The sequence below is a fragment of the Pristiophorus japonicus genome, chromosome 21 (assembly GCF_044704955.1).
Source record: "Pristiophorus japonicus isolate sPriJap1 chromosome 21, sPriJap1.hap1, whole genome shotgun sequence".
NCBI lineage: Eukaryota > Metazoa > Chordata > Chondrichthyes > Pristiophoridae > Pristiophorus > Pristiophorus japonicus.
This window is the reverse complement of record NC_091997.1, coordinates 42021572-42093660: the sequence shown is the minus strand read 5'-3', so window position 1 is coordinate 42093660 and position 72089 is coordinate 42021572. Positions and strand designations below refer to the sequence as shown.

The following is a 72089-nucleotide window of genomic DNA, read 5'->3' as shown; positions in this document are numbered from 1 at the left end:
GCCTCATGCTCGGTCAGTTCTTGATGAGTTCTGGTAGTTTCCTTCACTATTCCATTTCTTCACTGTAGAGGAAGCAGGCTGTTTGTGTCTGTGTCTGTGTTCCCGGCTGTGTCCTTGTTCGAGTCTGTGTTCTGCTAGTTTTTCCTTGTAAAACTGGGGGATAGATATATCCCCCCAAAAAAGCTCCATTATGTCCCATCAAATCTCTTGGGCTCTGTTTAAACTGTTCTGTCCATTGATTTTCAAATGTCTCCTTTGTCAGTAGTAACTTGATTCGGGTGTGAGAATGTGCTATCACTGGTTTTGCATTGTTTTAGGATTGTCCAGTTTTTCTGACCATGATTTCCATTGTGCTTGATTGGGTAATTCGATTATCTCTTAGCGGGTGAATAGCCTGAGATCCTTAAATACACGAATTTGCTTCAGAGGTTGGCCCCACCTCCTGTATTTGGTAACTCTTTTTCGCAGCCAAAATGTTGTAGAATCTTAAAATTGATATGCTCCTTCCCATAGATGTTTAGGGGATCTCAAGCTTCTGTAATTTAGGGCCATTTTGAATTCCCTTTCCTATGAGTCCAAACACTGGGGGGGGGGGGGGGGTGGAGGGTCTCCATGAATGCATCCCCTTTTATCCCCCGCAGGCTTCATCTGCCCCTTTAAACTCATTTTAAAAGCCCAGAAAGGGATTCTTCTCCTCTGCAGGGGAAAGGTACCTGGAATCTTTGCGAGATATTGGTAAATTCTACATTCCCCCCTGTGATACCATATCACTTATGGTATCATCTTCGAGGTGAGCAAAGTTCCTGACTCCCAAGAGATAACCTTCCCCGTAAATTAGCTAAACTAATACCCAAAATGCATTATACTTATGCAACATCACCATAGATGCACACTTTTCCCTTTACAGGTACAAATCTTTTACATTTATATCCTCCCAGCTTGGAGGGGGTTCAATCACTACAATTGCATTTCAGCACAGTTACATTTCATTTCAATTACATTATATTCACCAGCATATAGGCAACGTACAACCACATTACAGAAGGAACAAAACATAGATTAAAATTAAACATCAATTGGTCTCCTGAGGTTTGTCCATCACCCGGTAATGTCTGGATCCTGCCCTTGAGAACTGCTCTCAGGCTGGCTGACACACAAGACAAACTCAAAATAATCACCGAAACATTACTGCAACATTACCCTCAATTCTCAACTAAACCTTAAAATGTAAAATGGTGCAGTGCTGCCTTAAACTAAAATTAGAGCTATGTACAACCGCCACCCATCTCCGTGTGGCCTGGTTAGTCCCTGTCCAGCCCATGCCTTGTGCGGCCTGATAGCCGCCTGGATGCTAGGGTTTCCCCGCAGTCGGTGAGATGGAGACCCTTGTCTCTGGGACAGCTCATTGCTACTGCTCCTGTGAGACCCTCACCGTTGGAGGCGGCTGGCTAGTGGTCCCTACTCTGAGCGGCCTCTGTACTTCTGACCTTCGGCATTTCCTGTCGGGCTGCCCTTCTCCTAGGGTAGAATCGCTGAGGCTCAGATGCTGGTGACCATGGTATCTTTGGCCGTGGTGTACAGAGGGTCCTTCTCAGGGCATGCGTTACTGGGGGTGCATCCGAATCCCAAACGATGGGTGGGATAGCCCCTCCAGCACTGCAATTCACCGTCCCTATAGGCACGTTTTCTGAGCCTGCCACATTCCCTGTGGGCCCTCCACCGTCGGAGGCGGCAAACGGAGGATCCCTGTCCTGAGGATGGTTCACCCCTCCCGGCTGCCCTCTGTGCTTGGCTGAACCTGGGTTGTACAGCTTGCACTGGTTGATGTGGAACCACTTAGTACGGCGGGGCAGCTTTATGGCATAGACCATCGGGCTTGCCTTGTCCACAATGCTGTATGGCCCCATATATAATGCTTCAAAAACCCCGACCCGAGCATAGTTCTTCACCATGACCTGGTCCCCTATCTCCCATTCGTGGTGTTTGCTGGGTTCTAGCAGCAATCGGTTCCCCTGATGCTGTCTGCCCATGTTACGAGCAGCCTGCCAGTGAATCTGTTTGAGGTGTTCAAACAGGTTCCTGACAAACCGGTCTCGGTTCACCTCTCTGAGCTGACCTTCTTTGAGCACCGGGGCTAGGACATGGGTGGGGGTCCGCATGATCCGGCCAGTCATGAACTCATATGGGGAATACCCGGTGCTCTTTGACTGGCTGGCTCGGATCCGCATTAGGACCAATGGTAAGACCTCCACCCACTTTTGGGGTGAGCCTCCCGTTTCCTTCTGCAGCCTTTCTTTAATGGTGCGGTTTAAACGCTCCACAATACCAGATGACTGTGGATTGTGGGCAACGTGCCATTTCCCCTCAATGCCGAGCACCTTAAGGGTTGGCCGCATTACCTGCCCGGTGAAATGGGTCCCCTGGTCCGAATCCACATACTGTGGGAGTACCCACCGGGAGAACACTTCACTCACTAGAATCTTAGCTGTCCCTAGTACGGTGGCTGTTCAGCAGGGGAAGGCTTCAACCCATTTTGAGGACACGTCCACCAGGACTAGGCAGTATTTTAGCCTCCCTGGGCGGTGGGTAGGGGCCCGATGTAGTTAATTTGAATTGACTGCCATGGTCCCTCTACCCTCCTAACGAGTCCGAGGGACATCTTCCTTTTCTGGGGGTCAGGATTGTTCGCAGCACACACCAGGCAGTTGGCACAGAACTCGCGGATGTCCTCCCTGAGTCCCAGCCACCATCCTGCCTGTTCCACCCGTTGCCAGGTGGTCTCAGGCCCGGGATGTCCCGCTCCTGGACCCTCATGGGCCAGTTTTAGGAATTCCCTCTGGTGCTGCTGTGGCACGACCCATTGTCCCTCTTTAACCAGCATGCCTTCCTTAACGGTAATGGCTGCTGTGCCGTACGGGCCTTCTACTCTCTCCCATCCAGCTGGCGCGTTCAGGACAGCTTTCAGGACTGGGTCCTGTGCCTGAACTGTTTTTAAGTCCAGGGCCAAAGCTATCCCTGTACTCTCTGCTGCCCTGTTCTTATTCTTGACCGCTGCTATGCGGCCGGTGTCATAGGGGTCCCAGAACTTTCCCGTGCGGGCACCTTCTTTGACCAGTTTGTCAGCCTGTTCGTTTCCCTCTGCACGGGGTTCAGTTTTTGAATGGGCCTTCACCTTATGTCTGTAGACCTTTCCCTCTTCCCCACCGCTGTCATGATTTTCTCCAGCAGGGGCTTGATTGCAAGGGGTCTCCCGTCAGCGGACGTGTATCCGCGACGGGACCAGATAGCCAGGTACTCCGTACATGAATTGCAGGTGAACATACTGTCCGAGCAAATCGTGTACGGGATAGGGAATTCCTTGGGGTGGGTCACCACCTACATTACGGCGGACAGTTCAGCATGCTGGGTGCTCATTGTGCTGGGGAGCTTGATTGCCAGGGCAATACCTGCCCTTGGGTCATAGAATCCGCACCCGGTGAGTCGTTCGCCAGCAGATACCGTGCTGGACCCCCCCACGTAAATGTCCCGGCCTGTAGGGTTTAACCCCGCCCGAAGGCCAATGTTTACCTCCCATACCCCTTCTATGGAGCACCTGTGGGCTTTCCCTGGGTAGATTAGGTTGGCTGCGAGCCTTGGCTCGCGGGGGCCTTCTACTCTGAGGTCCATCTGGGAGAGGAGCAGGGTCCAGCGAGCAATGCTGGCACTGCTCACCATCCCGTCCTTAATCCTCCCATCTAGGAGCATCTGAGATGGTGTGTGGTGGGTTAGGAGTGTTAGAGGAGACCCTCCCGTGAAGATCAAGGATCTTTTCGCTGCCCAATGTCTGGCTAGGAGGTGTCTCTCACAGTTGGAGTACCCCTTCTCCACATCTGTGAGGATCCTGGAGGAGTAAACCACCGGCCTCAACTGACCGTGCCGCTCTTGAAGCAGCACTGAGCACAAACTGTCCCCGCTGGCTGCCACCTCCAGGAAAAACTCCTTTCCTACATCTATCGCTCCTAAGGCTTGCACGGTCTGCAAGTCCTTCTTGAGCTGATTAAATGCTGCCTCACAACCCTCATCCCAGTCCCACTCTACACCCTTGTGTAGGAGCCTGAGCAGGGGGGCAGTGGTGGCTGCATAATCCTCAATGAAGTCTCTGCAGTCCCCGGTGAGCCCTAGAAAGGATCTTACCCCTGTCACTGTGTTGGGGGCTGGTAACTCCTGTACTGCCTCCCTTCTAGCCTTGTCTATGGCCCTTTCCCCAGTGCGCACAGTCAGCCCCAGGAATTTGATTTCCTTCTGGCCGATCTGTGCCTCCTTGGGGTTTACTTTAAACCCTTCTTCTTTTAGCAGCTCCAGCAGCTCAGCCAGCAGTGGGCCATGCTCCTCCCCCTGATCGGTGAACAGGAGCAGGTCATCCACATACTGCACCAACTGCTGGGGTCTGCTGAAGCACTTTAAACAGTTCATCATGCATTGGTGAAAAATGCTGGGGCTGTTGTGGAAGCCTTGCGGAAGACAGTTCCACGTGTATTGTTGGCCCTTAAAGGGAAAGGCGAACTTGTACTGGTCCTCCCGTTTTAAAGGAATGGACCAGAACCCATTTGAAATGTCCAGTACCGTGAAAGTGGTCGTGGATGCTGGAATACTCCCTATGAGATCCGCTACGGCTGCTACAGTGGGTGCACAGGTAGGGATATTTTTATTTAGTACTCGATAGTCCGCGGTGGCCCTCCATGAGTTGTCCGTTTTTTTAACCGGCCACAGTGGAGAGTTCACATGTGTTGCTATCGGTCTTAACACCCCTTGCTCTACCAGTGATCCCAGCGCCGTTGTCAGGTCTGCCTCTGCCTTCCTGGGGAAGTTATATTGCTTTTGTGGTCGGGTCATGGGGTCCCCTTCTATACTAACTTCCCCCCCGGTTACCCTGCCACAGTCATGTTTGTGGGTGGCGAATGCTGCAAGGTGTGCCCGTACATATGCCTGGTACTCCATTGGGGCGTTACTGACCAGTAATTCCAAGTCGCAACCCTCCTTTGGCTTCATGGTACACAATGTTCCCTTGGCCCCTTTTTCTGGGATCACCGCCACCTCACCTTCCCTGTCAGTCACTATGGCTCCCCATAGACAGTGGTTCCTGAGATCCATTAGGATCTGGTGGCCAATGATAAAATCAGCCCCCAGGATCCCTTTTCCTTCTGCTCCCATTTCATCAGGACACACTTCCATTTGGTTTTGAGTGTCCCTAACTGAATGGTGAGCGGGATGGAAAACAAACCAGTTTGCTCATTGCCTGTGAACCCCACTAGACTGTATGGGACCCCATTCGATAGAGGTGAGGCAGCTGGGTTATCTGCATATACAAGGGTGCTGGAAGCATCCGTATCTAGCAGGTAGGTCCCTTTCATTTTCTCCACCTCCATCGTAACGCACGGTCTCTTCCAGGCATCGTACTCTAGGGAACACAGGTACACAGGCTGCGCTGGCTCTAGTCATGCATCTGGGTGGGTTGGAGCAGAGGGTTTTACCGTACCGGCTACTGCACCGGTTGCGATAGCTACTGCTCCCTGTCCGTTTATGAGTGTCTGTAGGGCAGCAACAAGTGTCTCATATGAGTCGGGTGTTCCTGCCCCGGCCTTAAGGGCTGGGGCTGAAGTGGCCTTTCCCTTAGTCTCTTTCCATGGGTTCCTATAGTCCTTCCTCCAGTGCCCACATTTCCCACACCCAAAACACTCGCCCCCTTTGTGGGGAGGGTTCCCACCTTACCGATGCCACTCTCTCTTGCCTTGGCTGTGTTTAATCTTATGGACCCTCCCTTTAGAAGAGGGCTCCTCTGTCCCTCTACCGTTCCGGTAAGCCAGTGTCAACTGTTTGACCACTGTCTCCTCGGTGGTTCTGCGATCTCTTGGATTGAACCAGACCTGGGCTTTTGCCTTTATTCCAGGTAAGCTGTTTGCCACCAGGCTGCGGAGCCAGTGAGCCAGCTCATTGGGGTTCAGGTGGGCCTGGTCAAGAACCCCACTACAGGCCCTTTCGCAGACCGGCCACAACCTGTCGGCGAAAGCCTGTGGAGTCTCCCCATAGAGCTGCACTGTTTTCTCCACTCGGGAGAAAGGACTCCTGTCGTTCATACCCATGACCTACAGAACCACCTCCTTAACCGTAGCGTACGTGTTTCGTCCCTTTCTGCTGTCTGCAGAGAGGGAATGGCACAGCTTGGTGTCTAGTGAGAAGAGCAACAGCTTAGCCTGCTCTGAATCATCGCACCCATTAATATCCCCTGTGTGTTCCACTTCCAGGAAGAGTACCGAGGGATCCCCCGGTTTGGTGAGCTTACTTAGATGGCCTATCATAGCCCTCAGTTTTTGGGTGTCGTGGGGTCTACGAAGTTGCTTTCTAGGGGTCCTACTGCCCCATTGGCATCAGGCGGGCCAAACTTCTGCTGCCGGACCGGGTGCATTGGCCCTGGTTCCGGCCCTTCTTGTATTGGCTCGCCTCTTCCCCCTGCTGCCAAGCCGAGTTAAAACTCGGGGCTGCCAGTGTTGGTAGTTCGCAATCCTTGTCTGCCCCGCCCTCTGGCTGACAGCTCTGCTGCCCCGGACCATTCCTGGGAGCTGCAGACGGTGACTGAGGGGTTTCTCCTTGCCCAACCAGGTGTTCCTGGGCTAAACCCGGGTTTATCAGGCACACCATGCCTTTAGCCCGGGATAGAGCAAGGTTCAAGCTTTGGATCGGCTGCTGGCAGGGGCCATGGTCTCCTGCCTCAAATTCCCTGGTACTGGCTACCTTATAGGCTCCCTGAATGTCTCTCACCCTCTCCCCATACTCTTTAACTTGCTTGGCGAGGCAGGAATTCTCTTCCCGCAATGCCAGTTCGCTATTCTTGGCTTCAATAATCTGACACTGTAAAAGGTCCAATTGGGTTTTGTGCTTTTCTTTAGTGAGCTCTCTACTTTCCTTTAACTGTCCCACCTCTGTCCACAGCTTTTCCCCGACTGTCGCCCTTGTGTGGACCTCTCTTCTGCCTGCCTCAATACTCCCTTTAATTTCTCATTCTCCTCATCTAGAAGCCGGATCTGTTGCTGAAGGCAAATTAGCCAAATGGCTTTCTCTATCGACTTTTTATGGTCCTTGCTCTCGGTCCATTGAGCTGCAGCATCTTCTGGATGCTCAGCATACAATAGATCGAGTACCCACTGCTTAGCCACATTTACCCTCTTAAACACATATGAGGAAATCCCCTCTTCCATTTTGCTTCGTTTCCTGAAACCAGTCTCTCTCTTATCACGTCCCTTGTCCCAGTGTCCCATCTGGGTCACCGTGTGTAAGGGGTGGTTTGCAGGGGGTCAGCTTTCCCTTCTGACCTTATATGAGTGGTTCCGAATCGCTCCCACAACCTTGTTTCTAGACACTGGAATTATGAAGGGACTGTGACAGACATGGACAGACAATCGGTTTCAAGGTAGGAAGCAGGTATGGCTTTATTGTGTTTAAAAAGAAGTAAAAGGCACACCTTTAATAACACACACAGACCAATACACACTGAAGGGTACAACACATTGAATAAAATGTCAAATTACAGCCTGTGGGGAAAAGAATACAGCTTAAACTCTAAATGGGGTAAAGAGGAGAATGCAGATACATTTACATAATTTATCCTAGCCTCCCCCTCCCAATTCCCCTAACTAACTAAGTTATAGCTCTGAGGGTTCAGGGGCTATGCTCACCAATCCCTTTAGACAGTTGCCGGTGAATCACGGTTTCGGGTTTCGCTGCACTTGGCCTTCTTGGTGAGCCGCACCCCGGACAGAGGAGAGTACTTCGGACTGCATAGTCTTCGGTTGGGGTGCGTCCGTTGATGCGCTAAGTTGTGTTTTGGATGTATGGGGTAAGTACCCACTTTCTTTGGTTAGGAATAGTTTTAGTTAGTTCCTTTTGGTAATTTCTCCCCCGTTGGGTCGTTCAGAAGTAGATTGTAGAGTGGGTGTCAGTTTGGTTGCTGACAACCTTCCGTTTCGTGGGCCTCATGCTCGGTCAGTTCTTGATGAGTTCTGGTTGTTTCCTTCACTATTCCATTTCTTCACTGTAGAGGAAGCAGGCTGCTTGTGTCTGTGTCTGTGTTCCCGGCTGTGTCCTTGTTCGAGTCTGTGTTCTGCTAGTTTTTCCTTGTAAAACTGGGTGATATATATATACCCCCCAAAAAGCTCCATTATCTCCCATCAAATGTCTTGGGCTCTGTTTAAACTGTTCTGTCCATTGATTTTCAAATGTCTCCTTTGTCAGCAGTAACTTGATTCGGGTGTGAGAATGTGCTATCACTGGTTTTGCATTGTTTTAGGATTGTCCAGTTTTTCTGACCATGATTTCCATTGTGCTTGATTGGGTAATTCTATTATCTCTTAGGGGGTGAATAGCTTGGGATCCTTAATACACTAATTTGTTTCAGAGGTTGGCCCCACCTCCTGTATTTGGTAACTCCTTTTCACAGCCAAAATGTTGTAGAATCTTAAAATTGATATGCTCCTTCCCATAGATGTTTAGGGGATCTCAAGCTTCTGTAATTTAGGTTCAATTTGAATTCCCTTTCCTATGAGTCCAAACACTGGGGGGGGCGGGGGGTCTCCATGAATGTATTCCTTTTATCCCCCGCAGGCTTCGTCTGCCCCTTTAAACTCATTTTAAAAGCCCAGAAAGGGATTCTTCCCCTCTGCAGGGGAAAGGTACCTGGAATCTTTGCGAGATATTGGTAAATTCTACAGTTTCTCTGGAAGATCGCTGCAGCTGTCCGAATTCCAAATGGGCATCTGTTGTAGATGAACAGTCCCTTCTGCGTTTTGATGCAGATGAGGCTCTTCGAAGACTCCTCCAGCTCCTGTTTCATGTAGGCCGAAGTCAGCTCGAGCTTGGTGAATGTCTTGCCTCCTGCCAGCGTCGCAAATATGTAGTCTGCCTTAGGTAGCGGGTATTGTTCCTGTAGCGAGAAACGATTGATAGTTACTTTATAATTGCCGCAAACTCTGACCGTGCCATCACTTTTGAGTACTGGAACAATTGGACTGGCCCACCCACTCAATTCCACTGGGGAGATGATGCCTTAGCATTGCAGCCTGTCCAGCTCGATTTCCACTCTCTCCCTCACCATGTGAGGTACCGCTCGTGCCTTGTGGTGAATGGGTCGTGCTTCTGGGACCAAGTGGATCTGCACCTTCACCCTGGAAAAGTTTCCAATGCCTGTCTCAAAAAGGGAAGGAAATTTGTTCAGAACATGGGTACATGAGGCCTCATCAACAAGTGCTCGGATGGCGTCCCAGTTCCAGTGGATTGTGCCCAGCCAGCTCCTTTCAAGCAGTGTGGGGCCATCGACCAGGACAATCCAGAGTGGCAGTTCATGCACCGAGCCCTCGTAGGTGAACTTGACCATGGCACTACCCAGGACAGTGATGAGCTCTTTGGTGTACATTCTCAGTTTCGTGTGGATAGGGCTCAGGGCTCAACATCTGTTTACTCATGATGGATTGGCCAGTGCCAGTGTCCAGTTCCATGGCTATGGGTAAGCCATTCAATTTTACATTTAGCATTATAGGTAGACATTTTGTCGAAAATGTGTGCACCCCGTGTACTTCAGCATCTGCCTCCTCTCTCTGAGACTCAAAATTGCTTTGATCCACCATGGACCGAACTTCTTCTGCCACGTGGTGGTGAGCAGGTTTTGCAGAGCTTGCAGCACGTCTGCAAGCTCGGTGGATGTACCCCATTGTTCCACAGCTCTTGCAAATATACCCTTTGAAGTGGCATGAATAGGCTGAATGGAAGCCTCCATAATGTGAACAAGGTGTGAATTGCCTTGCATTCATCCTTTGTTGCGGACTCTGAGTCACCTGAAGTCTGCTGGCAATTGCAGACTCGTGGATTCTGCCCTGTACATTTCTGCTCGCAAACACAGTTCCAGTTAATTTATGAACATTGCTAGCACTTGTGTGCTGAGAGATTTGTTTGGTGTTATCACTGGTGACATAAACACCTGTGCTATCGCAATGGCCTTACTGAGGGTTGGTGTCTCGACAGTGAAAAGATTTCGTAGGATAGTCTCATGGCCAATACCCAGTATAAAAAAGTCTCTGAGCATCTGCTCCAGGTAGCCATCAAAATCACATTGTCCTGCAAGTCACATTAAATCGGCGACATAGCTCACCACTTCCTGATCTTCAGATAACTGGCACGTGTAGAACAGATATCTCGCTATCAGCGCGCTCTCCCTCGGGTTAAGATTCTCCCGAACCAGTGTACACAGCTCCTCATATGACTTATCTGTGGTTTTCACTGGAGCCAGAAGATTCTTCATGAGGCTGTAGGTCGGTGCCCCGCAGACTGTGAGGAGGACCGCTCTCCTATTTGCAGCACTTCTTTCTACGTCCAGCTCGTTGGCTGCAAAGTACTGGTCTAGCCGTTCGACATAAGTTTCACAGTCCTCACCCTCCGAGAACTTCACCAGGATGCCCACAGTTTGCTGCGTCTTTGCATTGGATTCGTATACTCGTCACCAGTTATTGTGTCCTGAACACAGATGAGACTGCACACAGGGAGGTTAAAGAAACAGTGACCTCAGTCTTTATTAAGACACTCCAGAGTAAGGAACAGGCCTTAGGGGCCGGCTTATATGCAGTGCTCTCAAGGGATGCTGGGCTACCTTGGGACTTCAGGGGATGTGCTCCCTGGTGGCGGAACATGGAAGTGCATGCTTTACAGACACACAACACCCATGAAAAGTGACGGAAAGGCAAAGAGCACCCAGCGCAACCAATCTGCCTCACCACAACTACGACACCCCTTGTACTAAAAACATCTGTACTCCACCCCAACTGGAGCCATGTGATCTCCTGGGAGAGGCAAAAACCAGATAAAAACCCACGCCAATTTAGGCAGAAAAAATCTGGGAAAATTCCTCTCCGACCCATCCAGGCAAACGAAACTAGTCCAGGAGATCACCCTGGCCATATTCTATTCCCTGCAGTACTTACCATTATACCTGCGCCGACCAACAAAGATCATCTAGTCTAATCCCAGTTACCAGCTCTAGTTCCGTGACCCTGCAGGTTACGGCACTTCAAGTGCCCATCCAACCATCCCTTAAAACTAGTGAGGGTTTCTGCATCCACCACTCTTCCAGGCAGCAAATTCCACATTCCGACAACACTCTGTAAAGAAGCCCCTCTTAAATCCCCTCTAAACCTTCCACCAACCACCTTAAAACTATGCCTCGTCATAATAGCCCCCTCCACCAATGGAAATAGACCCTGACTATCCACTATGTCCAGGCCCCTCAATATTTCGTACACCTCGATGAGGTCTCCTCTCAACCTCCTCTGTTCCAAGGAGAACAAACCCAGCCTATCCAATCTGTCCTCATAACTAAGATTCTCCATTCCAGGCAGCATCTTAGTAAATCTCCTTTGCACCCTCTCTAGCGCAATCACTTCCTTCCTATAATACGGTGATCAGAACTGCACGCAGTACTCCAGCTGTGGCCTAACCAAAGTATCATACAATTTAAGCATAACCTCCCTGCTCTTATATTCTATGCCTTGGCCAATAAATGTAAGCATTCCGTATGCCTTCTTAACCACCTTATCCACCTGGCCTGCTACTTTCAGGGATCTGTGGACAAATAGTGGAGCTTTGGAGGCATGGCCTATTCGGTTTGAGCTGTGCTGCTGTGAGAAAAGGAACTCCCTGCTGAAGCTCCTGTCTTGAAAGCCTGGAGTGAGCCCTGAGACCATCCCAGGAAGAGGAGGAAAGGGCTGGTTTGCTACAATACAACGTCTGGTGGGAGAGGAGGAGAGCTGAAAATTTCAACAACTTTTTTTACTTCTACAAAGAGTTGGAGAGAGTGGGAAAAAGCAACAACCTGTGTGGAAGGAGGGAGATTCTACAACATTCTACAGGTGGGTGTTGGTGCATTCCCCGAAAGACATTGTTTTATTGGTGGGGGAGAAAAGAAGATTTTCTTCGAGGCCCGGAACATCGCGGGGGGCGTGTGTGTGTGGAAGTGTGTGTGGGGGTCTTGCTTACAGCTAGGCCCCACACACCACTGAAGCACCCCTCCCCCATTGCCTAGCCCGGGATAGCTGGAGCTACCTGGCTGAAGATTTACTAAATCACCCTATTAAACATCGTTGGGAGTGTGTGCCTGGGTGGCTCCAGCTGTCCCAGGTGAAGACATCTTCTCCTCCCGCCCGAAGACCATCCCATAAGACTGTGCCTTGCTTTGTTTTTTCATCATCTAGGGAGTGCGCCCCAGAAAAATACCCACCCATCGCTGTGAGGAGAGACCTGCCCTCACAGCGTCCCGCTTTCCCACCCCGCGCTCTCTCGCTCTGTCACTCTCTCTGTCTCTCCCCTCTCTCTCAGAGAGCCCTTTCCTCCTTAATTGGAAAAACAATTAAGACAACTGAGCAGAGGGAGCAAGGCCCCTCCCCAATTGTCAACTAGGGGAGAGGTGTGCCTCATTGAGAGCTCCTCTGCTCATACTTTCAAACAAGGCCAATTTAAGACGATTAAGGCCTGTGACTTTGGGGTGGGTGTAGACCTTAAAGGGACCGCGTGATGGCGACCCCATCCACGCCGGTGGCAGGGCCAGCGAAGACTTATGCGCAGGTGGCGTCCACATCCACGGCGCCTCCTGCGCCACCTGCTGCCCTGCCACCATTCAGACTAATTACTAAGAAAAACGGGGTCAAGAGCTACACTCAACCCACAATGAGCATCGAGGAGTGCGTGCGGGCGATGGCTGTGGTAGTCGGCCCCTCGGCCATTGTCACAGCCTCTAAGATGTCTGGGAAGGCTGTATTCTTCCTGGGGTCGGAGCGGGCGGTGTCCCTGGCCCTCGAAAAGGGGCTCATGTTGGGTGGGACGTTCCTGCCGGTGGACCCTCTCGAGGCCACAGCACAGAGGGTCATCATTTCAAACGTCCCGCCCTTTGTTCCTGCTGAGCTCCTCCTCCCTCACCTACACCAACTGGGGGAGGTAAGGTTAGGGATCAACCCCATACCGCTCGGTGTCAGGGAGAGCAGCCTGGACTACGTGTTCTCCTTCCACCGCCAGCTTTTTGTGCGGCTGGCGAGGCAGGAGACGACGGAGGGCAATTTTAATGTGATGCACGAGGGGACTGCCTACCACATCTTCTGGACGTCGGACGGCATGCGGTGCCATGCCTGTAGGGAGGTGGGGCATGTTTGCAAGAACTGCCCCGCCTCCAAGGCCACAAAACCACCAAAGGCGGCCAAGGCTGGCGCCGCTGCCACCCCTCCCCCTAGTAGCGTCCGCGTGCCGGGAGCCGTAGGTGCGCGGGCATCGTCGGGGGCCTTTGTTTTCACGGCCTGTGGCGGGGGGGAGGGAGAGCGTCCGATCGGAAGGAAGGCGTGGAGAAAGGCGAAACATCTCGAGGCGGGTCCCCTCAATGCGACAGACAGCTTGACCACCGCGCTCAGCCCAACCCCATCACCGGCGAGCGCGGGGTGCCCTGAGCCCGTGCCCGAGCCCTTGTCCAATACCGCAGGGGGGCTCGGGCGTGGCAAGATAAGAAAAAGGGGGTGGTGTAGTGGGAGGCCTCGGCAGACATGGAGGTCTCCCTGCCTCCGCGCACCCCCAGGAACAAAAGGAGGCGCCGCTCCAATGAGGCGGAGAGGGAACAACATCCCTCCGCGGAGGAGTCGGTGCCCGCCGCGTGTCCCGCGTTCCCCACCACGCCCCCAAACTGCGCTGTAGACGGGAGGAATCTATCCCCGGGGAGAGTGAGACAGTCGAGGCTGCCCAGCGTCTGCCTCCCGGGGATGGCGTGGAGGATCTGCCTGTCATGGGGGGCGTGGGGCCAGCGGAGGAATACGATGCCGCCGGGTCGAGCGTCCCAGGGACTGAGGCAGGCGGGGCCGAAAAGGCCGAACCTGAGCCCGCCCAGCCAATATCCAACTTCCCCCGGGACTTACTCGACTCGGCAGAAATACACAGTATTAACAATTTTAATGAATCTGTACACGCTGGGCCGGTGGGTGGTGGCGGGGAGGGAGAAGAACACCAACCCTCGCCCCCTACTTTGGAGCTGGGGTACTTGGAGGACCTGGAACATTGCTTTGGCCAGGTCTCTCCGTGTTCCCCATTTCTGGGGCGGAGGAGGAACCCCTTCCGCTGTCACGTCCTGACCCAGCACCACTTTTAAAAGAGCCCAGTGGGGACTCCTCTGTCGACGATCCTGGGGGTGGGATCGGGGCAGAGCCAGGGCCGGATGGAGCGGCCGGGCCATTTGCTGTACCTCGTGCGGTCGACGGGCCGGCTGCTAGCGGCGACCTCCCGGAGGGGGACGGGGACTCGGTGGAGGACGCGGGTGAAGATCTCGAGTCCATCGCCAGTGAGGCGGTGGATCTCCTCGTGCCCACCGCTGAGTCTCCCCTCATTCCCGTAGAGGAGCTCCGGGACTTTTTGGCCCAGAGCCAGGGTCGCCGCAACTGAGCCCATCTGGCCCGTGAAAAATGATCCGAGCCAGGGCTGCTCATCACATCCGTCCGCGCTGCCGCTAAAACCATGGCCGCGGGCGGGCCCTTATCAGAGGCGCAAGGCCTTGAGCTGCGCCGGCTCAAAGGGTTCCTCGCTGGGCTGCTGAGGGAGTGGAGGTCAAAAAACGACTCCACTCCCCCCCCCCCGCAATAGGTTAGGTCGAGGTTGCACTATGCTTTTGTCATGAAGATAACCATAGCCAGCCTCAACATCAACGGCGGCAGAGAGGCACGCGGCAGATTGAACAAATTTTCGCTCCTGCGGTAGGGGAAATATGCAGTGTGCTTCCTGCAAGAAACCCACACCGTTCTGGGAGACGAAGCCACGTGGCTCCAGGAATGGAAAGGAGAGGTCCGCATGAGCCACCTCACCGCCACTTCTTGTGGGGTGGCCATCTTGCTGGCTCCACATTTTCAGCCGGAGATCTTGGGGGTCGAGGAGCCGGTGCCAGGCCGCTTGCTGCACGTCACGGTTCACCTGGGGGACGTGCCGCTCCATCTCGTGAACGTGTATGCCCCTCAGCCCGGCCCGCAGCAAGCACGCTTCTTCGAAGAAGTGTCCGCTCTTCTTGGCTCCGTCGACGTCGGCGACTGCATTGTCCTCGGGGGGGATTTTAACTGCATCCTCGAGGCGAGGGACCGCTCTGGTGCCACGCAGAGCATGACGGCGATCGAGAAGTTGAAGGACCTGGTCGGGTCCTTCGACTTGGTGGACGTCTGGCGAAATCTCCACCCCGACTCCAGCGCCTTTACTTGGGTGAGGCCTGGAGTAGGATGGTCCAGAATCGACCACCTTTACGTGTCTCGGGTGTACGTTTCCTGCATCCCGGCTGCCTCCATGCGGCCGGTGCCGTGTTCGAAACCACCACCTGGTGTGGGCGGAACTCGCTTCACTCTGCGCGAGGACGGGGTCCACGTACTGGCATTTTAACAACCAGCTGCTGGAGGACATGTGGTTCCAGGACTCGTTCCGTCGTTTCTGGGCTGACTGGAGAAGGAAGCAGGGGGGCTTCCCCTCCTTGAGGCTATGGTGGGATGTGGGCAAGGCTCACATCCGCGTCTTCTGTCAAGAGTACGCAAGGGGGTCGACCAAGAGGCGGGCGGCCAGGGTCGGGTGCCTCAAAAAAGAGGTGCTCGACCTGGAGGCTCGTCTCGGTCAAGTCGTTGAGGACCCGGCCCTGCGGACGGTGTACGAAGCGAAGAAGGCCGCGCTGAAGGACCTGCAGCTCGTCGGGTCCCGAGGCGCGTTCGTGAGGTCGCGGATCTGGTTCCTTCGGGATCTGGACCGCGGCTATCCCTTCTTCTACTCACTGGAAAAAAGACAGAGTGTCCGTAAGCAGCTCTTGATGCTGCTGGCCGACGACGGCTCTTTCGTCTCGGATCCGGAGGGCGTCAACAACAGGGCCCGTGAATATTACGGGGCTCTGTTCCCTCCGGAACGGTCCGGCAAGGAAGCGCATAGAGTTTTGTGGGAGGACCTGCTGAAGGTCAGCCCGGAGGGCGCCGAAAATCTGGAAGCTCCGCTAAGCCTGGCAGAGCTGACCGGCGCCCTCGACCGGCTCTCGAGGGGAAAAGCCCCGGGGCTGGACGGGCTGACCGTGGAGTTCCACAGGGCGTTCTGGGACGTCCTGGGGGGGCGACTACGCGCGGGTCCTGGGGGAATGTCTGGCAACCAGATAGATGCCCCTCTCTTGGTGCTGGGCTGTCATCGTCCTGCTGCCTAAGTAGAGCAATCTCCGCCTCCTTAAGACGTGGCACCCGGTCTCCCTCCTCAGCACGAACTACAAAATCTTCGCCAGGGCGATGTCTGCTCACCTTGGCGCCGTGCTGGACCACATGATCCACCCCGAACCAGTCCTACACGGTCCCGGGGCGGACAATCCACAATAACATTCATCTAGTCCGGGACCTCATCCCTCATTCCCAGGAGGCTGGTCTGTCGGTCGCCTTCCTATCTCTCGACCAAGAGAAGGCGTTCAACAGGGTGGATCACGACTATCTGTTCGGGACTCTGCGCGCTTTCGGATTCGGGACGCATTTCGTCGCCCGGATCCGACTTTTGTATGCCGCTGCGGAGTGTCTGATTAAGGTTAACGGGTCCTTGACGGTGCTCCTTCGCTTTGGGAGAGGGGTTCGCCAGGGATGCCCCATGTCCGGCCAGTTATATGCCACCTGCATGGAGCCTTTCCTGCGCCTCCTGCGGACGAGGTTGACGGGACTGGCTCTGCAAGGGCCGGGCGTGGAGGTCGTCCTCTCGGCTTATGCCGATGACGTGCTCCTCGTGGTAGAGGATCCCGCTGACCTGCGGAGGTTGCGTGAGTGCGAGGAGATTTACTCGGCCGCATCCTCTGCCAGGATCAACTGGGAGAAATGTTCCGGACACCTGGTGGATCAGTGGCAGGTGGACTCCCTGCCGGAGGAGCTCAGGCCTTTTGCCTGGAGCACGACCCATCTCCTCTATCTGGGAGTCTACCTTAGCCCCGAAGAGGAAGCCTGGCCGGCGAACTGGCAAGAGCTGGAGGCCAAGGTCGCCGCTCGCCTAGGGCACTGGACAGGACTGATCCGAGTGCTATCCTACAGGGTCGAGCGCTAGTCATAAACCAGCTGGTGGCCGCCATGCTGTGGTACCGGCTGGTCACTTTGACCCCTCCCCCTGCGTTTGTCACCAAGATACAGAAGAAGCTGGTGGACTTCTTCTGGAACAACAGGAAGCACTGGGTCTCTGCCGCGGTCTTGAGTCTCCCGCTTGGGGAGGGCGGTCAGTCATTGGTGTGCATCAGCACCCAGCTCACGACTTTCCGTCTTCAGACCCTGCAGAGATACCTTTACGTGGAGCTCCCTCCTAGGTGGCGTGCTCTGGTGACGTATTTCTTCCGCCAGCAGCACGGCCTCAACTACGACATGCAGCTCCTGTTTGTGAGCATGGGGGGCGTCAGGACCACCGTCCAGGAGCTGCCTGTCTTTTACAATGAACTCACCATGGTCTGGAACAAAGTCTCCAGCAAGCGCAGCTCTCCACCGGCTGGAGTGGCGGCCGTCCTGCAGGAGCTGCTGCTCGGGAATCCGTACCTCCACGAACGAGGTTTTAGGTGGCAGTCGGATGAGAGGGCTGTGGCTGGTGAGGTGACCAGGGTCAGGGACCTGCTCGATGGTGGAGGAGCGGGCTGGATGGCGCCAGACACGCCGGCGTGGCGCCTAAATTCGGCCGACGTCTGCCGCGCGGCGGATGCCATCGAGACGCTAAAAACAGCTCTGGGCCCTAACTCCGTTAGGTGCATCGAGGAGGCTCAAGCACGTGGGGGGATCCCGTCCGAACTGACCCCCGTCCAGACGGAATTTCTCATCGGCGCCAAACCCCGGAACGTCCCTCGGGAGCCGGCGCCTCACAACTTGAGCCGCCTCGGGGAAATCCCCTCCGTGCCTTTCAGTTCTGCGCGGAGGGGTTTCCTGTACGGGCTGCACCTGCACACTCTCAACTTTGCCATCCTCGCCTGCCATCCGGACACGCCATGGCGTACCATCATTCCGTCCGGAGGAGGCGGGGGTCCCCAATGGAGGGCACTCTACGTGGGACTATTTATCGGGGACTTGGCCTGGAGGCTGCTGCACGGAGCAGTGCCGTGCAATAAATTTTTAAACCGGTTCACGGGCTCCCAGGCCGCCTGCAATTTCTGCGGTCTGGAAGAGTCCGTGTTCCATGTTTTTATCAAATGCACGAGGTTGCAGCCCCTGTTTTATTATTTAAAGGGGCTTCTCCTGAAATTCTGGCTGCACTTCAGTCCCACACTCCTGATCTTTGGGCATCCTGTGCGGAGGGGAGCGGGTAGGTCCGAGGGCCTCCTCGTAGGACTTCTCCAGGGCATGGCCAAGGGGGCCATCAGCCGGTCCAGGCAGCGGGCAGTCGATGGGGTCGTTCAGCCTGACTGCCTGCCTCTCTTCCACGCGTACATCCACGCCAGGGTGTCCTTGGAGATGGAGCACACGGTGTCCACCGGTACGTTCGCAGCCTTCAGTGAGAGGTGGGCACTGGAGGGACTGGAGTGCATCATCACGCCCGGCAACCAAATTTTAATTTGATTTTACGTTTTAAAGTTTAATTTGTTTTAATTGCCGGTGATTTTTTAGAGTCCCCCTCCCCTTTTACAGCGGGCACTTGGAGAAAAATATGATTTTAGTGCCCAAAAAAAAACTTTAAAAAAAACCACATAAAATACAAAAAAAAAAAAGAGCCTTGTAAATTTTTGGTGCGTCCCCCAGATCGGGGGGCCACGATTTAATGTTTTCGTTTCCTCCCAAAAGAGTTCTGTGGACAAGCACTCCAAGGTCCCTTTGTTCAGCTACACTATTAAGTGGCCTACCGCTTAATGTGTATACCCTTTCCTTATTAGCCCTCCCAAAGTGCATCACCTCATACTTCTCTGAAATAAATTCCATTTGCCACTGCTCTGCACACTTGACCAGTAAATTGATATCCTCCGACAGCCCATGACTTTCCTCTTCATTATCAACCTGTTTTGGGTCAATAATAATAGACCCAGGATCGGGATCTGGATGAATGTTAAATAAGAGAGAAGACAAATGAAGTAAAGAATAAAACACCGTTTTCTGAGAGAAAAGAAACATTAATAATACAGTGTATGAAGAAAAGAGAAGTATAATAACATGCAACAATGCTCACGACCTTCCACCCGTCGGGAACTCCACAAGCAAGGGCTCGTCTGGAGCATTGGGAATCTCGGCACCGCTCATGAAACACGGTCCAAGGTGAAGTTCAAAGAGCTGTGGGACAGTGCTGAACCTTTATACTATCAAATAAACATACTATTGAACAAAACATGGGTGCATGTGGCTTATGACCAACTCCTAATCTGTAAGGCCCCAGGTGCTTGTCCACAAAGCTTGAGATGTCAAGCCGCAGACCGTCTCATAACAAGCTGGTGTGCGTCCAAGGTCACTTTCTCTCTCTCTATATAGCAACAACAATCCATGAAGCATGGAGCAGAGACACACTGTGAATGACTAAATATCATAATTAACCGTATGTGATTAACCCTATACAATACAATCCACTCTTGATATTTAGACATTCTAAGTAATATAATCAAGTTGAAGGAGTAATGCCTCAGTTACACATTGAGTATGCGCAAGCAACGCCTGCAATCTACACCTAAGAATACATACAAGCAGTAATAATGCGACGAGCAAAACAACGATCAGTGTTAGCTTTTAGAAATTGAGCTAAATGAGTTAGGTCTACAGTGGGAGGAATGTTAGCACAGTCACAGATAACGAGACACAGAGACTGGCCAGCACGAGTTGGTAAGTTGCCATTTTTGGCAGAATTCCTGTGGGAGGAAGCATAAGTATATTAATTCAGCCCCATTTAGTCAATTTACCCTTGTCAACACAGAGAGGAATATCTTGACCAGTCAGGAGCACCCAATAAGTGTTTCCTTCTCCTTTCGCTAAGATTTCCCCTGCTTGTAAGGGTTTCTGGGGGTACTGCACCACACTTTTCCTCTTTCACAAACTGTGTCCTGAGTCTGATTTTCTTTTTCAATAGTAGGGTCACTAACTTTGTCTAACATGTGGCTTATGGAAGTTCTCTCCCGCAATGGTCAGTGATTCAGATTGCGCACTGCTTGTGATAAGACCTTTAACCACCCTTGCAATGTGTTAGTGGGAGTTAATATGTTTATCTGTTGCTTAAGTAGTCCATTCATGCGTTCTATTAACCCTGCAGCTTGCGGATAGTAAGGTATGTGGAACATCCAATAGATCCCGTTGTCTACCGCCCACTGTTGCACTGTTTGACCTGTGAAGTGCGACCCATTATCGGACTGTACTTCTGCTGGCTCACTGTAGTATGTGATTAAATTCTCCAGTCCTTTAATCGTACTTTGTTGATTCGCTTTGGTCACTGGATAAGCTACCAAAAGTCCAGAATAGGTATCAACAGCAGTGAGCAAATATTGGAACCGTTGATGCAATGATAAAGGTCCTACATAATCAACTTGCTATATTTGTGCTGGTTGTGTCCCTCTCTTAATATGGGCACCGGTTTGTCGTTGTAGGGGAAAATGCTTCACCTTTTGACAATTTTCACGGGTGTTTATGATCTGTTTACCACCGTCCGTAGTCAAATGTAACCCCCTATTTCGTGCCCATTGTATTGTACCCTGAATACCCAAATGTCCAGATTTGTGGTGGGCCCACTTTCCTATGCCATATTATTCCTCTTCCGCCTCTTTGACAGCCCGTACCCAGGCTATATTTTCAATGGAGTTATTATATTTAGAGGTCTTTGAAGTGTTTTTCATGTGAGCGTCCACATGATATACAGTTATTTTCATCTTCTGGGCTTTGGACCATATTTGTTCCCATAGGTGCTTTCCCCACAAGTCTTTCCCAGTTATTTGCCAGTTATGTTCATGCCAGTTTCGCATCCAACTCGCCATGCCATTGGCTACTGCCCATGGGTCAATATATATGTGTACTTGTTGCTGTTCCTCTTCTAATGCAAGGACTACAGCGGCTAGTTCTGCTAGCTGGCTGGAGCCTCTCACGCCATCATCATGCACAATTGTCTGGGTTTTTGGATTGAACGCAGTGACTCGCCATTGCCGAAGGCCGTTTCACCAGACCGCTGAGCCATCTGTGAACCAGGCATGGTTACGTTCTTCAGGTAATAACTGTTCAAAAGACACGCCCCAGGAGATCAGTGCGGTGACTCTAGGGTTAAACTGACAGACAACTGCGCAAGTTCACTCTCAGCTGTTTGTGGGTATTCAACCACATGCTCATGTAATCGGGTGATTCCTTCTTTTCCTTTACTCGCTCTGTCTGCGATATACCATTGCCAGCGCACTATGGCGCGTTTCTGCGCTCGCCTGACCATATGTGTCTCATTTTCTGAGAGAACCCAGGATAATATGGGTAGGTCTAGTCTTAAACTGACTTTGTCATCCCCTGTCTGTCCTTCTGTTTCTGTTAGGGCCCAATAACATGCTAATAACTGTTTCTCAAATGGAGTGTAACGAGTAGCAGCATCTGTCAATTTTCGAGACCAGAACCCTAACGGTATACGAATGCCATGTTGAACCTGCCACAAACTGCATACTGCAGTATCATTGGTAACGGATACCTGTAGCTCAACAGGCTGTCCAGGCACTCGTGGGGCTCGGGGTAAAGCTTGAGTTACGGCTTCTTTGGCTGCATCAAAAGCCACCTGTTGTTCCTTTCCCCACTCGAAGTGGGCCTTTTTTCGTGTTACAGCATACAGCGGTTTTAATAGCATCGTGAGGTGAGGTATGTGTCTCCTCCAGTAACCCAATAGTCCCACAAACCATTGTGTCTCAGTTTTATTCGTAGGGGTGGCCATTTCTTGAATTTTATTCTTCACAGGCTCGGGTATGATGCGCTTCCCCCGAGACCATTGGATCCTCAGAAACTGGAGAGTCTGGCTAGGGCCCTGCACCTTCTTCGGATTTATCTCCCAGCCCCGTCTCGCATGTGTTGGACTAAAGTAGCTAGGGCTTCTGACACCACTGCCTCGGTGGGACCCCTTATTAGTACATCATCGCTGTAGTGTGCCAGTGAGACGTTAAGAGCCAACGTGCACATGTCCAGGTCCCAGGCCACCAATCCGTGGCATAGGGTAGGGCGATGTAGGTAACCCTGAGGTAGGCATTTAAACGTGTATTGCCTCCCTTCCCAAGTGAATGCAAACTGCTCCTGGGATTTTTCCACTATTGGAATGGAGAAAAAGGCATTGCCCAGGTCGATTACCGCATACCACTCCGCACCTTCTTCAGACAGTCGCTCTGTTATAGTTACTACATCTGGGACAGCGGTTGCCAGGGGAGGGGCAAATTTGTTCAGTTGTCGGTAGTCCACAGTCATCCTCCAAATTTTGTCGGATTTCTGCACAGGCCAAACAGGGCTATCGTAGGGGGACACCGCATGTCTAATGATACCCACCTCCAAGAGTCCTTGAACAGTTTCCCTTATTTCTTTGTGTCCCCCAGGTATTTGGTGCTGTTTCATAGTCACTATACGTGATGGCCGTGGTATTACCAATGGTTCCCACTTTGCTTCCCCTACAATCACAGTGATCGCCCATATCCCAAATGAGAATTGCCCGAACGAGGTGTTGTGTGTGGTTCCCTTTAAAAGGTCCATCCAATAATATGTTCCTTTACTGCTGATATTAAGACCGTTACCCAGCGCAGAGGCCCATTTCCCAACGTCGTTCTGATAGTTGTTAAGACAGCGGGAGTTTCTGACCCTCCGAACCAATTAATGATCATCCAGGTCCCAGTGTGTTTCCTCGGATTTCCATGGATAATAGTAACTTCTGCCCCTGTGTATAGTAAAGCAACATCTCTTTGTATGTTCCCCACCCCCCCGCCAATGTATCGTAATCGGAAAGTGTGGCCTCAGATCCCTGGGAGCTTGGGTTGATGTGGTTCTAATGGGGGCTACTCCCGGGTCCCGCCCGCACCCCTTGTCGAGGGGATTACTAGCCTTCCACAGCTCTTCTACATTGGGGTATAGGCTAGCGGGAGGTGGTTTCTCCGCATCCGCAGACTTATCACTATCTGACTTAGTCTCCCTTACCTCCCTCCTTTCACCCTTCCCTGTTCCCGGGAAGCAGTGTTGCTTCCACAAAGAATACATCACTCTTGTTGGGATTCCATCAATTTATTCCTTGGTGACCTCTGCCTTCAGTAAAGCCGCAATCATGTCCCTCCGCGTATTTCCTGACCCTGTACCTTTCCCAGAGGTCGAACCTTGTCGCTGGTCCCGATCCCCCTCTACATTAGCCGCTCTCGACTCTCGCACACTATCTTCTGCATCCTCTAACTGTCCTAACAATAGGCAGGCGTGCCCCACCCGCTGCCCATGGGCTGGTCCCAATAATGCGAGTAGCGCACACCTCATCATAGGAGGCCACTCTTCATCAACCTGCTCCGCATTCCTGCCGTAAAGAGGTCCTGATCCGGCCCCCCATATTGCTGGTGATATATTCCTCCCTGTGTTGCCATGTTGCGCAACTGTATCACACCCTCCGCCATAGTATTCCAAGATTTAACCTCCCCTTCCCAATCAATGGCAGAGGGATATTTTTGCCGGACCCCTGTAGTAACCATGTCTCATAGCGAACTTGTGCCCTGGACATTCCGTAGCACTGCTGTGATATAGTCATAGTCCCCATTTTTGTTAACTCTTCGAGGTTAAGTATTACGCCTGATGCTCTCTGGTCCCAAATCCAGGTTAGCCATTCTGACAATGATTCCCCGGGCTTTTGACGAAATCGAGACCCTATTTTTTGTAACTCACTAGTGGTGAAGTCACGCACCCCTCCAGTGGTTATCGTCTGTTCCCCATCTTGCTGTTTCATTTTATTTGTCATAAGGGGTCTAGCTTCCGTGCCCGGAGCGTATGGGGGTGGGTGTGGGGAGGGGTTAAATTCCTCCCGTTTCCACCCCCCTCCATCTGTCCACTCATATTCTGAGTCAGAGGAGTACCAGATGTCTCCGTCCCAACGAGCCGGATCCCAAGTGGGTCCAACCACCAATGCACGTACCTTTGACCGATCTATCTGTAATTTATGTCGTCTGGCTTTCTTTTTATTTTGTACTGTCGCCAGACGGCATATTAAAGTTTCTGATTGTTCAGTGACCTTGTCCGCCCGTTCTTGTGCAGTGCGGACCGCTTCAGTCAGAGTCGAGTTTTGACTTTCCAAAACCTTAACAGCTGTTTTTAACTGTACGTTTTCTGCCTCACTTTCCTTAAGTTGTTTACACATCGCCCTAAAGGCTGTCAACAAAATCCATCCCATTTGTGGAGGACTATTTTTCTCCTGTGGGAAGCCCACTTCCTCCAGGAGAGACAGTACCGCATGGGGTACGGTTCTATCTTTGCTCTGTTCCAATAACTGCATATCCCAATGTTGCGGGGGTCCAAACCGGGCTAGCACATTGGCAAGAGAGCCAAAACCCTCATCCCTCTTGCTCCACTGTGGTATTCTATACTTCACTCCAGCAGAAGGAGACTGCTTCTTGTCTTTTCTCTTAAACATTTTACCAGATCCTGTTCGTGATGGCAAAATATTTTGGATCAATAATAATAGACCCAATTTCGGGATCTGGATGAATGTTAAATAAGAGGCAAGACAAATGAATTATAGAATAAAACACCGTTTACTGAGAGAAAAGAAACATTAATCATACAGTTTACGAAGAAAAGAGAAGTATGATAAGATGAACAATGCTCACGGCCTTCTGCCCGTCGGGAACTCCACATGCAACGGCTGGTCTGGAGCATTGCGGGTCCTGGCACCACTCGCGAATCACGGTCCAAGGTGAAGTTCAAAGAGCTACGGGACAGTGCTGTACCTTTATACTATCAAATAAATATACTATTGAACAAAACATGGGTGCATGTGGCTTATGGCCAACTCCTAATCTGTAAGGCCGCAGGTGCTTGTCCACAAAGCACGAGATGTCAAGCCGCGGACCGTCTCATAACAAGCTGGTGTGCGTCCAAGGTCACTTTCTCTCTCTCAATATAGCAACAACAATCCACGAAGCATGGAGCAGAGACACACTGTAAATGGCTTAATATCATAATTAACCCTATGAGATTAACCCTATACAATACAAACCACACAGCCAATTTTAGCATCGTATGCAAACTTTTTAATCATACTTCCTATATACAAATCTAAATCGTTGATATATACCACAAAATGCAAGGGACCCAGTACTGAGCCCTGCAGAACCTCACTGGAAACATCCTTCCAGTCACAAAAACATCCATCAATCATTACCCTTTGCTTCCTACCTCCAAGCCAATTTTGGATCCAACTTGCCACTTTGCCCTGGATCCCATGGGCTTTAACCTTCATGACCAGTCTACCATGCGGAACCTTATCAAAAGCTTTGCTAAAGTCTATATATACTACATTGTACGCACTACCCTTGTTGACCCTCTTGTTTACCGCCTCAAATAATGCAATCAGGTTAGACAAGCACGATCTTCCCTTAAAAAGATCTGTGCTGACTGTCCCTATTAAATCCTTGCCTATGCAAATACAGATTTATCCTGTCTTTCAGGAATTTTTCCAATAATTTTCCCACCACTGACGTTAGGCTGACAGGCCTGTAATTACTCAGCCTATCCATTTTTCCCTTCTTAAATAAGGGTACTACATTAGCATTCCTCCAAACCTCCGGCACCATGCACATATCCAAAGAGGACTGGAAAATGATGGTCAATGCCTCTGCTATTTCCGCTTTTACTTTGCTCAACAACCTGGAATGCATTTCATCCGAGCCTGGGGAATTATCTACTTTCAAAGCTGCTAAATCCCTTAATACTTCCTCTCTCATTATGTTTATTTCATCCAGAATATCACACTCCTCCTCTGCAGCAGTATCTGCATTACCTCTTTCATTTCTGAAAACAGGTGCAAAGTATTCGTGAAGACCCCTACCAACATCTTCCGCCTCCTCACAAAGATTACCCTCATGGTCTCTAATTGGGCCTACCCTTTCCTTCGTTACCCTCTTATTCTTAATATATTTATAAAACATCTTAGGGTTTTCCTTAATTTTACTGGCCAAGAATTTCTCATGCTCGCTCTTAACATTTCTAATATCCTTTTTAATTTTACCTCTAATCTTTCTATGTTCCTCAAAAGATTCTAAAGTATTTATCAATTTATATGTGACATAAGCATCCCTTTTTTTTCTTAATCATCCCGCATAAGTCCCTAGACATCCAGAGGGCTCTAGAATTATTTTTCCCAGCTTTTTTCTTTAAGGGCACATGTTTGGCCTGAACATTTCAGATCTCTTTCTTGAATGCATTCCACTGTTCTGACACCGATTTACCTACAAGTAGCTGTTACCAGTCCACTATGGCCAAATCACTCCTTAACTTAGCAAAATTAGCTTTTCCCCAATTCAGAACGTTGATTACAGGCTTATTCTTGTCCTTATCCATCACCAACTTGAAATTGACTAAATTATGGTCACTAGCAACCAAATGCTCCCCCACTAATACCCCTTCAACTTGCCCAGCTTCCTTCCCCAAAACTAAATCCAAGACCACCCCCTCTCATGTTGGGCTTGCTATATACTAACTAAAAAGTTTCTCTTGAATGCATTTCAAGAATTCCGCACCCTTTATACCCTTCACATTAAATTTGTCCCAATCATTTTATATTAAATAATAAGTCATAAAAACAGGGATTTATCACACAAAAAATGAAAGGAACAAACACCTGATGTAATTTAGTACAAAATGGATATGTGTGAAGGATAAATCTTCCATGCGAATATGTCAAAATGATTAGCCTCTCTGATACTGCACTTTCTCGGTTTGAATTTGATAGTATGTCAATTATATTTTTACCCAAAGATTCATCCGGATTCAGTTACTCATAATTATACCCTGAACAAGGCAGGCAACTCCAAATGTTTAAAACATTTTCCCTGTAAACAAGTACAAAGTGCATGTTGCCTAACTTAAAATGGTATCAGGTCTTATTCAAATTGTTTAATGTCGTTGAAACTGCTTTATATCTCTTAAATAACAATTGAAACCCCACTGAGAAATATCAGCAATGATTGCTGCCATCTAGAATTACAAAACAATGCACAAGAAAAAGAAGTTAGATAGACACACAGTTGTATAAAGGATGAAGAAGAGTTGCATGGAAAATGAATATGAAATTTAAACAGGAAGTGCTAGAAATTCACAGCACATCAATCATCATGAGAAAGAGAAAAGTGTTTTGTTGTTTCTGGAATACCCTTCAATACCCTTCAAGATAGAACCAATAGTATTGAAGGTATTGCCGAAACAATCAGCTCCATTCAAATACATGTCCAAGTGTCTGTTAATAGTTCCCATGGAATCTGATTCCACCACCCACTAAGCGAATGCATTCTAGATCTTAACAAACCTCTGTGTGAAAAATATTCTGCTTTAGTTCTTTTGCAAATTATTTTAAATCTATGATCTCTGGTTACCTACCAATTGTCACAGGAAACAGTTTCTCCCTACTTGCTTCATCAAAACCCCTCATAAGTCTGAATACATCTTTTAGGACTCCTCTTAACCTTCATTGCTCTAAGGAGAACAATCCCAGCTTCTCCAATTTCTCTACATAACTGAAATCCCTCATCCCTGGTATCATCCTGGGAAACATCCTCTGAAACCTCTCCAAGGCCTTGGCATCCTTCCGAAAGTGTGCTGCCCAGAATTGTACACATTACTCCAGCTGAGGTCTAACCCATTCATTTGTAAATGTTTAGCATGACTTTCTTGCTTTGGATTCAAGTTACAAAGCTAAGTTTCCGATATCTTTACTTAGCCACCTCATCAACTTGTCCTGCCACCTTTAAAGACTTGTGAATGTGCATCACCAGGTCCCTCTGCTTCTTCACCTCCACAAAATAGTATCATTTAGATTATACTGCCTCTCCATGTTGATCCTCCCAAAGTGCATCACTTCACAATTATCCGCATTAAATTGCATCTTCCATGTGTCTGCCCGTTTCACCAGTCTGCATTTGTCCTCCTGAATTCTGCTACTATCCTACTCACTATTGACTATGTTGGCAAGTTTTGTCTCATCCGCCAAGTTTAAAATTGTACTCCCTGAAGAAGAAAAGCACTGGTCCTAATACTGACCACTGGGGGACCCCATGCATATTTCCCTCCACTCAGTAAAATCATCCATTCACCATTAATCTTTGTTTCCTTCTGCTCAGCAAACGATGTACCCAAGTTGCCGCTGTCCTTTTATATCATGTGCTTCTATTTTGTGAATAATCTATTGTGTGGCACTTGATCAAATGCCTTTTGAAAGTCCATGGGACTAGAGATTTTTCTCATGCTCTAACGAATTGGCTGCCCGTTATATGTCGCACCTGATATTCAGTGCCACTGACTGGATCCAGCACTGCTTTAGTCCTTGTTCGGCCAGAAAGATACAGATTAATAAGGTTTTCCTATATATATTTTAGAAATTCGTCACCCTCCTTACCCTTTATTCTGTCCCCCATCAGCCCCCCAGTCGGTATTAGGTTAATTGAAGTCCCCTACTATTACTGCTCTATTATTTTTACATTTCCCTGTAATTTGGCTACAGATTTTCTCCTCTATCTAATTCTCACGATTTGGGAGTCGACAAGAAACCCCCAGCAAAGTAACAGCCCCTTTTCTGTTCCTTAACTCTAACCAAATAGATTCAATATTTGAAACCTTCATATATTGGCCCTCTGTCGACCTGTAATGTGAGCCTTGATCAATACTGCCAAACCTCGTCCTGTCATTTTTTTCTTCCCTATCCCCCTTGAATACATTGTAGGCAGGAATTTTTACTTCCCATTTCGGCCCATGTTTAACCCAGGTTTTTGTTAAAGCCACTATATCATAACATCCATCTGGCAACTTTCGCCTGTAGCTTATCAACCTTATTTGTAACACTCCTCGCGCTAACACACATGCATTCCAACACTATATTAGTCTGCTTTGCTTTTTCCCACCATTTAATTCCTGTTCTTACTACACTATTCTTTTTTCTGTAACTGTTCGTCCCACCTAGCAATCATTTTGAAGGAAACTGAGAAAAATAAGCTCGTATATGTGTACTCATATTATTTTAACATTTATATATGTATACCTGTATACATATATATATATATATAGGAGAAATGTAATATGGGTATATTTTTCTCTGATATGACTATACCTGACTTATTGCAACGGTGAGTTTATAGAAGAAGCAAGAAAGACCTAGCATTTATATATCTTACACAACTTCAGAACATAACAATGTGATTTGCAGTCAATTAAGCATTTTTAAAGTGTTTGGAAACACGGCAGCCAAATTGCACAGAGCAAGGTCCCACAAACAGCAATGAGATAATGACAAGGTAATTAATTGGACGAGGATAAATATTGGACAGAACGCCAGGACAAATCACCTTCAGAAAGTGCCATGGGATCACCCAAAGTCTGAACACAGACAGCGACCTGAGAATTTTCCGAAGTAAAACGGTTCTGTATTTTAGGATCTTAACAAATATATAAAATATAATTGTATTAATTGCGATTGTAATTCCCGGGACCTGAGGAACAGCCGATGTGACATTTAGAGAACTATCTACCCTGTATTTAATATCGAAGACTATTTCTTGTACCCTCGTTGATGAGAGGCAATGCCACCTTTTAATTAAGCAGAATGTGAAAGGGTTCAAATAAAGTAGTCACTTTGGAAAGGAGTGGAACGTTTCCCTGAAAACCACCTGCGGTTAGAACCAAAATCGATCAATTTTTTGTAACGTCAAAAGAATATCCTGGTGTGCTCCTTAAAATGGGAACACCTCACCCAGAAGGAATATTCCTTTCAATCCAACAGTGAAGGAGAGCAGTGAAGATATTGTTTTCGCAGCAGAACAGCCGGTTTCTGAGATTCCAGATCGTGGTTTCCCGGTGTTGGTGAACATGTTTTTTCCGCGTGTCTGGAGACTCTGGATATTGTTAGTCTTGGTGCTCGGGTCTCTGAGCCAGGACTGCCAGAGGCTGCGGTTACTTGGAGAAATTAATAATGAGGCTCTCCACGCCCTACGTGAAATGGTGAGTTGATTCGAAGACCTGGGGATTAGAGTGACCAATCTTAACCACTAGTTTCTCGGGATAATTTCCTGTCGCGGAACGGCTGAGGTTGAATCGGTTTTATTACAAACTGCATCAACCGATATGGAATATTTACTTGGTGGAATTCATATTGACGTATCAAAATAACGAAGAAATTGTGCAGAAACCGTATAACACTTTGTACAAAGAGTGATTGATTCAGTTGGACAGTCGGTTAAATATGTGAGCGCTAAAATCTTCAAACAAATTGTTCAATGATAATGAATGAGTGCAGCGGTTTTCGGGGAAATATTTCTGAGAGTAAGTAGTGATTGTGAAACATGTGCCTTGAGCCGGGTCTGACAGTCACTCTCTCCTGTTGCAGGGAAAGCCCTTTCCACTCCAGTGTCTATCAGAAAGGGCATCACTGAACAACAATTCCCTGAACCTGCACCAGCTCAGCAACAGGGTACAGGTGAGTGCACATTGTACACTGGGTAATCATTCTGCTAATGTGGCCAGGAGCAATCACCGTGTGGGAAATATATCCACATTAACAAAATAAAACGAACGTAAATCATTTATAAATTGAGCGCGTGACTTTATTCATTGTAATAAGGGTAAACATTTCGTGTTGGGCAACACTTTGCGGAATAGTTTGTCTACTTGAACGAATGAGTTAGTCTGCTAAGAAAAATGGGTTAACTTAACCCACAGCGGAATGTAGTAGGAAGCAGTTAGTTGTTAACACAGTAATATTACCAACAACAATCTCCAGGCTGTGGTTTTAAATTCAGACACTTTAAATATTTGCATCTACAGATGACCATTAAATTAAGAAATAGCTGAGCTGCTGTGATTGGCTGTGAGTTTTGCCCTATCGCGTGTTGGTTAAATGTGAACAGAGCCCTTCCGATGACATTGTGTGTGTTTTGCACAGAGCCAGGACAGGATCTAGATTGTCCATCAAACCCTGCGTCACCTCACCAAGATCTACAGCATGAACTTGGGCTCAGTCACATAGCCCCGGGACAAGCTAGAAGCCTTCGTCTTCTCCTGGATGGGCAGCTCAGGGAGCTGGAAGAATGTCTCCGGAAACCGGGCTCAGACTCCAGGCTGAGGAGATTCTCCTCCATTAACAAAGACTTTAAGAAACTGAGAATGTTTCTCGAGCAGAAGGTGGGACAATTGATATTTGACTGTGTGATTACTGACATGTAGCTCATTTCACCCCTTTTAAATCTATTCATTATCTAATGGATTCTCCTGAATATTTCTCTTTCTCAGACATTCAGTGACTGCGCCTGGGAAGTAGTCCGCGTTGAGACCAGGGGCCGTTTACAACAGATTCGTACCATAATGGGGAACATTAGAAGAGATTTTCCATAGACATGATTAGAAGAGACTGGTATTGGTGATTAGTTATTTTAAAATGCTTGAATGTTATATTAAATGTTGCTCTGTTTGTTACTCAATCGACTGCACAAACCAGCAAAAAAGACTAGAGGAAACTAAAGATTTCCCCAATTATATGTTTAATAGAGATTGCGAACATTGATGATTTTCTTTTTAAATTGTTTTGTTTCAAAAGAAAAAATATTTATTATAACATTATTCATGGCAATATACACCGATTGAAAATATTTATTTTGTTTTGAAGATACTTAGTGCACGACAGAAATGCTCATTGTGTATGTATCTGTCGATATATATATATATATATACATCAAGCACATACAGTTGTATAATTTGATAAACCATGTTTATTCAAAGAAGTTTCGTCCAAAATTACAGTGAAACCATAAATATTTTGTATATTGATCACTTTTATGAAGTGGCTTTTATTTTAGAACAGTGTTTGTGTCTTTGGTCTGTCTATTTACGTGCGGTGAAATGGCAGACAAATGGAAGTTGACATTTAATACAGAAATGTGGAAAACTATAGAATTCCCTCCCGAAAACTCTCTCTCGCTATTTCTCTCTCCTTTCTCTCTCTTTGACCAAGATTTTGGTCACCTGTGTAATATCTCCTTTGTACAATTTTGTTTGATAACACTCCCGAGAAGCGCCTTGCGACGTTTGACTACGTTAAAGGTGCTATATAAATATAAGTTATTGTTGTGACGTATTTTGGGAGGAAGAATGAAGTGAGACAATATAAACAAAATAGTACAATTTGAAAGGGGATGCAGGAACAGAGGGATGGATTTTGAGGGGGTCAGTGGGCACGATCGGTGGCGGGTCGAGTGGGAAAGATGTTTTTCCCCAACGAGTGGAGATCCCACTGTGATCCGGCAGCCATGCGCCTTTACCAAATTTCGGGTCTGTGAGCGCTGAGCAGACCCGACATGCAGCTGCGGCGGGGGCAATTATAATCATTAGTGGCTTGTTTACAGTCACTTATCAATCTTTTCTTTCTAATTTCTGCTCCCCCGGTGTTAACACTTCAACTCGTCTCATGTCTTCCTAATTTATTGATATTTATAGTTGTGATGTCTTCATGAACTTAAATATTGCAGTTTTATAAAATGCGTAAAATGACTTTCAAAAGAAATGTTAATATATTGGTATTTATTAAGAGTTGGGAATAGACAATATTTTTCTAAACTGAAAACTTTTTGTACTGAATGAAAATATGTTGGTGTTATTAAATTGTTTTCAATATTACACTTTTACTGGAGTGATATTTATTTCTGATTTGTGTCCGTCAGTTTTCCACACTCACTATAAATTCTCTGGATTGCCACACATGCTGCTGCCTGTTACTGGGACTCCCTCTCCGCTGTATTCTCTCCTCTCCACAGCCTGCTTGTTCCTCACTAGTCAAAACTCTGAATCCTTTTTGAACCCCAATTTTCCATCTCCGAGACAGTACCACGGTGTTACTCTTCTGCTGCTCAACTCAGTATTCTCACTCCACACTATTCTCTCAAGTGGAAGAATGTGAAGGCACAAAGACAACACGCTCGTGGACAAAGACTGCAACGATATCATAACAGCTGACTTATCAAAATAGAATTGCAAATGTTGAGCAATTTTCAAGGGTAAAAGCTTACAAAAAACGTAATCAGATCTTGTGATAATCTTCAGTGAGATTTGTGGCCTAAAAATGAGTTGGTATTTTAATTGTAGTTTCCATAGGCCAGTTAACCGGTACTGTTGCTGCATTTGCAACTCCTACCCCTTAATCTCTCCACGACTCAGTCACCAACCTACCAAGTGCTCACACCCAACAGCCCGACATCGTTACCTGTACATTTTCTGAGCCAGTGGCCAGTTTGTGAAATCAGACCGTCAAGTTCACACGGGCAAGACCTATTGTAAATGTTGGTATTGGACTTTACAATGGGGGAAAGTTAGCTCAAATAGGGTGACACAAACCTGGCATCAGGAAGTCAGTCTGTGCAGAAGGAAATGTGCAAGCATATAAGATTATTATTTATGAACGATTAATGTGCTGTTGCACTTACTTACTATTTCCCTTTATGTTTCCCACCAGTGTTTACCATATACTGTAATAGAATCATTGAATCATAGAATGATGCAGCAGACAATGAGGCCGTGCGGCCCATCGTGTCTGTACCGGCTCTTTGAAACAGCTATCCAATTAATCCCATTCCCCTGCTCCTTCCCCAGAGCCCAGCAAATTTCCCCTTCAAGTATTTTTCCAATTCCCTTTTGATAATTATTATTGACTCTGCTTCCGCCATCCTTTCGGGCAGTGCATTCCAAATCAGATCAAGAATAATTATCTGATCATCACACCTCTGGATAAGACCATAAAAAATAGGAGCAGGAGTAGGCCATCCGGACCCCGAGCCTGCTCCACCATTCAACAAGCTCAGAGCTGATATTTTACCTCAACCCCACTGTCCAGCCCTATCCCCGGCGCCCTGAATTCCCTTAGTGTTCAACAATATAAGAAGATAAGAACTAGAAGCAGGAGTAGGGGAAACAGCAGCAGGAGTAATTACCTTAAATCTGTGCAGTCCGGATACTGACTCTTCTGCCACTGGAAGCAGCTTCTCCTTATTTACCGAGAAAAAACATTTTCCATCAAGCTCCCTAATCTGTGTTTCGCCTCCGTTCTATACTTTTAAAATTCATTCTGATAACATTCCCCAGCATAGATTAAAATAAGAGCCATATTTTGCAATGTTACTTTTGCTCGGAGCTCCCCCTCTCACCTTTGACCCCCAGCCTCGGATGTTCAGTGAAATATGCCCAAACTAAAAGATTTGATGAAAAGATTCTCACCAATACATGATCTCTGTAAATTGCTGCAATCTGATTGTTGAACTGAAGTGACAATAACTGGCTGCCGCTGTCCCTACCTGGAGCTCCTGGGATCTCAGTCCCAGAGCTACTCGGCGGGAGTTTTTGTTCGTGGTTACAGCTGAGAGTGATTTTGTGACAGTCCCTGTGTAACCGGGGAAATCCCGGATATCCCAAACCTTTCCCAGCTCCCCCTCCCCCTCTCAGTGTGAGCCGGTCTGTTTACAAACAATCCTCACTTTCGGAAATGACAAAACTCGTCACTTTCCCTGAGACACTTTCGCTTTCGCTGCAATGGAACAAGGCTCATTTCCAGAGAGAAACTGACACGGACACTTTCCCGGGAGAGAGACAAGAAAGAAACGGTGAAAGAAAAGGCATCGGGACCATGTTCGGACTCAGAGTCGAAGCGGATTCAATATTCTTTAAAACAAAATCTCAAAATGACTCCAGGAAACAGCCCAGAAATGAGAAACAACTTCGACTTAAAAGAGCAGAGTCTCGGACAGGGGATTCCGGGCGGGGAGAGCGGGCATCAAGCGGTGCCCTGGGCTGTGAGCCGGGCTCTCTGCGATGTCCAAGCTGCGAAGTGTGAACAGTCCCAGCTGGAACTGGAACAGAAGTGTGAGCACACCGGGGAGAAAGCGGGTTTAAAATGGAGCCGCTGTCTCTGGAGCCGAATGTCAGCATTGAATCCGCGGCCCCGAGATTCCCGCTGCTCTTGCCACTGTAACCCGGATTTTCAAATACAACCCTCAACACATGTCCACACTCCCCCAATACAGAGTCTCCCTCTAAACCACCTTCGTGCCCCGGGGACCCGAATCCACACAACACGGAGCTGAAGCCGAGCGCTGGTTGGGATCTTTTCTCGGGGATTTTCCAGTCGCTGCTTCAGGAATCTTCAGCTTTTGGATTCCTCACCTCAGACAAAAACCGCACAAACTATTGCTCTCCTGCCGCTCTTCCAAAGGTCCTGCAGCCCGATTTCACTTTTGGAATGTAATGCCACCCATTGAAGCCGGCAGCATGGCAGTGCCCGCTCCCAGCAGTGTCCAGCCGCACTCCCACACCACTCGACAACACAGGCGGCCGCTCCCGGATCACAAGACGCTGCATTTCCACTTCCAGACTTTCATTCAGTGACAACAATCGTTTTCGGAGCTGAAGCCGGACCCGCTCGGCTTCTGATCCTTCAGATCGGTGCTTTACCCTGGGTCGGTTGAGCATGGCTTTGGCGAGTATTTGGAGATGTTGCGTTGTGTTGGTCTTGTTGCCCGGGACCCCGAGTCTGGGCTGTGAGAGGCTGCAGTTACAGCAAGTTCTCAACACACACACTATGAGCAAACTGAATGAAATGGTGAATTTAACCTGCATCCCGAGCCGGATTCCGAACCACACAGGGGCTGTTTGTTGTGAAAAGTCAGATATGGGGAGATAGTTTGGGGTTTTATAACTGTATGAAATAAAAGTCACTGATGCTCCAGTATTGCTGTGTCTCGGGTTGTCAGTAACAGCGATTATCTTCCATCTCAGGGCGGTCGCATCCCCCGGCAGTGTGAAAGAGAGACGCTCTGGCTGAAAACCAAGCCCTTGAATCTGGTGAAACTTTCGGAGGGATTACCGGTGAGTGTTGTTTTATTTTATTCAAACTCGACTTTTATCGAAAGTATGAGTAAGTTCAACATCCGGGCCAGAACTTTAATCAGGAAATTAAAATCCAGTGTTGACCGCCCATTGATGTGAACGTGGAAGAACTATCTCACTCTCTCCTACGATGTCAGTCTCTATCTAATTCGTTAACTCGCTCATTTACTCTCAATGTCATTCTCTCGAATATCTCATTCACTCAAACTAGCTCACTCACTCTAACTATCACACTCCCTCTAATTATCTCAATCTCACTACCTCACTCATTATCTCACTCCCTTTAATTATCTTATTACATCCAATCATCTCACGCCCTCTATTCACTTAACCCAGTGGAATCTGCTTGCTCCCATAACAAACTGCTTCCCAGTCTCACTTCCTCTTACCATATCACCACCTCTATGTCACTCACTGTAACCATCTCACGCCTTCATTTCACGCCCTCTAATTATCTAACTCACTGAAATCTTCTCAACACCTCTAATCATCTTGTATCTTATCTTAATCCCTGTAACCATCTGCCTCCCTCGAACCTTGTCACTCCGGAGCTATGGTGATAATTGTGAGGTTTGCCCGATCCCGGGTTGGTTAAATCATAGAGTCATGTAATGATACCGCACAGAAGGCAGTCATTATGCCCATCGTGTCTATGTGGCCTCATTGCAACAGCTTTCCAATTAATCCCACTAAGCTGCCCATTCCCCATAACCGTGTACATATTTACCCTTCAACTATTAAATCATTGGAGCATATAATGATCCAGCACAATAGGAGGCCATGCAGCCCATCGTTCGTATGCTAGTTTTTTGAAAGAGCTATAAAATTTATGCCACACCCCTGCTGTTTCACAATAACCCTTCACAGTTTTCCCATTGAATTATTTATCCAAATTCTGTTGGAAAGTTATTATTGAATCTGCTTCCACCGGCCTTTCAGACAGTTTATTGCGGATCTAACAAATCGCCGTGTAAAGAAACTATCCGTCATCACACCTCCAATTATTTTGCCAATTACCAATTGTGCCCTCTTGTTACTGATTCTTCGACCATTAGAAGCAGTTCCCTTTATTTAGCCTGTCACACATCATCACAGGCGGTCCCTCGAACGAGGATGACTTGCTTCCACATGGGTCACAGATGTTTCAATGAAGGACCCGATATTCCAGTCCTGAACTCCAATCGAAGGGGTGGAAGATGTCTGTGCGTCTATTTTTTTAACGTGTGATGACTGTTGCACATCAGCTACCACATGGGCTTGATAGAGCTAGGGCTTTATCTATTGGCAAGGGTTAACCAGAACGACTGGAGATCTGCTCTGCTGCACTGACCTAGTGCACACACATATCGCAGTGTGGGCTGGCCCGTGCTGCCCCTGGGCCCTCAGCTCTTCTGGGCCCCGAACGCTAATTTGCCGGACCTCCACCACGATCTCTCCTCTGCCACGATCTCTCGCAGGTCGTCTGCCGCAAACATTAATGACACTTCCGCCACGATCTCAGCATTCCTTTTCCGATCTCTCGCTGCTCCTCTGCCACAAACATTCACCTCAGCTCCGCCACGATTTCTCACAGTTCCTCCGTCACGATCTCTCGCCGCTTCTCTGACACAGAAACATTCGCAGCACCTCCGTCACGATCTCTCACAGTTCATCCACCCCTACCTTCCCGCTCCTCCAGTGTACGTGGGTCCCGCCTATGTTCCTGCCCACCGTATCACTAGTCTACCATCATCAACTCTCTCCGTTACTGCATCAAAGAACTCAATCAAGTTAATCAAACATGATTTGCCTTTAACGAATCCCTTCTATCTGTCATGTATTAACCCGTTTTCTCAAAGTGATAATTAATTATCTCTTGATTTATTGTCTCGAATACATATCCTAGCCCCAGTGTTAAGCCGACTGGCTTGTATTTTCTGGAATTGTGTTGTCTCGTTTTAAACTCTATAGCTTTAATCGTCCAAGGACAACTAGATTTGTATGCCCTTCCTTTCCCTTCATGGGATTGTGCCTAGACTGCATCCAAACTATGCCTGCCATGAAGGCCTCCCATTGCTGATTTAAAGATTTACCTGCAAATCTTTGATTAAAATCCACATGGGCCAGAACCTCTTTCTGGGTTCTGAAATTAGCCCTCCTCCAGTTTAATATTTCACCTGTCATTGTTCCTGGTCCTTTCCCATAAATACTTCAAACCTAAATGAGAACAGACACCCTCTAATGACATTATGTGTGATAAGAACATAAGAACAGAAGAATTAGGAACAGGAGTAGGCCATCTAGCCTCTCGAGCCTGTTCCGCCAGTCTACAAGATCATGGCTGATTTGGCCGTGGACTCAGTTCCACTTACCAGCCTGCTCCCCATAACCCTTAATTCCCTTATTGGTTAAAAATCTATCTATCTGTGATTTGAATACATTCAATGAGCTCGCCTCAACTGCTTCCTTGGGCAGAGAATTCCACAGATTCACAACCCTCTGGGAGAAGAAATTACTTCTCAACTCGATTTTAAATTGGCTCCCCTGTTTTTTGAGGCTGTGCCCACTAGTTCTAGTCTCCCCGACCAGTGGAAACAACCTCTCTGCCTCTATCTTGTCTATCCCTTTCATTATTTTAAATGTTTCTATAAGATCACCCCTCATCCTTCTGAACTACAATGAGTAAAGACCCAGTCTACACAATCTATCCTCATAAGGTAACCCCCTCATATCAGGAATCAGCCTAGTGAATCGTCTCTGTACCCCCTCCAAAGCTAGTCTATCCTTCCTTAAGTAAGATGACCAAAACTGCACGCAGTACTCCAGGTGTGGCCTCACCAATACCCTGTACAGTTGCAGCAGGACCTCCCTGCTTTTGTACTCCATCCCTCTCGCAATGAAGGCCAACATTCCATTTGCACCTGCAAACTAACTTTTTGGGATTCATGCACAAGGACCCCCAGATCCCTCTGCACCACAGCATGTTGTAATTTCTCCCCATTCAAATAGTATTCCCTTTTCCTGTTTTTTTTTCCAAGGTGGATGACCTCACATTTTCTGACATTGTATTCCATCTGCCAAACCTTAGCCCATTCGCTTAACCTATCTAAATCTCTTTGGAGCCTCTCTGTGTCCTCCACACATCCCGATTTCCCTCTAATCTTTGTGTCATCTGCAAATTTTGTTACACTACACTCTGTCCCTTCTTCCAGGTCATCTATGTATATTGTAAACAGTTGTGGTCCCAGCACCGATCCCTGTGGCAGACCAGTAACCACCGATTTCCAACCCGAAAAGGACCCATTTATCCCGACTCTCTGCTCTCTGTTCGCCAGCCAATTCTCGATCCATGCTAATACATTTCCTCTGACTCCATGGTTCCTATCGAGTGGAGGGTAGCCAATGTAACCCCACTTTTTAAAAAAGGAGGGAGAGAGAAAACAGGGAATTATAGACCGGTCAGCCTGACCTCAGTAGTGGGTAAAATGATGGAATCAATTATTAAGGATGTCATAGCAATGCATTTGGAAAATGGTGACATGATAGGTCCAAGTCAGCATGGATTTGTGAAAGGGAGATCATGCTTGACAAACCTTCTGGAATTTTTTGAGGATGTTTCCAGTAAAGTGGACAAGGGAGAACCAGTTGGTGTGGTATATTTGGACTTTCAGAAGGCTTTCGACAAGGTCCCACACAAGAGATTAATGTGCAAAGTTAAAGCACATGGGATTGGGGGTAGTGTGCTGACGTGGATTGAGAACTGGTTGTCAGACAGGAAGCAAAGAGTAGGAGTAAATGGGTACTTTTCAGAATGGCAGGAAGTGACGAGTGGGGTACCGCAAGGTCCTTTGCTGGGGCCCCAGCTGTTTACATTGTACATTAATGATTTAGACGAGGGGATTAAATGTAGTATCTCCAAATTTGCGGATGACACTAAGTTGGGTGGCAGTGTGAGCTGCGAGGAGGATGCTCTGAGGCTGCAGAGTGACTTGGATAGGTTAGGTGAGTGGGCAAATGCATGGCAGATGAAGTATAATGTGGATAAATGTAAGGTTATCCACTTTGGTGGTAAAAACAGAGAGACAGACAATTATCTGAATGGTGACAGATTAGGAAAAGGGGAGGTGCAACGAGACCTGGGTGTCATGGTGCATCAGTCATTGAAGGTTGGCATGCAGGTACAGCAGGCGGTTAAGAAAGCAAATGGCATGTTGGCCTTCATAGCGAGGGGATTTGAGTACAGGTGCAGGGAGGTGTTGCTACAGTTGTACAGGGCCTTGGTGAGGCCACACCTGGAGTAGTGTGTACAGTTTTGGTCTCCTAACTTGAGGAAGGACATTCTTGCTATTGAGGGAGTGCAGCGAAGATTCACCAGACTGATTCCCGGGATGGTGGGACTGACCTATCAAGAAAGACTGGATCAACTGGGCTTGTATTCACTGGAGTTCAGAAGAATGAGAGGGGACCTCATAGAAACGTTTAAAATTTTGACGGGTTTAGACAGGTTAGATGCAGGAAGAATGTTCCCAATGTTGGGGAAGTCCAGAACCAGGGGTCACAGTCTAAGGATAAGGGGTAAGCCATTTAGGACCGAGATGAGGAGAAACTTCTTCACCCAGAGAGTGGTGAACTTGTGGAATTCTCTACCACAGAAAGTAGTTGTGGCCAATTCACTAAATATATTCAAAAGGGAGTTAGATGAAGTCCTTACTACTCGGGGGATCAAGGGGTATGGCGAGAAAGCAGGAAGGGGGTACTGAAGTGTATGTTCAGCCATGAATTCATTGAATGGCGGTGCAGGCTAGAAGGGCTGAATGGCCTACTCCTGCATCTATTTTCTATGTTTCTATGTTTATCTTCTGCAGTAACCTTTTGTGTGGCACTTTATCGAATGCCTTTTGGAAATCTAAATACACCACATCCATCGGTGCACCTCTATCCACCTTGCTCGTTATATCCTCAAAGAATTCCAGTAAATTAGTTAAACATGATTTCCCATTCATGAATCCATGTTGCGTCTGCTTGATTGCACTATTCCTATCTAGATGTCCCGCTATTTCTTCCTTAATGATAGCTTCAAGCATTTTCCCCACTACAGATGTTAAACTAACATGCCTATAGTTACCTGCCTTTTGTCTGCCCCCTTTTTTAAACAGAGACGTTACATTAGCTGCTTTCCAATCCACTGGTACCTCCCCAGAGTCCAGAGAATTTTGGTAAATTATAACGAATGCATCTGCTATAACTTCCGCCATCTCTTTTAATACCCTGGGATGCATTTCATCAGGACCAGGGGACTTGTCTACCTTGAGTCCCATTACCCTGTCTAGCACTACCCACCTAGTGATAGTGATTATCTCAAGGTCCTCCCTTCCCACATTCCCATGACCAGCAATTTTTAGCATGGTTTTTGTGTCTTCCACTGTAAAGAACGAAGCAAAATAATTGTTTAAGGACTCAGCCATTTCCACATTTCCCATTATTAAATCCCCCTTCTCATCTTCTAAGGGACCAACATTTACTTTAGTCACTCTTTTTCGTTTTATATATCGGTAAAAGCTTTTACTATCTGTTTTTATGTTTTGTGCAAGTTTACTTTCGTAATCTATCTTTCCTTTCTTTATTGCTTTCTTGGTCATTCTTTGCTGTCGTTTAAAATTTTCCCAATCTTCTAGTTTCCCACTAACCTTGGCCACCTTATACGCATTGGTTTTTAATTTGATACTCTCCTTTATTTCCTTGGTTATCCACGGCTGGTTATCCCTTCTCTTACCGCCCTTCTTTTTCACAAAGCCAGGACAGGATCCAGTTTGTCCATCAAACACTGCGTCATCTCACCAAGATCTACAGCATGAACCTGGGCTCAGTCACAGGGCCCCGGGACAAGGTCGAAAACTTCCGTCTTCTCCTGGATGGGCAGATCGGGAAGCTGGAAGAATGTGTCAGGAAACCGGGCTCCGACTCCAGGCCGAGCAATAAAACGCCTCCATTCACAAATACTTTAAAAAGCTGAGAAAGTTTCTCAAACAGAAGGTGGGACCATTGATACCTGACTGTGAATATTAACATGCAGCTCATTTCACCCCATTTAAATCCGTTCATCCTCTAATCGATTTTCCTCAATATTTCTCTTTTGCAGAGATTCAGTAACTGCGCCTGGGAAATAATCCGGGCTGAGACCAGGGCCTGTTTGCAACAGATCCTTTACATCACGGCAAAAATCAGAAGAGAAATTCAAGATTTTCCATAGACGTGTTTAACAGAGCATGGCAACCATAATTATTTATCGTAAAATTATTCAATTTTATTAAATTGTTACATTCCAAAGACATGTTTAGTACAGACAGGGAATGATGAATATTTATTTACATTATCTTCTACCTTTAAAAGAATCATATTTTCACACACATTATATTGTATTGCAGTTACGTGACTGATGGAGAAAAATATCTTGATATTGTTCCATATATAATTATTTATTTTAATTTATTGTTATTTATTACCGTGATATTTTTCTGTGATGTAATGTTAAGATTTCATTGGAGCGAGTCTGAGAAAAATGCTGTATCTGTCCCGTTCTTTGTGGACTGGCAGCAGCTACAATGAAAAGTTTCATCTCAGGTTTGCTCTGTTGGGCACCTTATTCCACTCGCTGGTTTTCCAGTGTCAGCTCTCTGCACTGGCCCACGCGGCTCACACGACTGTTCCTCCTCATCCCACCTGAATTGAGTCAGTTTTATTGTTGTGATATCTTCATACAATAAAATTTTACCATTTTTACACAATGTGTCAAGTGAAATAAATAACAAATATGCATTTCTTGAAATGGAACAGAAAATTTTATTTTTAATGAAAATGTTTACATTGTTTTTTTAGATAAATATACATCAATAATTTCTGCCTCTCATGCTTTATGAGAAGCTATTTATTTATCGTGCTGGTAAATGCACTTTGTTTGCCATTTTTAATTATAAATACTTTTTGATTCGCTCGCACACGCAAATGCTCAAGCTCACAATCCACTGATTCCATCATCCAGCAGCATTAGTTTGTCCCTTCTGTACCTCAATATCTCTGATTGCCACTTCGAGCAGGATAAAGAGTGTCAGAGATTGGAGATTTGACTGTCCTTTTCATGGTTATCAGAGACATCCTTTGTCACAGAGACATCCTGTCTGTCTTTGTCCTCCTTAACCTCTCTAGTGTGTGCCACATGATCTATCATTCCATCGTTTCCCACCATTTCTCCTGTGAGATTCACTTCTGTGGCACTGTCCTTGCTTGGCCCTGCCTCCACATGACCAATCCACTTCCTAAAATGGTTTCTCCCTCAAGCCCAGTTCATTCACTTTGGGTATCCCTTAAGAAACTTGCTCTTTCTTTCATCTACATGCTTCCCTTTGATAACATCATTCTTTCACATAGGGTCAACTTCCTTATGTGTTGTTGTTGACTTTTAGCTTTGTCCCTCCACCGTCACCCTTAATTCATGGACCATCACTGTACCATCTGACTGTAATTCATAGGTGAGCCAGAATTGTTCCCAACTCAGGACCAGCAAAGCCAAAGCCACCCTATTTAAATCACCCAAAAACTCAATACCGAGCCCCAATTTCATCCCCCTCCTTGGCAGCTCACTCAGGCTGAATCCAAACCTGTGCCTCATCTGGGATCAATTTGACGCTGAGTTGAACTTCAAGGCCAAAATATTATCCAGCACCAAGAATGCCTTGATCATTGCAGCATAATTTCCCTCTACTCTTAGCGCTCTCACATTGTCAACCAAACCTTCATCTACTCTTTCCTCAGCTCCAGGCCTGAATTGTCGAAGCATCTTTTTGTCAGCCCTATAAACTCCAGTCATCATAAACTCTGATTTGTCCAAAACGTGTCTTACACTATGTCACATCTCCCTATTACCGACTTCCTCACCAATCTCCATTGGTTCCTCACCACCCAATGCATTGAATTCAAAATCCCTGGCCAAGTCTACAAATCTCTCCATGTCTGTACCCCTCTCTGCATCTGCAATCTCCTGCAACTCTATGTAGGAACATGCCCGCTGCTCTTGTGACTAATCACCTTTGCAGTTCACTTTCCCTCTGCTCCACTCTCAGTGGCATGCTTTACAGTGCCTTGGGCCCAAACTCTGGACCTGTATGCCTAAAGCCTAATCTCCCAAGCTTCAAAAGCCTCCTCAAAACTCATCCTTCCCACCTTGTCTTTAGCCATCTCTACTGTTGTCCTGCTGTTTGGAGTCTATTTCTAACCTCTGTGAAACATTGTGGATGATTTACTGTGCTGAAGATACCACATAACTGTGTTGCTGTTCAGAGTAGAACATTGTGTTCATAATATACTGAGATGTAAATAAAAAAAATCAGAGGCCAAAACAAAGCTAATTGATGAACAAAGTTCATCTTGACAGCAAAACTCCCGATTAATTCTCCCATTCTTCAGCATAGTGGCACTGTAGGAAATTACAATGTTCCTGAAACTATCCCAAGAGATCACTTACTCAGCAGAGACCATTTCCAAACAAAGCAGTGCATTTGCCCACTCAGCCAACAATGGGAAGCTTTCTCTTTATAAGAACATAAGAATTAGGAACAAGAGTAGGCCATACGGCCGCTCGAGCCTGCTCCGCCATTCATTAAGATCATAGCTGATCTGATCATGGACTCAGCTCCACTGCCCCGCCTGCTCCCCATAACCCCTTATTCCGTTATTGTTAAGATATCAGTATGAGCAGAGTCAGCAACAGCAGATGAGAGAATACTGCTTGAGGACAGGGCAAACTGGGGGACATGCGCACTGAGTATTGGGCAGTCTTTGTGTGCCTCCAATCAGCCCTCAGAGAGAACTTGTCTGCGAGGTGCATATTATTGACCCAGACACCAGTTTAGATCACAATATTTCACATTACCACAGCAGACAAAGAACCTGCACCTTTGGTACAATAAATTTCACAATTTAGCATGTTGTTTGAATGTTAGTCTGCTTTGTATCCACATCAAGATTTGAGAGTCCAGGCAAGCAAATAATTAAAAGTTAATCCACAAGTAAGAAAAGCATTGAAAAAGTCGAAAGAAATGTTACCCCCACACCAACACCGCCCCCCCACCACCCCCCATCACTAGCAAAATTACATATATAATCCGAAGGCTGGAAAATTGGCTAGGGTCAGAGCACAGAAGAGCTAGGCCTCATTGTACAAAATGACACTAATTCACCAGCGGCTGGGACAAGGCATTGGAGACTGTGCTTTCCTGTGCAATAATACCCAGCATCAGCTGCTCCTTTAACGAGAAAAAGGTTATCAGAACAAATGAGAGTAAAAATCCATGAGAAGATGAGGAGAATTTTGTTTACACAGCGAGTTGTCTTGATCTGGAATTCACCATCTGATAGGGTGGTTTCAGCAGATTCAGCAGTAACTTTCAAAAGGGAATTGGATACATACTTGAAAAGGAAAGATAAGCAAGGCAATGCAGACAGAGCAGTAACGTGGGATTCATTGTATAGGTCTTTCAAAGAGCCAGCACCGGTACAGTGGCCGAATGGCATTTTTGGGCTGTAAGATTCTATGATTCTCTGATTTACATGCTTTCAATGATGTTGACATATACCTTTGTGGTTCCCATTCTACCCTCTCATTTTCAATGTTATTTTACCCCCTCCTTTAAGTTCGTCTTGCTCAAACTATGCAGCACTGAATGCAAGAGTGAACCTTAGTCAATGGCCGGAATTTTTTGGAAGTAGGCGGGTCAGGGGCGGGTGGGCCTACGACTTGGACGGTAACGAAGCAGGCCATGTGTCCCACAGGCCCTGCCAACTTGGATTTGCATGTGAGCACTTGGTTTCCCGCCCACAGCCAGCCAGCTTGAGAATCTGGTTGGCTGCGTGTGGGTAGGCCTGCAAATGCAGAGAGGGAGGGAGGTTCAGTCTGGGGAAGATTGGCTGGTGTGTTGGTCGGGGATTGCCGGTGCTCGGTCGGGAAATGGGGGTGGTCGGCTATGGATTGGGGAATCAGATGGGTGGGGGGGTGCTCAGTGGGGGATCAAGCGGTTCCGACCGAGGATCGTGGGAGGGTTCGGTTGGGTGGGGGGTCGGCTGGGAATCGAGGAACGGTGTGGGACTTGGTCGGGGATTGGCAGTGGAGGTCTTTCAGGTGCGAATGTCCTTGAATACATCATCATAATGGCCATTGTCCACATGGCCTAGATGGCAGGCTATTCTGTTGGTTGGGACATCAGTCAAGTCCAGTCCTGTCCTGATGAAAATTCCACGGACGTGCCCTTCTCAGAAGGCATTTCTGGATAATGCTGCATGCGCAAACATTTGAATGGGCTGTGCTGCCAATTAAAGGGCCCATGCACCAAGAAAATGACATGGAACATTGGCTGTGACGAATGGTCATAGTGCTGTCCCGAGTCAGCTAACACCAATTCAATTCAAATCTTCCCGCTCCCAATAATTAAAATATTTCAAAACAAAGCACTAGCAAGACATTTCAAAAAATTTGCAGGAAGATTGATGACATGTATTCAACTATCATTGTAATCCATGTGCAAGCTGACCTAAGTTGTACACCTTGAGAACATTGGCCACAAGGGGCGAACTTGTGGGAGACACTCCAAACCTGGACTTTCAGGTGTAAAAGGGGAAGCTCCACGCAACTTCATCACTTGAGGTCTTGGTAATAAAGGTAACTGGTCACAGAGTGACCTTCCCTCAAGTATGGGCCTCGTGTGCATTTATACTGTATAGTAAGGACATATCAATTCACAATAATGTTGTTGAAATGAAACTCAGTAAATGGGTTTGTTACAAAAAAAAAGATAATTTTCAATATGTAGCTTTGAACTACAAGTCTAGCTCTGCTGCCCATGAACTGCTGAGGCCTGATTAGATGCTGTGAGTATTTTGTCACTGGACAAGCTGAGACAAGCTGCTGATCTCTGCACGTTGAGGGATTGGGTGTACAGTGCTCCTCTCCTTATCACGCAGAGCAGGAACAGTGCACCTCCCTGGAACACAGAGCAATTCCGGTTAATACAATTTGCCACGTAAAAAAAATCCTGGAGATGGGAGAGATCAAGATCAGTTCAAACTCACCATTTCATTCAGTTTGCTCAGAGTGTATGTGTTGAGAACTTACTGTAACTGCAGCCTCTCACAGCCCAGACTCAGGGTCTGAGGCAGCACAACCAACGCAATCCAACATCTCTAAATACGTGACCTGGCCATGTTCAACCAAGTCATGGTAAAGCAGAGAGATAAAACTAGTGATTAACATCCAACAGAAATACACTTTAATGTTGGTTAGTAAAGAAAAACAAGCGAAAAGCAACTATATAAATGGAAAAATGCTTTTACTAGCTTTTAATATCTACTTATGGGAGGAAAATTTAATGCAGCCTCCATTTATTGAAGTAAACCACAGCAATACTAGGAAACTATTTAGAGCCAGTATTAACATTATTGAGGGTCTTCATAAGGAGACTTATTATATAGAATTGTACAGCACAGAACAGGCTTTTTGGCCCAACACGTCTTGGCCAATTGGTATTGGTGGTCCATACGAGAATGCTCCCACTCTATTTACTTCATCTCATCCTAGCAACATATCATTCTATTCCTTTCTCCCTCATGTACTTATCTAGCTTCCCCTTAAATACATCTATGCTATTCACCTGAACCACCCCATGCAGTTGTGAGTTGCACAAATTCACTACTCTTTGAGTTAAGATGTTTCCCCTCAATGCTATTTACTTCATTAGTGACTATCTTATATTTATGGCCCATTGTTTTGGAATCCCCCAAAAGTGGAAACATCTTAGCGCTTGCTGATATCATGCTGGGCCAACTTTATACAATTTGCTTAATTAGTTATACATGACATGCTCACAGTCCATAGAGGTCCTTTGGCTCTGAGGCTGCAATTATTTTAGATTTTTTTTGTTGGCCTTTCCAAAGGCTGTAAGGGGAAAAAGGAGTGATTGGCAAAATGTAAAGGAAAGCAAAATATAATTGGGGCCAGAAAACTGAGGCTGTGACAAAGTAATGAGAAGGTGCAGTCTCTGAACAATTTTTGATCTCAGTATCCTCGATCATAGATCTATTTTAATGTTTATGCTTCAAATCCAATGATACTGTGCCCATAAAACTATTGAAGCTTATAACCAATGGTAGCAGGTAAATTTAATTTTTCAGTTGTTCTGGATATTTCTGAGAGGGATCCAAAAAGTGTACCTCTCCCTTCTGAAATCTGAGTTTGAATCGATCCTAGCCCAGACTAAAACCAGAGCCATTGTCTCCTTCCAGTGGTCATTAGTGTTCTAGACGGAGAGCGCAAAAATTGTTGAAGAGGAGTGAAAGTATTTTGCAAAGTACCAACATAAATCTGCTTGTGGGTGTATCAAGAAGATAGACCCACAAGGAGATCCTTCTTGTTTGAGGAGCACCTGGAATACTGCATGCAGTTTTGGTTTCCATATTTATGAAAGGATATACTTGCTTTGGAGTTCAGAGAAGTTTCATTAGGCTGAATCTGGGGATGAAGGGTTTGACTAATGAGCAAATGTGGAGTAGGTTGGGCTTCTACTCATTGGAATTCAGAAGAATGAGAGGTGATATTATCGAAATGTATAAGATTCTGAGGGGGCTTGACAAGGTGGATGCAGCGAGGATGTTTCCACTGATTGGAGAGACTAGAACTAGAGAGTATGACCTTAGAATAAGGGGCCGCCGATTTAAAACAACAATGAGGAGGAATCTCTTCTCTCAGAGTGTTGTGAATCTGTGGAATTCGCGGCCTCAGAGAGCTGTGGAAGCAGGGACATTGAATAAATTTAAGACAGAAATAGACAGTTTCTGAAACAATAAGGGATTAAGGGGTTATGGGGAGCGGGCGGAGGAGTGGAGGTGATTCCATGATCTGATCAGCCATGATCTTATTGAATGGTGGAGCAGGCTTGAGGGGCCATATGGCCTAATCCTATTCCTATTTCTTATGTTCTTATGTTCTTAAAGGAAACAAATTACAAAACGAAAGAACAGAAAAATATCCTGAATTTAATTCGGCAAACTTCAGGTTCATCCTATGGATGCAACCCTGACTCTAATTAGCTCACTTTGGTGATTCATTCAACAGTAAATCACTGACCACGTGCAACTGTTTGTGCTCAATCTGAAAGTTTCCTGCCAGGGTAAACACCTTGGACAGCCTGCTCAGAGTTGTATAGGTGCATCCTGCTATAGTGATGTCTTCCAGGTTCGCTGCATTCCTACAGGGAAATGCCTGGCCTCCATTTGACGCTTATCCACAGCGATCCTGCTGGAATAGGGCAGTACCCAGAGAGGGTGATCATGTCCAACCATTTAATGTTGCTCTGTAAGAGGCTATTCGAGGTAGCAGCGTGTGGCAGCATACGACTGCAGGGAGCAGCGTGTGCTGCTGCAGGAGGGCAACTGCTACAAAGCCAAGTCACTGATTGCAGTGTGGGCAGGCACCGCAAGAATGATGAAGGAGAACATAAGAACATAAGAACATAAGAATTAGGAACAGGAGTAGGCCATCTAACCCCTCGAGCCTGCTCCGCCATTCAACAAGATCATGGCTGATCTGGCAGTGGACTCAGCTCCACTTACCCGCCTGCTCCCCGTAACCCTTAATTCCCTTATTGGTTAAAAATCTATCTATCTGTGACTTGAATACATTCAATGAGCTAGCCTCAACTGCTTCCTTGGGCAGAGAATTCCACAGATTCACAACCCTCTGGGAGAAGAAATTCCTTCTCAACTCGGTTTTAAATTGGCTCCCCCGTATTTTGAGGCTGTGCCCCCTAGTTCTAGTCTCCCCGACCAGTGGAAACAACCTTTCTGCCTCTATCTTGTCTATCCCTTTCATTATTTTAAATGTTTCTATAAGATCACCCCTCATACTTCTGAATTCCAACGAGTAAAGACCCAGTCTACTCAATCTATCATCATAAGGTAACGCCCTCATCTCCGGAATCAGCCTAGTGAATCGTCTCTGTACCGCCTCCAAAGCTAGTATATCCTTCCTTAAGTAAGATGACCAAAACTGCACGCAGTACTCCAGGTGCGGCCTCACCAATACCCTGTACAGTTGCAGCAGGACCGCCCTGCTTTTGTACTCCATCCCTCTCGCAATGAAGGCCAACATTCCATTCGCCTTCCTGATTACCTGCTGCACCTGCAAACTAACTTTTTGGGATTCATGCACAAGGACCCCCAGGTCCCTCTGTACCGCAGCATGTTGTAATTTCTCCCCATTCAAATAATATTCCTTTTACTGTTTTTTTTCCCAAGGTGGATGACCTCACATTTTCTGACATTGTATTCCATCTGCCAAACCTTAGCCCATTCGCTTAACCTATCTAAATCTCTTTGCAGCCTTTCTGTGTCCTCTACACAACCCGCTTTCCAACTAATCTTTGTGTCATCTGCAAATTTTGTTACACTACACTCTGTCCCATCTTCCAGGTCATCTATGTATATTGTAAACAGTTGTGGTCCCAGCACCGATCTCTGTGGCACACCACTAACCACCGATTTCCAACCCGAAAAGGACCCATTTATCCCGACTCTCTGCTTTCTGTTAGCCAGCCAATTCTCTATCCATGCTAATACATTTCCTCTGACTCCGCGTACCTTTATCTTTTGCAGTAACCTTTTGTGTGGCACCTTATCGAATGCCTTTTGGAAATCTAAATACACCACATCCATCGGTACACCGCTATCCACCATGCTCATTATATCCTCAAAGAATTCCAGTAAATTAGTTAAACATGATTTCCCTTTCATGAATCCATGCTGCATCTGTTTGATTGCACTATTCCTATCTAGATGTCCCGCTATTTCTTCCTTAATGATAGTTTCAAGAATTTTCCCCGTTACAGATGTTAAACTAACCGGTCTATAGTTACCTGCCTTTTGGCAAGAGTCTGTAGAGGGAAGTGACCGAGGCCCAGGAGAGCCGTGAATCTGGGGCCCAGAAGGGCGAGGGCCCAGGTGCAGCACGGTCCAGCCCACACTGCGATATGTGTGCGCGCTCAGCCTGTGCAGCAGAGCTGGTCTCCAGTTAGTCTTGGCTCATCCTTGCCACTGGACCAAGACCTAGCTCTGTCAAGCCCACATGGTGGCTGGTGTGTAAAGGCCACCACACGTTTAAAAACTTCAAGCACAAGCATCTTCCAACCTTCACGATCTGGAATATTAGGTCCTTCATTGAAACACCTGTGAACTCATCCCTTTTTGGCGTGGAAGCAAGTCTTCCTCGATTCGAGTGACTGCCTATGATGATGGTGTTATTTGTGCCACGATGGCACAATTAATTCCAAGCATCTTCAACAACTGTGTCCTCGTATCTTGAGACATCAGCAGAAGGTCACAGAACATAGAAACATAGAAACATAGAAATTTACGGTGCAGAAGGAGGCCATTTCAGCCCATCGTGTCTGCATCAACCAATAACGAGCCACAAGGCCCTTCGTCAGCAGCTCTAAATATTACATACAAACCCATTATTGTGTTCCTACCACAGATGAGACTGCACAGGGAGGTTAAAGTAACAGTGACCTCAGTCTTTATTAAGACACTCCAGAGTGAGGAACAGGCCTTAGGGGCCATCTTATATACAGTTCTCCCAAGGGATGCTGGGATAACTTGGGACTTCAGGAGAAGTGCTCCCTGGTGGCGGAACATGAAAGTGCATGCTTTACAGATACATAACATCATTCCCCACCAAAGTCCAACTGAAAACTATTTACAAGTTAGGCGGTCGGGAGCCTTTCTTTCCCTGGTGGACCGCCTCGGCACAAATGTCTGTTGTGGTGTGTTGGCCGTGCCCTCGCTGGGCTATCGTGTTGTTGGCCCTGCAGGGCTGCTGGGTGAGTCTGGCCCTGCTGGGCTGTTGGGCATGATGGGTTCAATTTCCTGCTCTGGGGTGCTGTCGTTGATCCTTTGGGTGTGTGTTGTGGGCTCGAAAAAGGTGGTGTCTGCTGTGGGTTGTTCAGGGCAGTCTGTGAACTGCAGCCTCGTTTGGTCCAGGTGCTTTCTGCAAATTCGTCCATTCTCTAGTTTGCCGACAAACACCATACTCCCTTCTTTAGCTATCACTGTGCCCGCTATCCACTTGGGACCATGTCCATAGATTAGTACATACACAGGGTCATTCAGATCAATTTCCCGTGACACAGTGGCGCGATCATCATTTACATTTTTTTGCTGCCGCCTGCTCTCTACCTGATCATGCGGGTTGGGATGAACCAGGGAGAGTCTGGTTTTAAGTGTCCTTTTCATGAGTAGCTCAGCCGGGGGCACACCTGTAAGCAAGTGGGGTCTCGTGCGGTAGCTGAGCAGTACTCGGGACAGGCAGGTTTGGAGTGAGCCTTCTGTGACTTGGTTAAGGCTCTGTTTGATTGTTTGTACTGCCCGCTCTGCCTGCCCATTGGAGGCTGGTTTAAACTGGGCCGAGGTGACATGTTTGATCCCATTGCGCGTCATGAACTCTTTAAAATCGGCATTGGTGAAACATGGCCCATTGTCACTGACCAGTATGTCAGGCAGGCCATGGGTGGAAAACGTGGCCCTCAGGCTTTCGATGGTGGCGGTGCACCCCGACATTATTTCGCATTCAATCCATTTTGAAAAAGCATCTACCACCACCAGGAACAATTTACCGAGAAACGGGCCCGCATAGTTGACATGGATCCTATACCATGGTCTGGAGGGCCAGGACCACAAACGTAGTGATGCCTCTCTGGGCGCGTTGCTCAACTGAGCACACGCGCGGCATTGCCGTGCACAGGACTCTACATCAGGGTCGATACCGGGCCACCACACGTGGGATCTGGCTATCGCTTTCATCATTACTATGCCCGGGTGTGTGCTGTGGAAATCTGAGATGAATGTCTCCCTGCCCTTTTTGGCTAGCACTACACGGTTACCCCACAACAGGCAATCTGCCTGAATGGACAGCTCGTCGTTTCGCCGCTGGAATGGCTTGATTAGCTCTTGCATTTCAAAGGGGATGCTGGCCCAGCTCCCATGCAGTACACAGTTTTTTACTAGGGACAGCAAAGGAGCTTGGATGGTCCAAGTCCTAATCTGGCGGGCCGTGACAGGTGATTTATCATTTTCAAACGCTTCCATGACCATCAACAAGTCTGCGGCTGCACCAGCATGAACAAGTTTGCAGGCTGCAGCATTTCCACACCCATGGTGGGCAATGGTAGCCGACTGAGAGCATCCACACAGTTCTCGGTGCCTGGCCTGTGGCGGATGGTATACGCTGATAGCGCGAGTGCCCACTTTTGTGTGGGGGCTGAGGCATTAGAATTTATCCCTTTGTTTTCAGCGAACAGGGATATGAGGGGCTTGTGATCGGTTTCCAGCTCAAATTTGAGGCCAAACAGTTACGGATGCATTTTCTTCACCCCGAAAACACACGCTAATGCCTCTTTCTCAATCATGCTGTAGGCCCGCTCGGCCTTAGAAAAGCTGCTGGAGGCATAGGCGACAGCTTGCAACTTCCCCGCAATGTTAGCTTGTTGTAATGCACATCCAACTCCGTACGATGAAGCATCACATGCTAACACAAGTCTTTTACACGGATTATCCAATACAAGCAGCTTTTGGAGCAATTACTTGGTTTTTTCCCCATACCCAGTTCTCCATACCTTTACGCAATAACACATGTAGGGGCTCTGAGAGAGTGCTTAACTCCGGTAGGAAGTTACCAAAATAGTTGAGGAGTCCCAGAAACGACAGCAGCTGCGTGACGTTCTGTGGCCTGGGCGCGATCCTGATAGCCTCTGTCTTGGCGTCTGTGGGCCAAATGCCGTCCGCCGCGATCTTTCTCCCCAAAAGCTCCACTTCTGTTGCCATGAAGATGCATTTTGACCTCTTCAGCCGCAGCCCTACGTGATCCAGTCGTTGGGAGACCTGCTCCAGGTTTTGTAGGTGCTCGACGGTGTCCCGACCCATAACCAATATATCGTCCTGAAAAACCACCGTGTGTGGTACCGACTTGAGTAGGCTCTCCATGTTTTGCAAAGGGGTGATTTGCAGGGGGTCAGCTTTCCCTTCTGACCTTATATGAGTGGTTCCGAATCGCTCCCACACTCTTGTTTCTAGACACTGGAATTACGAAGGGACTGTGACAGACTTGGACAGACAATCGGTTTCAAGGTAGGAAGCAGGTATGGCTTTATTGTGTTTAAAAAGAAGTAAAAGGCACACCTTTAATAACACACACAGACCAATACACACTGAAGGGTACAACACATTGAATAAAATGTCAAATTACAGCCTGTGGGGAAAAGAATACAGCTTAAACTCTAAATGGGGTAAAAAGGAGAATGCAGATACATTTACACAAGTTATCCTAGCCTCACCCCTCCCAATTCCCCTAACTAACTAAGTTATAGCTCTGAGGGTTCAGGGGCTATGCTCACCAATCCATTTAGACAGTTGCTGGTGAATCACGGTTTCGGGGTTCACTGCACTTGGCCTTCTAGGTGAGCCGCACCCCGGATGGAGTAGAGGACTTTGGCCTGCATAGTCTTCGGTTGGGGTGCGTCCGTTGATGCGCTAAGTTGTGTTTTGGATGTATGGGGTAAGTACCCACTTTCTTTGGTTAGGAATAGTTTTAGTTAGTTCCTTTTGGTAATTTCTCCCCCGTTGGGTCGTTCAGAAGTAGATTGTAGAGTGGGTGTCAGTTTGGTTGCTGACAACCTTCCGTTTCATGGGCCTCATGCTCGGTCAGTTATTGCTGAGTTCTGGTAGTTTCCTTCACTATTCTATTTCTTCACTGTAGAGGAAGCAGGCTGCTTGTGTCTGTGTCTGTGTTCCCGGCTGTGTCCTTCTTCGAGTCTGTGTTCTGCTAGTTTTTCCTTGTAAAACTGGGGGATAGATATATCCCCCAAAAAAGCTCCGTTATCTCCCATCAAATCTCTTGGGCTTTGTTTAAACTGTTCTGTCCATTGATTTTCAAATGTCTCCTTTGTCAGCAGTAACTTGATTCGGGTGTGAGAATGTGCTATCACTGGTTTTGCATTGTTTTAGGATTGTCCAGTTTTTCTGACCATGATTTCCATTGTGCTTGATTGGGTAATTCTATGATCTCTTAGGGGGTGAATCGCCTGAGATCCTTAATACACGATTTTGCTTCAGAGGTTGGCCCCACCTCCTGTATTTGGTAACTCTTTTTCGCAGCCAAAATGTTGTAGAATCTTAAAATTGATATGCTCCTTCCCATAGATGTTTAGGGGATCTCAAGCTTCTGTAATTTAGGTCCATTTTGAATTCCCTTTCCTATGAGTCCAAACACTGGGGGGGGGGGGGGTGGTCTCCATGAATGCATCCCCTTTTATCCCCCGCAGGCTTCGTCTGCCCCTTTAAACTCATTTTAAAAGCCCAGAAAGGTATTCTTCTCCTCTGCAGGGGAAAGGTACCTGGAATCTTTGCGAGATATTGGTAAATTCTACATTCCCCCCTGTGATACCATATCACTTATGGTATCATCTTCGAGGTGAGCAAAGTTCCTGACTCCCAAGAGATAACCTTCCCCGTAAATTAGCTAAACTAATACCCAAAATGCATTATACTGATGCAACATCACCATGGATGCACACTTTTCCCTTTACAGGTAAAAACTTTTTACATTTATACCGTCCCAGCTTGGAGGGGGTTCAATGACTACAATTGCATTTCAGCACAGTTACATTTAATTTCAATTACATTATATTCACCAGCATATAGGCAACGTGCAACCACATTACAGAAGGAACAAAACATAGATTAAAATTAAACAACATCAATTGGTCTCCTGAGGTTTGTCCATCACCCGGTAATGTCTGGATCCGGCCCTTGAGAATTGCTCTCAGGCTGGCTGACATACAAGACAAACTCAAAATAATCACCGAAACATTACTGCAACATTACCCTCAATTCTCAACTCAACCTTAAAATGTAAAATGGTGCAGTGCTGCCTTAAACTAAAATTAGAGCTATGTACAACCGCCACCCGTCTCCGTGTGGCCTGGTTAGTCCCTGTCCACCCCATGCCTTGTGCGGCCTGATAGCCGCCTGGATGCTAGGGCTGCCCCGCAGCCGGTGAGATGGAGACCCTTGTCTCTGGGATAGCTCATTGCTACTGCTCCTGTGAGACCCTCACCGTTGGAGGCGGCTGGCTGGTGGTCCCTACTCTGAGTGGCCTCTGTACTTCTGACCTTCGGCCTTTCCTGTTGGGCTGCCCTTCTCCTAGGGTAGAATCGCTGAGGCTCAGATGCCGGTGACCACGGTATCTTTGGCCGTGGTGTATGGCAGGTTCTTCTCAGGGCATGGGTTACTGGGGGTGCGTCCGAATCCCAAACGATGGGTGGGATACCCCCTCCAGTACTGCAATTCACCATCCCTATAGGCACGGTTTCTGAGCCTGCTACATTCCCTGTGGGCCCTCCACCGTCGGAGGCGGCCAACGGAGGGTCCCTGTCCTGAGGACGGTTCACCCCTCCCGGCTGCCCTCTGTGCTTGGCTAAACCTGGGTTGTACAGCTTGCACTGGTTGATGTGGAACCACTTAGTACGGTGGGGCAGCTTTACGGCACAGACCATCGGGCTTGCCTTGTCCACAATGCTGTCTGGCCTCATATATAATGCTTCAAAAACCCCGACCCGAGCATAGTTCCTCACCATGACCTGGTCCCCTATCTCCCATTCGTGGTGTTTGCTGGGTTCTAGCAGCAATCGGTTCCCCTGATGCTGTCTGCCCATGTTACTAGCAGCCTGCCAGTGAATCTGTTTGATCTGTTCAAACAGGTTCCTGACAAACCGGTCTCGGTTCACCTCTCTGAGCTGACCTTCTTTGAACACCGGGGCTAGGACATGGGTGGGGGTCCGTATGATCCGGCCAGTCATGAGCTCGAATGGGGAATACCCGGTGCTCTTTGACTGGCTGGCCTGGATCCCCATTAGGACCAATGGTAAGACCTCCACCCACTTTTGGTGTGAGCCTCCCGTTTCCTTCTGCAGCCTTTCTTTAATGGTGCGGTTTAAACGCTCCACAATACCAGATGACTGTGGATTGTGGGCAACGTGCCATTTCCCCTCAATGCCGAGCACCTTAAGGGTTGGCCGCATTACCTGCCCGGTGAGATGGGTCCCCTGGTCCGACTCCATATACTGTGGGAGTCCCCACCGGGAGAACACTTCACTCACTAAAATCTTAGTTGTCCCTAGTGCGGTGGCTGTTCAGCAGGGGAAAGCTTCAACCCATTTTGAGAACACGTCCACCAGGACTAGGCAGTAATTGTAGACTCCCTGGGTGGTGGGTAGGGGCCCAATGTAGTCAATTTGGATTGACTGCCATGGTCCCTCTACCCTCCTGACGTGTCCTAGGGACACCTTCCTTTTCTGGGGGTCAGGATTGTTCGCAGCACACACCAGACAGTTCACACAGAACTCGCGGACGTCCTCCCTGAGTCCCAGCCACCATCCTGCCTGCTCCACCCGTTGCCAGGTGGTCTCAGGCCCGGGATGTCCCGCTCCTGGACCCTCATGGGCCAGTTTTAGGAATTCCCTCCAGTGCTGCTGCGGCACGACCCATTGTCCCTCTTAACTGTAATGGCTGCTGTGCCATACGGGCCTTCTACTCTCTCCCCTCTAGCTGGCGCGTTCAGGACAGCGTTCAGGACTGGGTCCTGTGCCTGAACTGTTTTTAAGTCCGGGGCCAAAGCTGTCCCTGTACTTTCTGCTGCCCTGTTCTTATTCTTGACCGCTGCTATGCGGCCGGTGTCATAGGGGTCCCAGAACTTTCCCGTGCGGGCACCTTCTTTGGCCAGTTTGTCAGCCTGTTGGTTTCCCTCTGCACGGGGTTCGGTTTTTGAATGGGCCTTCACCTTATATATGTAGACCTTTCCCTCTTCCCCACCGCTGTCATGATTTTCTCCAGCAGGGGCTTGATTGCCAGGGGTCTCCCGTCAGCGGACGTGTATCCGCGACGGGACCAGATAGCCAGGTACTCCGTACATGAATTGCAGGTGAACATACTGTCCGAGCAAATGTGTACGGGGTAGGGAATTCCTTGGGGTGGGTCACCACGTACATTACGGCGGACAGTTCAGCATGCTGGGCGCTCATTGTGCTGGGGAGCTTGATTGCCAGGGCAATACCTGCCCTTGGGTCATAGACTCCGCACCCGGTGAGTCGTTCGCCAGCAAATACCATGCTGGACCCGCCCACGTAAATGTCTCGGCCTGTAGGGTTTAACCCCGCCCGAAGGCCAATGTTTACCTCCCATACCCCTTCTATGGAGCACCTGTGGGCTTTCCCTGGGTAGATTAGGTTGGCTGCGAGCCTTGCCTCGCGGGGGCCTTCTACTCTGAGGTCCATCTGGGAGAGCAGCAGGGTCCAGCGAGCAATGTGGGCACTGCTCACCATCCCGTCCTTAATCCTCCCATCTAGGAGCATCTGAGTAGGTGTGTGGTGGGTTATGAGTGTTAGAGGAGACCCTCCCGTGAAGATCAAGGATCTTTTCGCTGCCCAATGTCTGGCTAGGAGGTGTCTCTCACAGTTGGAGTACCCCTTCTCCACATCTGTGAGGATCCTGGAGGAGTAAACCACCGGCCTCAACTGGCCATGCCGCTCTTGAAGCAGCACTGAGCTCAAACTGTCCCCACTGGCTGCCACCTCCAGGAAAAACTTCTTTCCTACATCTTTCGCTCCTAAGGCTGGCGCGGTCTGCAAGTCCATCTTGAGCTGATTAAATGCTGCCTCACAACCCTCATCCCCGTCCCACTCTACACCCTTGTGTAGGAGCCTGAGCAAGGGGGCTGCGGTGGCTGCATAATCCTCAACGAAGTCTCTGCATTACCCGGTGAGCCCTAGAAAGGATCTTACCCCTGTCACTGTGTTGGGGGCTGGTAACTCCTGTACTGCCTCCCTTCTAGCCTTGTCTATGGCCCTTTCCCCAGTGCGCACAGTCAGCCCCAGGAATTTGATTTCCTTCTGGCCGATCTGTGCCTTCTTGGGGTTTACTTTCTTCTTTTAGCAGCTCCAGCAACTCAGCCAACAGTGGGCCATGCTCCTCCCGCTGATCAGTGAACAGGAGCAGGTCATCCACATACTGCACCAGCTGCTGGGGTCTGCTGAAGCACTTTAAACAGTTCACCATGCATTGGTGAAAAATGCTGGGGCTGTTGTGGAAGTCTTGCAGAAGACAGTTCCACGTGTATTGTTGGCCCTTAAAGGGAAAAGCGAACTTGTACTGGTCCTCCCGTTTTAAAGGAATGGACCAGAACCCATTTGAAATGTCCAGTGCCGTGAAAGTGGTCGCGGATGCTGGAATACTCCCTATGAGATCCGCTACGGCTGCTACAGTGGGTGCACAGGCAGGGATATTTTTATTTAGTACTCGATAGTCCGCTGTGGCCCTCAATGAGTTGTCCGGTTTTTTAAGCAGCCACAGTGGAGAGTTCACATGGATTCTTCCCCTCTGCAGGGGAAAGGTACCTGGAATCTTTGCGAGATATTGGTAAATTCTACAGTTTCTCTGGAAGAACGCTGCAGCTGACCGAATTCCAAATGGGCATCTGTTGTAGTTTAACAGTCCCTTCTGCGTTTTGATGCAGATGAGGCCCTTCGAAGGCTCCTCCAGCTCCTGCTTCATGTAGGCCGAAGTCAGCTCGAGCTTGGTGAATGTCTTGCCTCCTGCCAGCTTCGCAAATATGTAGTCTGCCTTTGGTAGCGGTTATTGTTCCTGTAGTGAGAAACGATTGATAGTTACTTTATAATTGCCGCAAACCCTGACCGTGCCATCACTTTTGAGTACTGGAACAATTGGACTGGTCCACTCACTCAATTCCACTGGGGAGATGATGCCTCAGTGTTGCAGCCTGTCCAGCTCGATTTCCACTCTCTCCCTCACCATGTGAGGTACCGCTCGCGCCTTGTGGTGAATGGGTCATGCTTCTGGGACCAAGTGGATCTGCACCTTCACCCTGGAAAAGTTTCCAATGCCTGTCTCAAAAAGGGAAGGAAATTTGTTCAGAACATGGGTACATGAGGTCTCATCAACAAGCGCTCGGATGGCATCCCAGTTCCAGTGGATTGTGCCCAGCCAGCTCCTTCCAAGCAGTGTGAGGCCATCGACCAGGACAATCCAGAGTGGCAGTTCATGCACCGTGCCCTCGTAGGTGAACTTGACCATGGCGCTACCCAGGACAGTGATGAGCTCTTTGGTGTACATTCTCAGTTTCATGTGGATAGGGCTCAGGGCTGGTCTGAGTGCTTGTTGCACCACAGTCTCTCAAACATCTTTTTACTCATGCTGGATTGGCTAGTGCCAGTGTCCAGTTCCATGGCTATGGGTAAGCCATTCAATTTTACATTTTGCATTATAGGTGGACATTTTGTCCTTCAGCATCTGCCTCCTCTCTCTGAGACTCAAAATTGCTTTGATCCACCATGGACCGATCTTCCTCTGCCACGTGGTGGTTAGCAGGTTTTGCACAGCTTGCAGCACGTCTCGGTGGATGTACCCCATTGTTCCACAGCTCTTGCAAACATACCCTTTGAAGTGGCATGAATAGGCTGAATGGAAGCCTCCACAATGCCAACAAGGTGTGAATTACCTTGCACACATCCTTTGTTGCGGACTCTGAGTCACCTGGGTCACCTGAAGCCTGCTGGCAATTGCAGACTCGTGGTTTCTGCCCTGTACATTTCTGCTCACAAACACAGTTCCAGTTAATTTATGAACATTGCTAGCACTTGTGTGCTGAGAGATTTGTTTGGTGTTATCACTGGTGACATAAACACCTGTGCTATCGCAATGGCCTTACTGAGGGTTGGTGTCTCGACAGTGAAAAGATTTCGAAGGATAGTCTCATGGCCAATACCCAGTATAAAAAAGTCTCTGAGCATCTGCTCCAGGTAGCCATCAAACTCACATTGTCCTGCAAGTCATCTTAAATCGGCGACATAGCTCGCCACTTCCTGACCTTCAGATAACTGGCACGTGTAGAACCGATATCTCGCCATCAGCGCGCTCTCCCTCGGGTTAAGATGCTCCCGAACCAGTGTACACAGCTCCTCATATGACTTATCTGTGGGTTTCACCGGAGCCAGAAGATTCTTCATGAGGCTGTAGGTCAGTGCCCCGCAGACTGTGAGGAAGACCGCTCTCCTATTTGCAGCGCTTCTTTCTACGTCCAGCTCGTTGGCTGCAAAGTACTGGTCTAGCCATTCGACATAAGTTTCACAGTCCTCACCCTCCGAGAACTTCTCCAGGATGCCCACAGTTTGCTGCGTCTTAACATTGGATTCGTATACTCGTCACCAATTATTGTGTCCCGAACACAGATGAGACTGCACACAGGGAGGTTAAAGAAACAGTGACCTCAGTCTTTATTAAGACACTCCAGAGTAAGGAACAGGCCTTAGGGGCCGGCTTATATACAGTGCTCCCAAGGGATGCTGGGATACCTTGTGACTTCATGGGATGTGCTTCCTGGTGGTGGAACATGGAAGTGCATGCTCTACAGACACACAACACCCATGAAAAATGACGGATAGGCAAAGAGCACCCAGCGCAACCAATCTGCCTCACCACAACTGCGACACCCCTTGTACTAAAAACATCTGTACTCCACCCCAACTGGAGCCATCTGATCTCCTGAGAGAGGCAAAAACCAGATAAAAACCCACACCAAGTTAGGGAGAAAAAATCTGGGAAAATTCCTCTCCGACCCATCCAGACAAACAAAACTAGTCCAGGAGATCACCCTGGCCGTATTCTATTCCCTGCAGTACTTACAATTATACCTGCGCTGACCAACAAAGATCATCTAGTCTAATCCCAGTTACCAGCTCTAGTTCCGTGACCCTGCAGGTTACGGCACTTCAAGTGCCCATCCAACCATCCCTTAAAACTAGTGAGGGTTTCTGCATCCACCACTCTTCCAGGCAGCAAATTCCACATTCTGAGAACACTCTGTAAAGAAGCCCCTCTTAAATCTCCTCTAAACCTTCCACAACCACCTTAAAACTATGCCCCGTCATAATAGCCCGCTCCACCAATGGAAATAGACCCTTACTATCCACTATGTCCAGGCCCCTCAATATTTTGTACATCTCGATGAGGTCTCCTCTCAACCTCCTCTGTTCCAAGGAGAACAAACCCAGCCTATCCAATCTGTCCTCATAACTAAGATTCTCCATTCCAGGCAGCATCCTAGTAAATCTCCTTTGCACCCTCTCTAGTGCAATCACTTCCTTCCTATAATATGGCGACCAGAACTGCACGCAGTACTCCAGCTGTGGCCTAACCAAAGTGTCATACAATTTAAGCATAACCTCCCTGCTCTTATATTCTATGCCTTGGCCAATAAATGTAAGCATTCCGTATGCCTTCTTAACCACCTTATCCACCTGGCCTGCTACTTTCAGGGATCTGTGGACCAATGGCTGAGGAGCGGGCTGGATGGCGCCAGACACGCTGGCGCGGCGCCTAAATTCTGCCAACGTCTGCCGCGCGGCCAATGCCATCGAGTCGCTAAAAACAGCTATGGGCCCTGACTCCGTTAGGTGCATCGAGGAGGCTCAAGCACGTGGGGAGATCCCGTCAGAACTGACCCCCGTCTGAACAGAATTCTTCATCGGCGCCAAACCCCGGAACCTCCCTCGGGAGCCGGCGCCTCACAACTTGAGCTCTTGACGCTGCTGGCCGACGACGGCTCTCTCGTCTCGGATCCGGAGGGCGTCAACAACAGGGCCCGTGAATATTACGGGGCTCTGTTCTCTCCGGAGCCGTCCAGCGAGGAAGCGCGTAGAGTTTTGTGGGAGGACCTGCCGAAGGTCAGCCCGGAGGGCGCCGAAATCTGGAAGCTCCGCTAAGCCTGGCGGAGCTGCCCAGCGCTCTCGCCCGGCTTTCGAGGGGAAAAGCCGCGGGGCTGGATGGGCTGACCGTGGAGTTCCACAGGGCGTTCTGGGATATCCTGGGGGGTGACTACGCGCGGGTCCTGGGGGAAAGTCTGGCGACCGGGGAGATGCCCCTCTCTTGGCGCAGGACAGTCATCGTCCTGCTGCCTAAGAAGGGCGATATCCGCCTCCTTAAGAACTGGAGCCCGGTCTCCCTCCTCAGCACGGACTAGAAAATCTTCACCAGGGCGATGTCTGCTCGCCTTGGCGCCGATCTGGACCACATGATCCACCCCAACCAGTCCTACACTGTCCCGGGCCGGACAATCCACGATAACATCCATCTGGTCCGGGTCCTCATCCATCATTCCCAGGAGGCTGGTCTGTCGGTCGCCTTCCTATCGCTCCACCAAGAGAAGGCATTCGACAGGGTGGATCACGACGACCTGTTCAGAACTCTGCGCGCTTTCGGCTTCGGTACGCATTTCGTCGCCCTGATCCGACTTTTGTACGCTGCCGCGGAGTCTCTGATAAAGGTTAATGGGTCCTTGATGGCGCCCCTTCGCTTTGGGAGAGGGGTGTGCCAGGGATGCCCCATATCCGGCCAGTTATATGCCATCTGCGTGGAGCCTTTCCTGCGCCTTCGGCGGACGAGGTTGACGGGACTGGCTCTGCAAGGGCCGGACGTGGAGGTCGTCCTCTCGGCTTATGCCGATGACGTGCTCCTCGCGGTAGAGGATCCCGCTGACCTGCGGAGGATGTGTGAGTGCCAGGAGATTTACTCAGCCGCATCCTCTGCCAGGATCAACTGGGAGAAATGTTCCGGACTCCTGGTGGGTCAGTGGTGGGTGGACTCCCTGCCGGAGGAGCTCAGGCCTTTTGCCTGGAGCACGACCCATCTCCTCTATCTGGGAGTCTACCTTAGCCCCGACGAGGAAGCCTGGCCGGCGAACTGGCAAGAGCTGGAGGCCAAGATCGCCGCTCGCCTAGGGTGCTGGACAGGACTGCTCCGAATGCTGTCCTACAGGGGTCGAGCGCTAGTCATAAACCAGCTGGTGGCCGCCATGTTGTGGTACCGGCTGGTCACTTTGACCCCTCCCCCTGTGTTTGTCACCAAGATACAGAAGAAGCTGGTGGACTTCTTCTCGAACAACAGGAAGCACTGGGTCCCTGCCGCAGTCTTGAGTCTCCCGCTTGGGGAGGGCGGTCAGTCGTTGGTGTGCGTCAGCACCCAGCTCGTCACTTTCCGTCTTCAGATCTTGCAGAGATACCTTTACGTCGAGCCCCCTCCGAGGTTGCATGCTCTGGCGACGTTTTTCTTCCGCCAGCAGCACGGCCTCAACTACGACACGCAGCTCCTGTTTGTGAGCTTGGGGGCCGTCAGGACCGCCTTCCAGGAACTGCCTGTCTTTTACAAGGAACTCACCAGGGTCCGGAACAAAGTCTCCACCAAGCGCAGCTCTCCACCGGCTGGAGTGGTGGCTATCCTGCAGGAGCCGCTGCTCGGGAATCCGTACCTCCACAACCGAGGTTTTAGGTGGTGGTCGGACGAGAGGGCTGTGGCTGGTGAGGTGACCAGGGTCAGGGACCTGCTCGATGGCGGAGGAGCGGGCTGGATGGCGCCAGACACGATGGCGCGGCACCTACATTCCGCCAACGTCCGCCGCGTGGCCGATGCCATTGAGTCGCTAAAAACAGCTCTGGGCCCTGACTCCGTTAGGTGCATAGCGGAGGCTCAAGCACGTGGGGAGATCCCGTCCGAACTGACCCCCGTCCGGACGGAATTGCTCATCGGCACCAAACCCCAGAACCTCCCTCGGGAGCCGGCGCCTCACAACTTGAGCCGCCTCGAGGAAATCCCCTCCGTGCCTTTCAGTTCCGCGCGGAGGATTTTCCTGTACGGGCTGCTCCTGCACACTCTCAACTTTGCCATCCTCGCCTGCCATCCGTACACGCCATGGCGTAACATCTTGCCATCCAGAGGAGGCGGGGGTCCCCGATGGAGGGCACTCTACGTGGGAGTCGTCCCAGTATTTATCGGGGACTTGGCCTGGAGGGTGGTGCACGGAGCAGTCCCATGCAATAAATTTTTAATCCGGTTCACGGGCTCCCAGGCCGCCTGCAATTTCTGCAGTCTGGAAGAGTCCATGTTCCATGTTTTTATGGAATGCACGAGGTTGCAGCCCCTGTTTTATTATTTAAAGGGGCTGCTCCTGAAATTCTGGCTGCACTTCAGTCCCACACTCCTGATCTTTGGACAGCTTGTGCGAAGGGGAGCGGGTAGGTCCGAGGTTCTCCTCGTAGGACTGCTCCTGGGCACGGCCAAGGGTGCCATCAGCCGGTCCAGGCAGCGGGCGGTCGAGGGGTCGTTCAACCTGACTGCCTGCCTCTCTTCCACGCGTACATACGCGCCAGGGTGTCCTTGGAGATGGAGCACGCGGTGTCCACCGCTACGCTCGCGGCCTTCCGCGAGAGGTGGGCACCGGAGGGACTGGAGTGCATCGTCATGCCCGGCAACCAAATTTTAATTTGATTTTATGTTTTAAAGTTTAATTTGTTTTAATTGCCGGTGTTTTTAGTGTCCCCCTCCCCTTTTATAGGGGGCACTTGGAGAAAAAATATGATTCTAGTGCCCAAAAATAAAACTTTAAAAAACAAAAAAAAAACAACAAAAAATCCCCCAAAAAACACAAAAAGAGGGCCTTTTAATGTTTTATTTTTCTCCCAAAAAGAGTTCTGTGGACCAATGGTGGAGCTTTGGAGGCGTGGCCTATTCAGTTGGAGCTCTGCTGTGGTGAGAGAAGAAACTCCCTGCTGAAGCTCCTGTCTGGAAGGCCTGGAGTGAGCCCTGAGAACAGCCCAGGAAGAGGAGGAGAGGGCTGGCTTACTACAACTCAACATCCGGAGGGAGAGGAGGAGAGCAGAAAATGTATCACTTATTACAACTACAGAGAGTTGGAGAGAGGGGGAAAAAACATCCTGAGAAAACACCATCCAGTGTGGAAGGAGGGAGAGTCATTTCTACAATCTTCGACAGGTGGGTGTGTTTTGGTGCATTCCCCGAAAGACATTGTTGTGTCGGTGGTGGGAGGATAGAAGATAACTTGAGGGCCGGAACATCGCGGGGGGTGTATGTGTGTGTGTGGGGGTCTTGCTGACAGCTAGGTCCCATACACCACTGAAGCACCCCTCCCCCATTGCCTAGCCTGGGATAGCTGGAGCTACCTGGCTGAAGTCATACTAATCACCCTATTAAACATCGTTGGGAGTGTGTGCCTGGGTGGCTCCGGCTACCCCAGGTGAAGACATCTTCTCCCCCCACCCGAAGACCATTCTACAAAGACTGTGTTTTTTGCCATCTGGGGAGTGCACCCCAAGAAACACCCAACCATCGCTGTGAGGGGAGACCTGTCCTCGCAGCTTCACTCTTTCCCACCCCCTCTCACTTTCTCTCTCTCTCTGTCTCTCCCCTCTCTCTCTGAGAGCCCTTTCCTCCTAATTTTAAAAATAATTAAGACAACTGAGCAGAGGGAGCAAGGCCCCTCCCCATTCGTTAACTAGGGGAGAGGTGCGCCCCATTAAGAGCTCCCTCTGCTCAAAAAACCAACGAGGCCAATTAAAGACCATTAAGGCCTGTGACTTTGGGGTGGGTGTAGCCCTTAAAGGGACACCGTGATGGCGACCCCATCCACGCCGATGGCAGGGCCAGCTAGGACATATGCGCAGGTGGCGTCCACATCCACGGTGCCTCCTGTACCTCCTGCTGCCCTGCCACCATTCAAACTGATAACAAAAAAACATGGGGTCAAGAGCTACACTCACCCCACAATGAGCATTGAGGAGTGCGTGCGGGCGATGGCTGGGGTAGTCGGCCCCTCGGCCATTGTCACAGCCTCCAAGATGTCTGGGAAGGCTGTATTCGTCCTGGGGTCGGAGCGGGCGGAGTCCCTGGCCCTCGAAAAGGGGCTCACAGTGGGCGGGACGTTCCTGCCGGTAGACCCTCTCGAGGCCACCGCGCAGAGGGTCATCATTTCAAACGTCCCGCCCTTTGTTCCCGCTGAGCTCCTCCTCCCTCACCTACACCAACTGGGGGAGGTAAGGTTGGGGATCAACCCCATACCACTCGGCCTCAGGGAGAACAGCCTGCGCGACGTCTTCTCCTTGCGCCGCCAGCTCTTTGTCCGGCTGGTGCGGGAGGAGACAACAGAGGGCAATTTTAATGTGGTGCACAAGGGGACTGCCTACTGCGTCTTTTGGACGTCGGACGGCGTGCAGTGCCATTCCTGCAGGCAGGTGGGGCACGTTCGCAAGAACTGCCCCGCCTCCAAGGCCGCCAAACCACCAAAGGTGGCACTTGGAGAAAAAATATATATGTATGATTTTAGTGCCCAAAAATTAAAAAAAAAAAAAACAAACAAAAAAAAATACAAAAAACAAAATAAAAAGGGCCTTGTAATTGTTTGGTGCGCCCCCCAGATCGGGGGGGGGGGGCACGATTTAATGTTTTTGTTTCCCCCAAAAGAGTTCTGTGGGCAAGCACTCCAAGGTCCCTTTGTTCAGCTACACTATTAAGTGGCCTACCGCTTAATGTGTATACCTTTCCTTATTAGCCCTCCCAAAGTGTATCACCTCACACTTCTCTGAATTAAATTCCATTTGCCACTGCTCTGTCCACTTAACCAGTAGATTGATATCATCCTGCAGCCCATGACTTTCCTCTTCATTATCAACCTGTTTTGGATCAATAATAACAGACCCAGGTTTGTGATCTGGATGAATGTTAAATAAGAGACGAGACAAATGAAGTAAATAATAAAACACCGTTTTCTGAGAGAAAATTAACATTAATAATACAGTGTATGAAGAAAAGAGAAGTATAATAGGATGCAACAATGCTCACGGCCTTCCGCCCGTCGGGAACTCCACAAGCGAACGGCTGGTCTGCAGCATTGGGGGTCCCGGCACCGCTCGTGAAACACGGTCCAAGGTGAAGTTCAAAGAGCTATGGGACAATGCTGTACCTTTATACTATCAAATAAACATACTATTGAACAAAACATGGGTGCACGTGGCTTATGGCCAACTCCTTATCTGTAAGGCCCCAGGTGCTTGTCCACAAAGCACGGGATGTCAAGCCGCGGACCGTCTCATAACAAGCTGGTGTGCGTCCAAAGTCGCTTTCTCTCTCTCTATATAGCAACAACAATCCACAAAGCACGGAGCAGAGACACACTGTGAATGACTAAATATCATAATTAACCCTATGTGATTAACGATATACAATACAAACCACACAGCCAATTTTAGTATCGTCTGCAAACTTCTTAATCATACTTCCTATATACAAATCTAAATCATTGATATATACCACAAAAAGCAAGGGACCTAGTACTGAGCCCTGCGGAACCTCACTGGAAACATCCTTCCAGTCACAAAAACATCCATCAATCATTACCCTTTGCTTCCTACCTCCAAGCCAATTTTGGATCCAACTTGCCACTTTGCCCTGGATCCCATGGACTTTAACCTTCATGACCAGTCTACCGTGCGGAACCTTATGAAAAGCTTTGCTAAAGTCCAGAAATACTACATTGTACGCACTACCCACGTCGGCCCTCTTTGTTACCTCCTCAAAAAATGCAATCAGGTTAGACAAGCACGATCTTCCCTTAAAAAGACCTGTGCTGACTGTCCCTAATAAATCCTTGCCTATACAAATACAGATTTATCCTGTCTTTCAGAATTTTTTCCAATAATTTTCCCACCACTGACGTTAAGCTGACAGGCCTGTAATTCCTCAGCCTATCCGTTTTTCCCTTCTTAAAAAAGGGTACTACATTAGCAGTCCTCCAATCCTCCGGCACCATGCCCATATCAAAAGAGGACTGGAAAATGATGGTCAAGGCCTCTGCTATTTCCACTTTTACTTTGCTCAACAACATGGGATGCATTTCATCCGGGCCTGGGGAATTATCTACTTTCAAAGCTGCTAAACCCCTCAACACTTCCTCTCTCACTATATTTATTTCATCCAGAATATCACACTCCTCTACAGCAATATCTGCATTACCTCTTTCCTTTCTGAAAACAGGTGCAAAGTATTCGTGAAGACCCCTACCAACATCTTCCGCCTCCTCACAAAGATTACCCTCATGGTCCCTAATAGGGCCTACCTTTTCCTTCGTTACCCTCTTATTCATAATATATTTATAGAACATCTTAGGGTTTTCATAATTTTACTGGCCAAGAATTTCTCATGCTCTCCTTAACATTTCTAATTATCCTTTTTAATTTTACCTCTTATCTTTCTATATTCCTCTAAAGATTCTAAAGTATTTATCAATTTATATGTGACATAAGCATCCCTTTTTTTTCCTTAATCCTCCCGAGGGCTCTAGAATTATTTTTCCCAGCCTTTTTCTTTAAGGGCACATGTTTGGCCTGAACATTTCGGATCTCTTTCTTGAATGCATTCCACTGTTCTGACACTGATTTACCCACAAGTAGCTGTTTCCAGTCCACTATGGCCAAATCACTCCTGAAGTTAGCAAAATTAGTTTTTCCCCAATTCAGAACTTTGATTTCAGGCTTATTCTTGTCCTTATCCATCACCAACTTGAATTTGACTAAATTATGATCACTAGCACCCAAATGCTCCCCCACGAATACCCCTTCAACTTGCCCAGCTTCCTTCCCCAAAACTAAATCCAAGACCGCCCCCTCTCAAGTTGGGCTTGCTACATACTGACTAAAGAATTTCTCTTGAATGCATTTCAAGAATTCTGCACCCTTTATACCCTTCACATTAAATCTGTCCCAATCATTTTATTTTAAATAATAAGTCATAAAAACAGGGATTTTTCACACACAAAATCAAAGGAACAAACACCTGATGTAATTTAGTACAAAATGGATATGTGTGAAGGATAAATCTTCCATGCGAATATGTCAAAATGATTAGCCTCTCTGATACTGTACTTTCTCGGTTTGAAAATGATAGTATGTCAATTATATTTTTACCCAAAGTTTCATCCGGATTCACTTACTCATAATTATACCCTGAACAAGGCAGGCAACTCCAAATGTTTAAAACATTTTCCCTGTAAACAAGTACAAAGTGCATGTTGCCTAACTTAAAATGGTATCAGGTCTTATTCAAATTGTTTAATGTCGTTGAAACTGCTTTATATCTTTTAAATAATGATTGAAATCCCACTGAGAAATATCAGCAATGATTGCTGCCATCTTGACTTACAAAACAATGCACAAGAGAAAGAAGTTAGATTGTCACACAGTTGTATAAAGGATGAAGAAGAGTTACATGGAAAATGAATATGAAATTAAAACAGGAAGTGCTGGAAATTCACAGCACATCAATCAGCATGAGAAAGAGAAAAGTGGTTTGTTGTTTCGGGAATACCCTTCAATACCCTTCTAGATAGAACCAATAGTATTGAAGGTATTGCCGAAACAATCAGCTCCATTCAAATACATGTCCAAGTGTCTGTTAATAGTTCCCATGGAATCTGATTCCACCACCCACTAAGCGAGTGCATTCTAGATCTTAACAAACCTCTGTGTGAAAAATATTCTGCTTTAGTTCTTTTGCAAATTATTTTAAATCTATGATCTCTGGTTACCTACCAATTGTCACAGGAAACAGTTTCTCCCTACTTGCTCCATCAAAACCCCTCATAAGTCTGAATACATCTTTTAGGACTCCTCTTAACCTTCATTGCTCTAAGGAGAACAATCCCAGCTTCTCCAATTTCTCTACATAACTGAAATCCCTCATCCCTGGTATCATCCTGGGAAACATCCTCTGTAGCTCTCCAAGGCCTTGGCATCCTTCCTAAAGTGTGCTGCCCAGAATTGTACACATTACCCCAGCTGAGGCCTAACCCGTGATTTGTAAATGTTTAGCATGACTTTCTTGCTTTGGATTCAAGTTACAAAGCTAAGTTTCCTATATCTTTACTTAGCCACCGCATCAACTTGTCCTGCCACCTTTAAAGACTTGTGAATGTGCATCCCCAGGTCCCTCTGCTTCTTCACCTCCACAAAATAGTATCATTTACATTATACTGCCTCTCCATGTTGTTCCTCCCAAAGTGCATCACTTCACAATTATCCGCATTAAATTGCATCTTCCATGTGTCTGCCCATTTCACCAGTCTGCTTTTGTCCTCCTGAATCTGCTACGATCCTACTCACTATTTACTATGTTGGCAAGTTTTGTCGCATCCACCAACTTTAAAATTGTCCTCCCTGAAGAAGAAAAGCACTTGTCCTAATACTGACCACTGGGGGACCCCATGCATACTTCCCTCCACTCAGTAAAATCATCCATTCACCATTAATCTTTGCTTCCTCCTGCTCAGCAAACGATGTACCCAAGTTGCCGCTGTTCTTTTATATCATGTGCTTCTATTTTGTGAATAAGTCTATTGTGTGGCACTTGATCAAATGCCTTTTGAAAGTCCATGGGACTAGAAATTTTTCTCATGCTCTAACGAATTAGCTGCCCGTTATATGTCACAACTGATATTCAGTGCCACTGACTGGATCCAGCACTGCTTTAGTCCTTGTTCGGCCAGAAACATACTGATTAATAAGGTTTTCCTATATATATTTTAGGAATTATTCTCCCTCCTTACCCTTTACTCTGTGTGCAACCCCCCCACCCCGCCCCCCAGTCGGTATTAGGTTAATTGAAGTCCCCTCCAATGACTGCTCTATTATTTTTACATTTCTCTGTAATTTGGCTAAAGATTTTCTCCTCTATCTAATTCTCACGGTTTGGGAGTCGACAAGACACCCCCAGCAAAGTAACAGCTCCCATTCTGTTCCTTAACTCTAACCAAATAGATTCAATCTTTGAAACCTCGAGTATATTGTCCCTCTGTCGAGCTGTAATGTTATCCTTGATCAATACTGCCAAAACTCGTCCTGTCATTTTTTTCTTCCCTATCCCCATTGAATAAATTGTAGGCAGGATTGTTTACTTCCCATTTCGGCCCATGTTTAAGCCAGGTCTTTGTAAAAGCCACTATAT

At 48.0% G+C, this 72089-nt stretch overlaps 1 pseudogene; it reads left to right on the top strand.

The window, feature by feature from the left end:
- Window positions 1-35688: 35688 nt before the first annotated feature.
- On the top strand, window positions 35689-42514 carry LOC139233664 (interferon a3-like; annotated as a pseudogene).
- The last annotated feature ends 29575 nt before the right edge of the window (window positions 42515-72089 follow it).